The 71,183-nt window shown below is 46.4% G+C and overlaps 3 protein-coding genes across 3 annotated transcripts in view; all 3 read right to left on the bottom strand.

Annotated features, from left to right (window-relative positions):
- The window catches only part of LOC132001610 (PRAME family member 8-like), a 41,713-nt gene extending 36,996 nt beyond the window's left edge, over positions 1–4,717 (bottom strand). The window contains 5 exon segments of the mRNA XM_059376329.1: positions 2,089–2,479; positions 3,430–3,776; positions 3,778–3,861; positions 4,479–4,615; positions 4,618–4,717. Of these exon segments, the coding sequence (XP_059232312.1) occupies positions 2,089–2,479; positions 3,430–3,776; positions 3,778–3,861; positions 4,479–4,615; positions 4,618–4,717 (1,059 nt within the window).
- A 17,839-nt stretch (positions 4,718–22,556) lies between these two features.
- Positions 22,557–34,216, bottom strand: CFAP107 (cilia and flagella associated protein 107). The gene is made up of 4 exons (XM_059376184.1): positions 33,930–34,216; positions 27,334–27,447; positions 23,967–24,144; positions 22,557–22,857 (listed from the first exon to the last, which is right to left on the bottom strand). Exons 1-4 carry the CDS (start codon positions 34,041–34,043, stop codon positions 22,676–22,678), a joined length of 588 nt encoding a protein of 195 aa, XP_059232167.1. The 5' UTR covers positions 34,044–34,216; the 3' UTR covers positions 22,557–22,675.
- Positions 34,217–44,967: 10,751 nt separating this feature from the next.
- AADACL3 (arylacetamide deacetylase like 3) lies at positions 44,968–54,579 on the bottom strand. Its single transcript, XM_059374670.1, has 4 exons — positions 54,391–54,579; positions 51,238–51,454; positions 49,647–49,710; positions 44,968–47,940 (listed from the first exon to the last, which is right to left on the bottom strand). Exons 1-4 carry the CDS (start codon positions 54,556–54,558, stop codon positions 47,169–47,171), a joined length of 1,221 nt encoding a protein of 406 aa, XP_059230653.1. The 5' UTR covers positions 54,559–54,579; the 3' UTR covers positions 44,968–47,168.
- Between the last annotated feature and the right edge of the window lie 16,604 nt (positions 54,580–71,183).

Raw genomic sequence — 71,183 nt, 5'->3', positions numbered from 1 at the left:
GGCATGCCCTGTGTCCTGCTCTCCTGCAGTCAAAAGCAGAAAGGAAGATTGAAGAGTGAATGGAAAGCCCCATTTATTGAGCTTACTGTACGCCAAGCCCTCCTCGGGGGTCATCTCGTTGGCTCCTACGAGAACTGGATAAGGTGGTTGGGTATGCATCATTATGCAGGGAAAACCCCATTTACAGGGAAACGGAGGTTCTTGCCCAAGAACCTCCCACCAGCAACACCAGCCCCCGAATCCTTCATTTGGGTGCCCTTGTTTGAGTCACTGTGATAATTTTGGGGGTTCACCTTGAGTAATGGATACCCAGGTAGCTGGTAAAACCTTAATCCTGGGTTATGTCGGTCAGGATGTTTCTGGAAGAGATCAGCATTTAAATCAGTAGTCTGAGGTTAGAGATTCTTGGCGTCATTCAACCCGCTGGGAATCAGAATGGAACACACAGGCGACGAAAGGCAAATTCTGTCTCTGCTTGCCCATGAACTCCCAGAGCTCATGGCTCCAAAGTCTCCAGACTCTCCGGTTCTCAGGTCTTTGGCCTCAGACGAGGTGTTACACCATCTGCTTTTCCGGGTTTCAGGCCTTCGGTCTTGGGCTGAGACCTCCCACTGCTTTGCTGGTCCTCCAGCTCACAGAAGACAGAGAGTGGGATTTCTGCCATGGTCACGTGAGCCGTATCTAATGGGTCTGTAGACATTCTATTGGTTAGTCAAGAAAACTAGGCCAAGACATTGTCTTAACCCAGGCAAGGAATTCACTCATTTGCCTACAGGTATTTTGTTACACATTGCAATATACTAATTTCAAACCATGTCATTCTGTTCTTTCCTGAGGCTTGTGTGTGTGTATCTGTGTGTGTGTGTGTGTGTGTGTGGAAAGAGAAATGTCATGAGAATAAAGTCAGTCTCTTATTGACATGACCTAGCCCCGGGATATTCTTTTTTTTTTTTTTTAACATGGTGTAGAAATACTAAGTTTCCATGCCTGTAGGATTTTAATACTTTTGCTGAAAGGAACTTGCATGTCTCTACTGTTGAATTCAAGGACGACTACCCACCCATGATAGACATGGTCTGGTGAGGTCCAGAGGCTCCAACTAATCTGTAGGGTGAACAACTCCTTCCAGGTTTGGCCTGCCTTGTGCAGTGAGGTCCTTTCTCAATACAAAGGCCGGGAACTGAGGTCTTGGGGTCCACCTGGAGAATGTGGGGAGGGTTCATGTCCAGGGTCATGGCATTGGGTCACCAGTGAGCATCCCAAGAGCCCTACACTCCAATGGCTCATCGGCCACTTAGTGTGTCCCAATTGTTGTATTAAACCACCAAATAGCCCCTGAAACAAGGAGTTAAGAGATGCCCCAGAGAGATTAAAGAACTGGAGGAAATCACAAATACACAGTGAGTTCCTGGGGCCTAATCCTACCACAGCAGTTTCTGTTCATGGACAGCTCAGTAGGGCTCTTCTCCATCAGTAACTGGGGCTTCCCGAAGCGTAACTTGAAAAAAACAGTTAACAGATCAGGAAGAGCACCAGAGAGCTGACACTGGGTTTCTTTATTTCCTACCCTTTCTTTACAAGGGTCCACACAGGGATAACTCGCACATGTGAGTCTCAAGCTCAAATCCCCCTGCAGAAATTCAGATTTCTGACTATAGGACACATGTCCCTGAAGGCCCCAGCAAGTCCCTGAGTCAAGGCTTCTATCTGTGATCCTGCTCTCCCTCTGGGTCACCTCCCCTCTCCCGTTCACACTGAACAGACATCTGAAACTGTGGGTCTGTGTTCCCCTTTCACGCGATGTTCCCAAGGCCTAGATTTCAGTCTCCAGATGCCCAGAAGACAGTTGTTGAGAGATGCACCCAACTAGGCAGGCATATAACAGGGGCATATAATGGGCTCTGAATCATAGAGCATCTTGCCGCCATAGCGAGGACGGGGCTGGTGTTAAGCCAGATGGTGCTGGGCCAATGCTACGTCCCTCAGGGTCTCTGTCAGCTCAGTCTGAACCTGGGAAGATCTCCCCAAATGGAGAGCTCCCTGAGGGCTATCACTGTCCAGAGGGACAGGAGAGACAGCTCCAGGTACAGATGGCACAGCCGGGCGGTGTGACCCCCACAGCCTCCCCATGATGGCCATGGAGAGGAGGTTCCCACAGACACTGAAGGTCCAGAGCTGGTGACAGCGGCTCAGGGTGGGCAGGATGGCCTCAAGGTGGGCTTTTGTGAGTCCACACAGATCTAAGTCCAGGTCCTGGAGGGGGGCTGCCACCTTCTCTAGCAGAACCTAGAGGGACTCAAGGCTGAAACAGATCAGGCTGATGTCACTGAGATCCAGGTCCTTCCTCTGGCTGATGTTCGGGCACTGGGAGAGGCGGGCCAAGTCCGATTCTGTGAGCTGACGGTTCGTTATGAAGAGATCTTCATTATGAAGATCCAAAGGGGTCTTCAGGCACTTGGGGGAAACCAAGCAGTTAGGCCTGAGGGAGTGGGGGTGCAGGTGGCCTTAAAGGGGAGGCAAATGACTTGCCCAAGTCCAATATAGCAATGACCATCTGATGAAGGTCTGTACCCAGGATCCCAGACTCATTTTAGACTGGGGTCTTCCACCTGTCCTTGTGGCACTGGGTCAGGTTCACAAAATCTTTAAAGCTCCTTTTCTTCACCTGTCAGGCAGAGTACAACATACTCCAACTTTTGGAAATGAATGAAGGTTAACAGAATGCTCTAGAATAGGATCAGTCTGACACAGAGTCTCGATCAAGGGTAGGCATCACTGAATCTTAATATTGGGACATAAGACAAGAAATGCTGTCAGTCCAGGCTTCCTTTGGGCCATTGCTCAGGCCTTCGGCACCTGCATCTCTGGTGGGTGACAAAGGCTAGTAGGAGAGAACAAACCTGGTCAAGATCCCCCAGCACCAGCGGGGAGTGCCAGTGTGCAGGGGCCCACTTAGAGCCCCGTAACAGCAGCACACTTTCTACCATTGCTCATGACTCTTTCTGCTCCCACTCCCTTACCTCCAGAATCATGCACTCCCCATATGCATTCCCGGACCTGGATCACAAAACTTTTTACAGACGGGGGATCGAGACAGACTCGTGCATGTTCACGGAGCTGCTGAGGGTAGAGCTTCTCTTTGGAGAAGCTCAGATCTGCTGTGGATTCCCTCTCCCCTTTCTTATTTCCCTAAGTCATTTTAACTTGGACATCTCTTCCTAAGGAAGAATTCACAAACCCAGCCTCACTCTATCTGAACCCCAGTGTGTCGCCTCCTGGCAAGGTGTCTCTTTCCATAGCCCCGAACCTTGACGTGGGTGGTTGTGTGACAGCACACTCGGGAGAGAGCAGCATATGAGACAGTGCGCCTGACATCCCAGTCTCCCATTCACTGTGACACCATCCGGGGAGTGGGGGGACGCCTCTCACCTGAGCATCTGGTCCAGGCGGCCCTCGAGGAAGGAGGGACATTCCATAGAGAGCTTCTGTAAACGGCGCGGCCAGGGGAACGGAGAAATGAATCGGGTGACTTGCTGCTTCTCCTCCTTGGAGGGGGTCACGTGGACATGAGAGGGCCGGAGTCTCTGCACATTACTCGTCTGGCCCAGGTAAGGTAGAAACATCCCCAGGACGGACGACCTCCAAGTGCAGTTCTCGTCCAACTTCAGGATGCTGTCCACCTGCCCCATGTTCAGGACCTTCTCAATCTTGTGGATGGACACTGTAAAAGTCTTTAGCATCTTCCAGCACAGGTGGAGGGAACTTCTCTGTGCCACCCCACCTAAAGACGTAGGTGAGACATTCATCCTGGGTCCTGTCCCCAAGGCAGAGGTCTCTGAACACCACCGATGGAACCAAGGGCTACCTTGTCCTTATCCATCCTCAGTCACTGGTCCCATCGGTGGACACCCATGGGCCCTGGCTCCAGACCACACACTCCAGAAGTCCGGCCAGTATTCTGTAAATCCAGCCCCTACAGTTTCCATCTGCCGTGGGGAAAAGGGGAGCTTGGCCGAGATGCTTTAAGATCCGTGTGCAATGACACCAGAGTCTCAATGTAGGCGATCGTTGGACTCCCCACCTGTGAGAAGCATCAGCGGCTCCCCCGCCCTCTTCCCTCCCTGCCTCACTTTTCTCTACCTCCTTTTCCCTTCCATCGTCCCTTGGCTCTACTTCTGGAACCTGGAGGTATCCTGAGGAGGAGGCGGGGGGCTGTGTTCTCTCAGGGGCTTCTGCATCAGAAGCAGCCACGCACCCCCAGAAGCCGTCTCCCACCGCGAGCTCAGCGATGGCCAAGGCCTCTGAGCGCCTTCACTGGCATCATCGGAAGCTTCTCAGCCACCCCTTGTCCATCTGCTTTCTGTACCCCCAGATGCCTTTTCCAGGATACCCAGGCCCCTACCGGACTATGTGGCTGAGCCTCACCTGGGGGGGGGGGGATCTTTCTGGGCAAGGAAGACATCAAGTCCACTGAGCACGGCTGGGCAGGTGCCCTGCTGAGGCGTCTGCATCAGGGCCCTCAGAGGGAGGCGGGCCGAGGGCCAGGCACACACGGTCACCGTCAGGGTCCTGTTGCAGCTCCCAGCCAAGGCCACCATAAGCAGCAGCCTCCATGAGCTGAGGGAGGGTACTCCAGAGCGACGATGGCCAAGGCCTTGTCTTTCAGCAGGCGCTTTCCCACTGGTTCCAGGAGTCTGGGCGGGGGCTGGGCGCTCATCCTGAATCCCATCCGGAAGGAACCCCTCGGCTGTGGCAAAGGCTTGAGGTAGCCTTCTCAGGCCATGCCTGAGCACGCCCGTCTTCTTCCCCATCCTCCAGAGCAGCCAGCTTGGGGCCAGAGTCACTTCTCTGGCCCTAGTGGGAGAGCCACAGCTTACCCCAGGTCCACTCTGGGCTGCGTGGGCTTCAAGCCATGGCTCGGCTCCTCCCCGAGCACCGAGGGGAGGCACGTGCAGCCGCCAGTCCGCACGGCTCTGCCCACCACTTTGCCTGATTCCAGTGTCACTGGGAAGTGGGTACTGAGATGCCCGAGAGCTGACTCCCACCTTTTTTGGGGGGGAGGGTGAATTTTTTGACCATTACTCAAGGCCCTAAAACAGCAGGCATGGGAGTGCCGCGTGGCCCTAAGGCAGCCTCAGTTCCCACCGTTAACCGGCTGGGCAAGGTGAAGGAGACAGCGCTAAAGCGTGTGGTATTCGCTTTCACTTGACCATTTTTATTTTATTTATTTAAAAAATTTACTTATTTTAGGGGGCAGGCAGAGGATGAGACACAAGAAGACTCCCCACGGAGCAGAGAGACTGACTCAGGACACGATCCCCAGGACCCTGAGATCATGACCTGAGCCGAAGGCACATGCTTCACGGGCTAAGCCACCCAGGCGCCCCCTCCCTTGAATGAGAAATTGTAAAAGCCACAGAACAGTATTATACAGGATTTGGGAGCCGCGATGGAAAATACTGAAATGTACATTTGCACGTTCTGTATCAGCATTGCTATTTTTGGAAGGAGTTCCAGGGAAGAAAGAGTTCAAGGTCAGAACAAAGGCTTTGCTCTTCAAAAATATCATGGGGGTGGGGGTGCCTGGGTGGCTCAGTTGTTGGGCACCTGCCTTTGGTTCAGGTTGTGATCCAGGGTCCTGGGATCGAGCCCCGAGTGGGGCACCCTGCTCTGCGGGAAGCCTGCTTCCCCCTCCCCCGCTCCCCCTGCTTGTGTTCCCTCCCTTGCTGTGTCTCTCTCTGTCAAATAAATAAACAAAATCCTTAAAAAATATATCCTATGGGATGTTTTTAGGATGGGACCAAGGACGCCTGGGTGGCTCAGTCAGTGAAGCGGCCACTTTCAGCTCAGGTCATGATCTCCAGGTCCAGGGATTGAGCTCCAATCTGGACTTCGGCTCCTCGGGAAGTTTGTTTCTCTCTCTCCCTCTCCCCGTCCCTACTGTCCATTCTCTCTCTCTCTCTCTCTCTCTCTCTCAAATAAATAAATAAGATTTTTTTTTTTTAAAATGTGGAGAATGGGGGCCCTTCCAATGGCATCAGCAGAAATCAGGAAATTCTCAAGTCCTACCGGGCTATCTTGGAACATGTGACCAGCCGCAGGGCACAGATCCGAAGCAGTGCAGAGGGAAGGAGTGCCCAGAAAACGCTGGAAAGTGGCCCCTTTGGGGTTACACGGGAGGACCCTGACTGTTCTGGTCTTCCTAGAGGTGCCAGGCTGACGGAAGGCTCTGGGACCTAGGCCCGATGCCGCGGCTGTTCCCTCTGTGGTCCTCGTGGCCCAGCCCTCCAGCTGACTAAGTTCTCCTGTGATCCAGTGAATGTTCTTTCTCTCCCCAAAGCAGATCTGTTCTTACCCTGAAGCGTCTTGCCTCCTGTGCCTTTTTGGAAGCCCAAATCTCTTTGACCCTACGTGCCCTCTCAGTTCCACTAATAAGTGACCCTAAACCAGGGGCGCCTGGGTGGCTCAGTGGGTTAAAGCCTCTGCCTTCAACTCAGGTCATGATCTCAGGGTCCTGGGATCAAGCCCTGCATCAGGCTCTCTGCTCAGCGGAGAGTCTGCTTCCTCCTCTCTCTCTGCCTGCCTCTCTGCCTGCTTGTGATTTGTCAAATAAAATAAAGTTACCCTAAACCAGGGGCTGTTCTCTTTCTTCCTCACCATTAAGATTTGATGGCAAATCACCCTGCGTGCAGACAGCCAAGCCCGAGGAGCGAGCTTGTAGGTGGGGAGGATGTCCGCGGGCTCCCTCCTGGTGGGGCCGGGCCAGAGGAACTGAGGGAAGGAAGAGAAACAAGAGAAGGAAAAGGTTGGAGGAGCTGGTGCAGAGCCCAGAATGAGAGAGAGGAGGGCAGGGTCTGCTGAGCAGGAGAACATGTCCTCTGGTCTCAGAGAACTGCGTCCCTTCAGGGTTGAAACCACTGCAGGACTATAGGCCTGGATTTGGGGGCTGAGAGTTCCCAAAGGCCTGGCTTTGTTTGTATCCACTAGTGAGGTCCCTAAGGCAGCCTGCGCTCCAACGGCACAGAATCAGGCCAGGGGAGAGTCGGAGAGAGAGAAAGGCAAGCGTTTATTCTGGATGCAAAGCTGAGGGGTTGGTTGTGGGGGAGCCTGGCCTTGACATCTGGCCCAAAATGGACTGTTGGGTCTCCCTGCTCATTATGGTCTCTTGGGACTTGGACAGTTTGGCTTTCCAGGAGAAAATGAGACACCATGGGGTCTGGCACCATGTCCGTGTCAGCCAAGTGACCTCACATTTTCTGCCAGCCGAAGGAAGGCCATGGCAGAGGCTAGTAAAACCAAGGCCCAGCGGGCTGGGGTGAGAGAGAACCAAGTTGGAGCCCAGGGAGCCTCAGTGGTTGGGAGGCACTAGTCGACCCTGGGCTGGGGAAGATCCTCCAGTGTCTCGGGCTGAGAACTGCAGGACCCTGGGGGCAGGGGGTTCTGTGGACACACGTGCTGCAAAGTCTGGGCAGACGGGATGCCCCCCTCCAGGACCCAATACCCTATACCACCCCCTCACTCCACTCTCCTTAATTCGTTAAAAATATCTACTCCTTCTTCTAACTGAGAATGTGTACCCTTTGAGCTACATCATCCATTTCCCCTTCCTCTCTACTCTTGGCAACCACCATTCTATTCTCTGTTTCTGCAAAATTGGCTTTTTTTTTTTTTTTGATTGCCAATATATGTGATACCATATAGTATCTGTCTTTTTCTGTCTGGCTGTAGTTCACGAAGTACAATGCCCTCCAAGTTCATCCATACTGTCCCAAACGGCAGGACTTCCTTCTTGGTGATGACTGCATGATATTCCATTGTGGACATATCTCCCCCTCCCCCCCCCTTTTTTTTTTGTTTCCTTTATCCATTCATCCATCAGAGGACATTAGGTTGTTTCCAAATCTTGGCTTTTGCGATTACAGCTGCCGTGAGTATGGGGTGCTCACATCTCTTCGAGGAGCTAATGTGCAGCATGGCGATCACAGTTACGAAGACAGGGTTGTATATTTGAAAGTTCCCGGGAGTAGGTCTTCTTTTTTCTTTTAGATTTTATTTATTTATTTGACGGAGACAGAGAGGGCACAAGCGGGGGGGGAGCGGCAGGCAGAGAGAGAGGGAGAAGCAGGCTCCCTGCTGAGCAGGGAGCACGATGTGAGCCTCAATCTCAGGACCCTGGGATCATGACCTGAGTTGAAGGCAGACACTTAACCGACTGAGCCCCCCAGGTGCCCCACTGGGAGTAGGTCTTCAGCATTTCTTACACACGCAGAGTTAACTGGGTGAGGGAACGGATGTGTTCATGACTAGATCTTGGTCATCGCTGCACATATTTCCTGTATCAATCATCACATTGTGCATTTTTTAAAAAAAGATTTTATTTATTTGACAGACAGAGATCACAAGTAGGCAGAGTGTCAGGCAGAGAGGAAGGGAAGCAGGTTCCCTGCGGAGCAGAGAGCCGGATGCAGGGCTTGATCCCAGGACCCCGGGATCATGACCTGAGCTGAAGGCAGAGGCTTTAACCCACTAAGCCACCCAGGCGCCCCCACATTGTGCATTTTAAGTATATACAATCGTATTGGTCAATTGTTCCTCAATGAAAAAAAAGTTTTTCCTGGATGTCAAGGGCACGCCAACTGCTATTCTGGGTGACAGGGAAACAGCCAACAAACACGACCTGGTCCAGCTCTCAACGTTATCTCCTCTGTGCAGACCTTACTTTCCATCGAGGCAGACAAAACACTCATCAGCTGAACAGTAAATTAAATGCAGGTGCACCCCAGTCGCAGCAGCACAAGATGGTAAAAATGAGTGCGTGCTGAAAGTACAAAGCGATCCTAATAAGCAATGGGGCAAATTATGATCATCCCTTGACCTTCAAAAATTTTTAAGACCTCTCCTATTGTGGTTGTAAATGTAAAAGATGTAAATGTAAAAAAAATGAAAAAAAAAACCCAGTAAAATTAATATTTATTTAGTACAGTGTCATTTAAAACATTGAGCATTAGAGAGCTTTATTTCCTTGTAAAAAAAATGTATCAAGAGTAGTCTGACCAGTGATTCCCTCCTCACGGCTTCACTGGGGACAGGGAGCAAACATCTTCTCCAAGCTTTGGTGATTGTTACACTCCTGACTTTGGCTCAGCGCCACCCCCCCCCCACCTTCTTTCCTGCTTCCAATGTCATGAAATATCCCCCAAGAGTTCGGTTCATGTGAAGTTTCTTGCCACGTCCCTTCTCCTGGACATCTTCATCCCTTTCTTCACATACTTTCCACAGTTACGCATCTCTGGGAGATGGGAATGTGAGCTGGAGACCAACAGTGGCCCGGGAGAGAGAGGCGCCCTTGACTGGTCCAAGGTCACTCTTCAGGAAAATGGAGGGAGCAGGTCTGCGTTTACATGGCTTTTATCCAAACACTGCACCACACCCCTCCTCCCTGCACATTGACTCTATTAAGAGAAAGGTCGCAGATCAGCAAGTCCTTAGAAGAGCAGGAGGGAAGCATTCCTACCGGTGTTAGCGTGCTTTCTCCGACCAAACCTGGTTTCTGTGTCCTTTGGGGTGGAAACTCACAGGACCCCGCAGATCATGGATCATGAGTTGGGGATGGACCAGTCCAAGAGGAGTTTGTTCTTGGGCCGGGAAGGGAGCTCTGTGGGGATCCCAGAGGGGTGGGGTGAGGCCAGGACCCACCGCAGGGGATCTGAGCTGTGGGAAACCTCTTTCTCTCCACCTACTCGGGGGTACAGGGGCGGGCCCTGGGTCCTCTCCCATCCTGTGTCTGTCTTCCCCAGAGGACGCACCTGGAGGATCACTGTGGTAGCCTTCAAGGCACCCTAGACCCCAAGAGGGTATGATATCCCCAAACCCAGGCCCAAGGCACTTGGCAAGGAGAAAGGTCCCTATGGCTCCTTTCCTTCCCCTGGGCAGGTTTCCTGCCTCCCTTGCTCTCCTGGGATTCCTGCATCCAGGCGTCAGGCCAGGCTCAGCCAAGGTCCTGTGAGGAGGGAGAGGAGTGCCAGCCCTCATGGTCTCAAGTTCAACATTTGATATCATCTCCAAATGATGGCTTTTGCCCATTGGTCTCCTATTCTCCGAGGTCTTTCTGTTGGATTCCTCAGTGGCACTGGCTGTCCAGGAAGATGGGGACTTTTTGCTTGTCTCTGCCCTGGGACCCACTGCATCCTGGAGGCATGATTGCTTCTAGGCAGGTCTATGTACCCACACAGGGTCCCCTCCAATGGACGCAGCTTCCCACAGAGAGTCACTGGTATCCTCCATCTTCCTCACCTGGGGACTGCAGACCCCAACCTCCTCCTGGCTAATTCTCTTTCTAATTCTCCTTGAATCACTCAACAAACACTTGTCCCTGGGTGACTTCTCCCATGGTGACACAGTGCCCAGTGAGACGGACAGTGTCCTGCTCACAGGCTGTCACAAGACCACTGTTGTAAATTGGCAGGTTGTAACTGGTTCTCTGAAAAGAACACAGAGGCTGAGATAGAAAACTACAAAGGAGGGGGCGGTGTCTCACTTGGGTTATGGGAAAGCTCTGTTCCTGTGCTTTCTCTCACAGAACGAGCTGTGGGAATTGTGTCCAAGAAAACCAGAGACGGACAAGGGTTAGAGGGAAGGCAGATTTTATTCAGGACTGTTGCAGTAAGACCGAACAGGACTCTACTCCTAATACAACAGGGACAAAGGGAGATTAACAGCCAAGGAGTGGGGGAGGCAGGGCATGGGACGTGGGGACCAAGCTAACAGGATTCCTGCTGGAGGCAGCCCCGGGGTGGGGGGTGATCAGGTATCAGGTAGGGTGGGGGATTCTTGCTGAACCAACGTAGCAGGAGTCTTGCTAAGACTGAATTTTACAAGGAAGTGCACAGATGAGCCAAGGAGAAGGTTCTGGAGCCTGGCTAAGTGTTGGTCAAGCAAAGAATGTTTGTCCGTAGAAGGGATCATGCTGAGTCACTAGGCAGACTGCAGATGTTGTCAAGGTGGTGGCCAACTGGAAAAGAGAAACAAAGACGCTGAGTCCAGGCGGGGGCATCGGCAGACCACGTGGGACTGGGAACAAAGAGAGGCTCCGTGGAAAGGTTTCCATGGTCTGATTAATGCTTTCAAGCTCACCAGGAAGGATGTGTGGAGAGTAAAGCTGTAGGGGAGCACACTGGTCTGAGCACAGACCAATCAAGCCGCTGCAGAGAGACTCAGAGGTAGACACGTGCGGACACCATAGCGATGGACTTCTATCCTTTAAATGGGTGAATTGTGTGGTGTGTAAATTATATCCCAATACAGCTGCCATTTTTTTAAAATGCCATGCTTCACAGTAAATTTTTTTTTCTGAGTTTTGGAAGACATGACTGCTTTCGATAAAAATGTGGCATTTATATTTCATGGGTGATAGGTTGGGTACCGTGTATGTAATGGCATCAATAAACACGTTCTTAACATTTTTCCATTTTGATTAATACGGTCCATATTAATAGACATAATCCCCCTAAACAAAAGCTCTTTGGGATCTTTGATATATTTTAAGGATCTAAAAGAGTCTTGAGACTCAAACTTTGGGAACGGCTGATCTAGGGACAAAGTTTACCCAAAAGGAAAGCAGTGGTTTCGTGATGGAGTTTCGTGATGATTTTTTTCTCCTTGTATTGTTGGTTAGTCCTGGCCACGCCCTCCAAGCACAGTCAGTGCGACCTGACAGGGAGGGGTCCGTCCCCACACCAGGTCACCCTCTCGCTGCCACTTCTCACTTGGCTTAGTTTAGACAGCTAAATGGCTCCTAAGTGCAAATACTTGCTTTCATCTCTTCCATTGTAAAATGCTATCCCTTTTACTTCTCTTTTCTGTCTTGTTTTGGGCATAATTTCTCAGAATAATTGTCATATGAATCGTGAGGTCAGGAACACACAGTGCCTTACAGTGCCTTGTCTAAATGGAGTGTGGGGGAAATACAGAGTGCGAGGCAAGCAGGCAGATGACGTGGGGCCTGGGGGGCAGGGGTAGGTCTCTCTAGAGCCTCGTGGTGGTGGGACCCGAGGAGCTGGGTTCCATGCCCTGGTCCCCCCACACCCCAGACCCACAGGGCCAGGCACCTGGACTGGTCACCTGTGCAGTTTTTTTTTTTTCTCCTTACAATGGCCTGTGCTTGGAAGAGGCACTACCAGACAATCAAGTCAGCAAAAGTCACAGGGACTTTGAAAAGTAAAGGCTGCCCCCTGATCTTCCAAGTGGAAAGCCAAGGTCCATGTCCGCATATAGCTGGCGTTTCCACAGAGATCTCGTGCTGGGTCTCGGCCGGTGGGAGAGCCATTCTGGAGGGAGGGAGGTGACTCAGAGCCCACATTCCCAGGAAGTTCCTTGAGAGCTGACCCGGACACAGCCCAGTGCTCTCTCCTGCACAGACCTGGGCACTGGCCTGATGAGAGGCCTCAGAGGCGAGCTTTCCACCCATCCGGATGCCACCTGCTCTCCTGTTCCAGCCCCATTTCCAAAACCCAGTGAGTAGGCACCATCCCAGCCAAGACTGTTAGACACTCCTATTTCCCACTAACACTCTGGGTCTTCTAAGCCTTTGTTCTTCCAAAATCTTTTCCAAACCTTAAGTGCCAGGTCCTTGCTCACCTACCTCCTCCCTAGTCTCTCTGTCCAGACGGTCAGTTAGCTGCGGTCGAGGGTCCCCTGCAAGGCGCAATGGTCTCACCTTGAACTACTGGGAAGCACAGGGAGAGGCTAGGAAGGCAGAACATAACCTTGAGGGCAGAGGCTGGCTAGGGGATCACTGGAAGTTTGTAAGTAGGGGTGTGAGATGACCTGATGCATGTTTTCCTGGTAGCCTCCCCTCACCGCTGCTGGACTATGTTCCACGGTGGAGTAAACAGAGAAGCAGAGACACCAGCCAGGAAGCTCTGAGCTCTGGATGGGGGATCCTGGCTTGCACTTGAGCAGCTGCCGGGACGGCTTTGCGCATGCCCTGGAGGTGAAATCAGCAGGATTTGCTTAGTGCAAGAGACCCTCCAGAGCTTGGTGCAAATGACCTTCTTTGCTTAGTGCAAGAGACCCTCCAGAGCTTGGTGCAAATGATCCTCTTTGCTTAATGCAAGAGACCCTCTAGAGCTTGGTCTTGACTTTCTGAGATTGAGAGGAAGGGGAAGGAACATCTATCTAATGAAAAGTAAGAAGTCTGCTGGGCCATGTTAGATCGCAGACGATTACATCATTGGATGAAAATAAAATCAAGTACAGAACAGCAGAAGCCATAGAATTCTATTCATATTATACTCATTCAACAGCGATTTGCAAGGGACTCCCACTGATTTTGTTATTTTATACCTGGTGGACGAGGGTTGGAGGGGCGAGGGGATTCCAGCCCCAGCATGTTCCGAGCCAAGGCCCCTAACCAGGGTTAGTTTCAGGTCTGGAAGAACAACTAGGTAACCACAGTTCCCCCCCACCCCAGTCTCTCCAGAGACCTCAGAGACGTCCTGTTCGTCAGCTGGCTGGAATTGGGACCTGGAAGGGAGCCCCACAGGCTGGGAAGCCAACAAGGGTGTGCCTTCAGATTCATGCCTGGATCCTCTGCCCCCACCGTGGGAGCACCCGAATACATAAGACAGCTAGTAACGAACATAAAGGCATTAATCAAAAATAATACAGTAGGGCGCCTAGGTGGCTCAGTGGGTTAAGCCGCTGCCTTCGGCTCAGGTCATGATCTCAGGGTCCTGGGATCGAGTCCCGCATCGGGCTCTCTGCTCAGCAGGGAGCCTGCTTCCTCCTCTCTCTCTCTGCCTACCTCTTTGCCTACTTGTGATCTCTCTCTCTGTCAAATAAATCAATAAAATCTTAAAAAAAATAATACAGTAATAGTAGAGGACATTAACATTACAGCAATGGACAGATCATCGAAAAGGAAATCAGCAAGGAAACACTGGCTTTGAATGACACACTGGACTAGACAGGTCTAACAGATATATTCAGAATAACCCATCCTTAAACATCAGATACACAACTTTTCAGGTGATCCTGAAACATTCTCCAAAATAGATCAGATATTAGGCCCCAAAGAGGCCTCAGTAAACACAAAAAGACGGAAGTCATACCATGCCCCTTTTCTGACCACAATACTATGATGAAGCTGGAAGTCAACCGCAAGAAAAAAAATCTGGAAAGACCACAGTTACTTGGAGGTTAAGCAACGTTCTGCTAAACGATGAATGGCTCAACCAGGAAATAAATGAAGAAATTAGAGAAGTACATGGAAACAGATGAAAACACAACACTCCAAAACCTTTGGGATACAGCAAAGATGGTCCTAAGAGGGAAGCATATAGCAACATAGGGCTACCTCAAGAAGCAAGAAAAAGTGGTGCCTGGGTGGCTCAGTGGGTTAAGCCTCTGCCTTCGGCTCAAGGTCATGATCTCAGTGTCGTGGGATCAAGCCCCGCATCAGGCTCTCTGCTCAGTGGGGAGCCTGCTTCCCCCACTGCCACCTGCTTGTGACCTCTCTTTCTGTCAAATAAATAAAATCTTTAAAAAAAAAGAAGAAGAAGAAGAAGAAGCAAGAAAAATCTGGAGTGTCTGGGCGGCTTAGTTGGTTGAGCATCTGCCTTCGGCTCAAGTCATGATCCCAGGGTCTTGGGACCAAGCCTCACATTCAAGTTCTCCGCTCAGCAGGGGAGTCTGCTTCTCCCTCTGACCCTCCCCCATCTCGTGCTCTCTCTTTCTCTCTCAAGTAAATAAATAAAGTCTTAACAAAAAAAGAAGGAAGAAAAATCTTAAACAGCCAAGTCTTGCATCCTTAGGTGTTAGAAAAAAACACAACAAAAGAAGCCAAAAACCATCAGAAGAAGGGAAGTAATAAAGATTAGAGTAGAAATAAATGATACAGAAACTAAAAAAACCAATAGAACACAATAATGAGAACAGAAGCTGGTTCTTTGAAAAAATTAATAAAATCGACAAACCCCTAGCCGGACTTAACAAAAAGAAAAGAGAAAGGACCAAAATAAAATCACAAACGAGAGAGGAGAAATAAAAATAAACACCACAAAAATACAAATAATTATAGGAGAATATTATGAAAAACTGTAAGCTAACACATGGGACAACCGAAAGAAATGGATAAATTCCCAGAAACATGTGACCTACCAAACCTGAAACATGAATTACCGGCAAAAAAATTGCATCAGTCATCAAAACATTCCCAACAAACAAGTGTTCAGGGCCAGATAGCTTCACAGGAAAATTCTACCAAACATTTAAAGAAGAGTTAATACCTATTCTTCTCAAACTATTCCCCCAAAATAGGAAAGGATGAAAAACTTCAATATTCATTCTATGAGACCAGCATTACCCTAATACCAAAACCAGATAAAGACACCACAAAAGGGAGAATTACAGGCCAATGTCTCTGATGAACAGGGAGGCAAAAATCCTCAACAAAATACTAGCAACCAAATCCAACAATGTATTTTTAAAAAGTTATTCACCATGATCAAGTTGGACTTATTCCTAGGATGCAAGTGAGGTTAAATATTTGCAAATTAATCAGTGTGATACATCACATCAATAAAAGAAAGGATAAAAAAACCCATATATATGATCATTTCAATAGATGCAGAAAAAACAATTGACAAAGTACAACATCCATTCATGATAAGAACCCTCAACAAAGTAGATTCAGAGGGAACATACCTCAGTGTAATAAAAATCATATAGGAAAACCCACAGCTAAAATCATCCTCAATGGGGAAAAACTGAGAGCTTCCCACTCTACGGTCAGAAGTAAGACACCACTCTCACCACTTTTATTCAACATAGCGCTGGAGTCCTAGCCACAGCAATCAGACAACAAAAAGAAATAAATGCATCCAACGTGGTAGGAAGAAGTAAAGCTTTTGCGATTTATATAGGATGTGAAAAACCAAAAGGCTATATAGTCTACAAAGAAAACTCTGAAGACTCCACCAAAAATCTGCTAGAACTGATGAGTGAATTCAGTAAAGTTGCAGGAGCAAAAAAGCAATCTACAGAAATCTGTTGTATCTTTATACGCTAATAATGGAGCAACAGGAAGAGAAATTAAAGCATCAATCCCATCTGTAATTGCAGCAAAAATAATAAAATACCTAGGAATAACCCTAACAAAGAAGGTGAAAGGCATGTACTCTAAAAACCATAAAATACTGGTGAAAGAAGTTGAAGACAACACAGTATGGAGGTTCCTCAAAAACTTAAAAATAGAACCACCCTATGACCTACTCATTGTACTACTGGGTGTTTAAGCAAAGAATACAAAAACACTAATGCAAAGGGGTTCGTGTACATCTATGTTTATAGCAGTGTTATGTACAAGAGCCAAATTATGGAAGCAACCCAAGTGTCCCTCGATTGATGAATGGATAAAGATGTGGTGTATATACATTCCAATAGTGGAATATTATTCAGCCATTTAAAGGAATGAAATCTTGCCATTTACAATGACAGGGATGGAGCTAGAGAGTATTACGCTAAGTGAAATAGGACAGAGAAAGATAAATACCGTATGATTTCACTCAGATGTGGAATTTAAGAAACAAAACAAACAAGCAAAGGGAAAAAAGAGAGAGAGGGGAAACCAAGAAACAGACTCTGAACTATAGAGAACAAACTGATGGTTACCAGAGGGGAGGTGGGTTGGGGGCGGGGGGAGTGGGATGGGGATTAAGGAGGGCACTTTTCGTGATGAGCACCAGGTGATTAAAATAAAAACTTTAACAAAAATTCATGCCTGAATTCTCTAAGCATCAGTACACCCAGGCTCACCACCAGCTGTCAGATGTTTTCCAAGAACAATCAAAAAATCTGGTTTTGAATTGTTTTCACATCTGAGGTTAGAACCAATCTCAGAGACCCTGAATTTGAAACCACAGCTGCCTGTATGTTGGTGTCAAATCGGCCAGCAGGAGGCAGGCTTGTGCCAACCAGCGGGACAGCACCGGGGTTGCACGGGGGGCTTGGCTCCTGAAGTGCCTGGTTCCAAGGTAAAAAGTATCCTGTCTCAGTGGAGGCAATGGCTGGCACAGGAGTAGACTCTGCCTCAGGTCTCAACTGTCCTCCATGGCCTTGGCTGTTTTCTTGACTTTATTTTATTTTATTTTATTTTATATTTTATTTTTTCAGTGTTCCAACATTCATTGTTTATGACCCACACCCAGTGCTCCATGCAATACGTGCCCTCCTGAATACCCACCACCAAGCTCACCCAACCCCCCAGCCCCTGCCCTCCAAAACCCTCAGTTTGTCTCTCAGAGTCCACAGTCTCTCATGGTTCATCTCCCCCTCCGATTTCCCCCAACTCGCTTCTCTCCTTCTCCCAATGTCCTCCATGTTATTCCTTATGCTCCACAAGTAAGTGAAACCGTATGATAATTGACTGTCTCTGCTTGACTTATTTCACTCAGCATAATCTCCTCCAGTCCCGTCTATGTTGATACAAAAGTTGGGTATTAACCCTTTCTGATGGAAGCATAATACTCCATTGTGTATATGGACCACATCTTCCTTATCCATTCGTCCATTGAAGGGCATCTTGGTGCTTTCCACAGTATGGCAACTGATCATTGCTGTTATGAACACTGGGGTACAGATGGCCCTTCTTTTCACTGTATCTGTATCTTTGGGGGGTAAATACCCAGTAGTGCTAGGGATAAAGAGAACATTCCTCAACTTCATAAGATCTATCTATGAAAAACCCACAGCGAATATCATTCTCAAAGGGGAAAAACTGACAGCCTGCCCTTTGAGATCAGGAACACGACAAGGATGCCCACTTTCACCACTGTTGTTTGACATAGTACTAGAAGTCCTAGCAACAGCAATCAGACAACAAAAAGAAATAAAATGTATTCAGACTGGCAAGGAAGAAGTCAACTTTCTCTCTTCTCTTTATATGGAAAACCCAAAACACTCCATCCCCAAAACTACTAGAACTCATACAACAATTCAGTAATGTGGCAGGATACAAAATCAATGCACAGAAATCAGTTGCTTTCTTATACACTCACAGTGAAAATACAGAAAGGGAAATTAGAGAATTGATTCCATTTACTATAGCATCAAGAACCATAAGATACCTGGGAATAAATCTAACCAAAGGGGTAAAGGATCTGTACTCAAGGAAATACAGAACACTCATGAAAGAAACTGAAGAAGACACAAAAAGATGGAAGACCATTCCATGCTCTTGGATTGGAAGAATAAAAATTGTTAAGATGTCTATACTGCCTAGAGCAATCTATACTTTCAATGTCATCCCATTCAAAACTTCACCGGCATTTTTCAAAGAGCTGGAACAAACAATCCTAAAATGTATATGGAATCAGAAGAGACCCTGAATTGCTAAGAAAATGTTGAAAAAGAAAAACAAAACTGGGGGCATCCCGTTGCCTGATTTCAAGCTTTACTACAAAGCTGCGATCACCAAGACAGCACGGCACTGGCACAAAAACAGACACATACACCAGGGGAACAGAGTAGAAAAGCCAGACATGGGCCCTCAACTCTATGGTCAACTAATCTTCAACAAAGCAGGACAAAATATACAGTGGAAAAAAGACAGTCTCTTCAATAAATGGTGCTGGGAAAATTTGTCCATTGTTTTTGTTGAGCAATAGTTGCCACCATTTAGGGAGGATTTATTATGTACCAAGCTCTGGGCTCAGTATTTCTCTCTGCATTAGAGATAGTTATGGTACCCATTGCTAGAGGAAGAGGGATTCAGAGAGGGGCCGTAACTTCTTCAAGGTCACACAGCCTGTCCCCAGTGAAACTGGCATTCTAAGGCACCGCAGTCGGTGCTCTGGAAATTTTCACTGTGTTGTTCCAGCATCTGGCAACGCATTACTCACTTCATACTTTGTAATACATCCCAGAGACATAGGCTCCCACTGTTGCTGGGAAGCCTTAGAGAAAGTCCGGTCCAGGTGTTTGCTATACTGTTTCACAGCAGAATCTGGTATTCCAAAGAGATCACACAAATAAAATAAGAGGGCAGCCTCCTGGAGTGGTTCCCAAGGTATGTTCCCCAGACCAGCAGCAACAGCATCACTTGAGAACTTTCCAGGAATGTGACTTCTTGGCCCCACCCCACACCCCACTTGTCCACAAACTCAAAGGGCAAGAACCCCACCCCTGCCCAGCCACGCTGATGCTGCTCAGGCTTGAGAAGCGAGTTGAAGCAGGGGTGTGGAGAAGAGACCCTCACTCTCCTTTTCACTCCTTCGAAAAAGACAGGGCGCTCCTCCCCCGCCTGGTTTCACTGGGGCCACTGCTGTGGGTTGCGCGGTCTGATTCATTCATCTTCATCTGGTTACAGTGTTTCAATCTGATTTTCAATTTTTTAATAATCTGATGCCAGTACTTCAGGCCACGGTAGTGTTTATTCTATCTATCTATCTATCTATCTATCTATCTATCTATCTATCTGGGGAGAGGGTTTGGGAAGAGAGAGAATCTCAAGTAGACTCCATGCTGAGCGCAGAGCCGGACACGGGGCTCGATCCCACAACTCTGAGATCATGACCTAAGCCAAAATCAAGAGTCAGATGCTTAACGAACTGAGCCACACAGGTGCCCCTAGAGCTACTTTTTAATCTGTGTGTGTGGAAGGCCAAGGAGTGCTGACCCGTGCACGCAGCCACAGTCCTGGGGCTCATTGCCCCACCGCATGGCCCCTCCACCTTCCCAGTCACCTGGAAAGGACTAGATACGTCTCAGTGGTTACACGATAGAACACACTCGCTCACTGCACTGGACTCCTGCCTTGCATACAGGCTCCAGATGAATCACACACCCCCTCTCCTTCAGCCAGTGTCCGCAACCTCATCCCCCGAAACTCTGAATATGTTAGACTATATTCCAAAAGAATTTTGCAGACATGACTGAGGATATGAGATGGGGGGATTGTCCTGGATGATCCAGCATCCCATTTGATGACAAGGGTCCTCCCAGGACGGGGAGAGAAAGAGAAAATGCTACACTGCTTGCTGGTCTGCAAAGAGCGAGGGGGCATGAGTCAGGGAGTGTAGGTATCCCCTCGAAGCAGGAAAAGGCAAGGAACCCCTTCACCCCTAGAGCCTCCTGAAGAACCCACTGTGGACTTTGCACCCCCGGAACTGTAGGAGAATAAGCTTGTGTTCCTTTCAGCCACTAAGTTTGTGGTATTTGTTACAGCAGCAGTAAGAAGCCCATACACTATCTTTGAGGCTTTTAACAAACCTCCTAAGTTCCTTCCCAACACGGAGCCTCATACATGCTGTTCCTGCGACCTAAGCCACTCTCTCCACCCTCCCCACCTGCCCTTTCACCTGGTTAGTCCCCCCCTCCCCCCACCCCATTCTGGCCTCTGTCTAAATACCCCTTCTTTCAGGAAGGCTTCCCTGCTAGATCATGTCTCCGTTCCCCTATTATTGCTTTCAGTACCCCCGCACTGATCTCCCTCATGATGCACTGGCCACCTAGATCCCGAATTCTGTAAACTGGTCCCCAACATCACTCTGTCCTGTCCTGTCCTGTCCTGTATTTGTTTAGATCCCTGTCCTCTACCTGATGGAAGCCTCTGTGATGTCAGTGCCCTGTTCGATTGTGCCTCCAAAGGATGTTTATGGGATCGCTGAGCAGCCGCCGGAGGAGCGAGGAGGGCCAGCGGGGTGCCAGTCCCCCGCTACCACTTGGATCCCCTTTTCTCTTCCTCCCCACCACTCTTCCTGCAAACATGACTCAGCGCCTCGTGGGTGCCCAGCTCGAACTTCAGGGAAATTGGAGTGTGGTAGGGAAGACAGGGTCAGTGAACAGACTTTTGGAAGAATGAGCGATGGCTCTAGAGTGTGCAGAGGTTGACCTAGAGGAGGCCTGGAGTCAGCAGGTGTCCTTGAAAGGGACGGCCCAAAGCCAGTCTTCCTCTGCTTTGAGTCACATTATTTCTGGACCAGAATCACAGCCAACTACGCACATGTGTCCCTGAGCCAAGCGCACAGCAGACTGATGCAATCAGCTGGTCTCAAGGCTTTCATTTCTTTGAAAAGACAGTTTCGCACAAGAGCTAAGCATGCCTGCTCTGTGACCAGCCCACCTAGGTTCAAATCCCAGCTCTAGGATTCATTCCCTGTGCAATCTTGGTCCTGCTGGTTAATCTTCATTGTGTCTGCACTTTATTCCCGTTTCTGTAAATAGAAATGACATTTATAATTCCTGCCTGGGGGTACCTACCATGGAGGGTGGTAAAGACAGTCAATGAGATAATCTCATTTACACCTGGATCCTGGCTTTTGTTGAACTGCCTGTTTAACCCAAAATAAATATTAGATCAGGTTTCCCCTTCCTTCCCCCCCTACCTTGATCATTTGCTAGAGCAGGTGCCAAAAACGTCAAGGAAAAGATCCATGGAAAAATACTTCTAGTCATTTCTTTTTCTCCAAAGCAGAAAAAACACCCATTGGTAGTGGTAGATGTGAGATGGGCTGGCAGGGCGTCAGACTTGTACTATTTCCCTGCCCTGGTGGACAGCCACGTTCTAAAGGATGGAGCTACAGAGGGTGACCTCCTTTCCGACGCTAGCAGGAGGATTGCGGCTTGGGGGAGGGCAGGGCTCACTTGTCTCTGACTTGGAAGTGGGAGTGGCTGAGTTCTGGGAAGAATAAGGGTCTTTGGGCATCCAGATGGGTTGGGGTCTGGACAGAGGTCCACCTTGGGGCAGTGGTGTAGGGAAGCAGCTAGATGGGACCCAGAGTGGGGAACAGGACTGGGTCATGGTGAGTGGGGGACAGCGTGGGTTCAGAGAGGAGCCCTAGAAGAGACAATGGCTCATTCGTTCGTCCAGCCAAGGATAATACACCTAGCGTCTCCCCTCCAGTAATGAACGCAGCCAGGCAGGGTGGAGGCAGAAGGCAGAGAAGCCCATTCTGGGAAGACACGGGCCATCGTGCTTCTCCAGAGGTTGGACGCCATTGTCAGGTGGCAGAACGTGCCTCGGGGGACTCCATCCTGGGCAACGACGATCGCACCCAGTCCCTGAGCCAGGACACAGCCCCGGATCTTCTGTCCGGGGGTCCATCCTCCTTCTGAAACACTTGCTGAAAAATTCCCCATCCTCAAACCCGGAAAAGGATTTGAGAGCTCGGAGGTGGGAGGGAGATGCTGTGTGTCTCGCTTCCTCTGAGCCCTGGGTTCAGCACGCCCCTGCTGGACCCCTCCCCGAAGGCCAGCTCCTGCGGGGTGCCCTCCCATAACCACATTATACTACTCCGTGGGGTTCTGCAGTGGTCTCATGTTCAGATCCCCTTCTGTATGGACCAGACCCTCCTTCCTGGAACATGTTACCTCTCTGGGCCTCAGTTTCCCCTCATGAGAGATGAGGGAGAGGGTCTTTTGCTCCTCCGAAGGATTCTTCATATATATGGCACTCCATTGTGTCAAAGAGCTTTAATTGTGAGATGGAAAAGAAAGGAACCTGAGGGTTTGGAGGAGGGGAGGGATCCGTGAAACACAGACCATGAGTCTAGGGGACCCTTGGCGGGGCCAGATCGAAAACTCGGAGTGTGTCTGCCGCCGCCTGCTGCCTGACAGGTCCAACTGCACAGCGGGTCTCCGGTGGGCTCTGCTCACATTGCCCGTGGAGTGGCCGCTCTCAGAAGCGCGGGACAGGGTGCAGACGAGGGGGAGGGACAGGGATGGCGTGCTCGCGCCGGGACAAAGCATGCCGTGGTGGTCTGGGGTAGGACGAGGTGTAAATGCTCTCTCTCGGGGCAGCCTGGGGTGCCAGCCATCTCCACTGCAGCTGCTCATAGAGTCCGTAGTTCGTAGGGGGAGCTGCAAGAGAAAGCTGCGTCTGGGTGAACGGGCCATGGACCGGCCAGGGGGGATGTGTGGTATGAGGCCCTGGAGGCTTTTCGGGGCTGCAGAGCTCCGGAGGGAAGAAGGGCTTGCAGGAGTGTTGGCTCAGGGTGGGGCTCACTGTCAGCATACTCAGGAGGAACAGGAGCTGGTACGTAGGCCTTGGAAAACGCAGCCCCATGAGTGGTGGACGGTGAACCTGCCAGCTCCTGGGGGACTGTCCTACCCTAGCAGGGAAGGGAGCAGTACAGTCTTGTGAGACTCATCCCAGGGAGAAACCCTTGCAGAAGTCATGAGGAGTGACAGGCACCTCACCATCGGACCTAGGTCCCTTGGCATCGAAGTGTAGGAGTACAAAAAGTTGCGTGCAAAGAATGAGGGTAGCCTGAAATGTCCATCAGGTCAAGGCGCTCTCTTACAAAATGCCCTCAAAGTTCTCTTGCTTTTGGAAGGACAAAACCCACACTCCTTGTGGTGGCCTGGGAGCCATGAAGCGGTCTTCCTGCTGTGGAGTGTCTCCACTCACTATTTCCTCTTCTGGGATTCTCTCCCCCCGAAATTCCTATCAACTCAACTCTCTCTTCCAGAAAGACCATCCCTTCTCCTTCCACCCAAAGGAGAGTCACAGGTAACTGCCTCACTTTGTGGCCCTTACTGGGTACCTTCCCCTCGTGACACATACCCCAGTCCAGAATGATCTTTTTTGCCAGACTTTAAAGTCATCCATGAACAGTGTCCGATCCCGGACCATCTGGGATGACACTCCCCAGGGGCAGGGATTTCTCCCCATCTGTCACTCCTGTGTCCCCCAGGTGCTAAGTCAGGGCAGGGCACCGGGGACCTGGTCGTCACTGTCTATGCAAAGATGATGGATCTGAGTTCAGTGTTCTTACTCCTGCCACCCGTGCTCCCGGTAAACCGAGGCCACCGCGGTGCGCAAGGGAGGGCGCCAACCCACAGCCAGCATCACCTCCGTGGCAAGAAGCAGCCCTGAGGGTCAATAGGGTTCGCCCCCTCTCGTGTCATTCTAACCCTCTCTGGGTGAGTCTTTCGGCACGGGGCGGAATCCCAAATTAGACGAATACCAAGAAGGGGGAAGTCTGATTTCTCTGGGAGCCACAGCAGCTTGTGTCCACTCCAGGAGCGACGTGGGGGCAGGCCCGGGTTGTAACTGTGCCGGTTGTAGTGGTCGTCGTAGGTGCTGATCAGATGGCGGTGGGGGGGCTCCTGGTGGTGCGTGATCAGGTGTTTGTACGGGAGGCCCTGGAGGGACAGACACGGCGGGGGGGGGGGGGGGGGGTCGGGTATGTTAACGGATCGGAGCAAGGCAGACGCTGCTGCAAGGGAGGTGTGCGGCACTGGTGGCAAGTGCTGCTGCCTGAGCCCTGGGGGCTGCCACCTCTGAGGACCCCCCTGTGTATGTCCACTCAATTCATCCCGAGAATGGGCTATGGGGACACATTAAAATGAAAGGCAGGACACCGAGCCAAATAGGAAGCTGCAGAGCCCTCTCACAGCTGCCCCTGTGATCTGAAATTACATCCTCCGATGTGTCTCTAGGCTCCCCTATCCAAGCGCCTATTTCCATGGCCAGGGAAAGACGTTGAATACCAGGCCTGACATACGCACCTTCTATTTCAATCAGTTACTATGGGAAGAGTCAGAGAACGCCCCATAAATTGCCTTCTCCCGCTGAGGATTTACGGCTCCCTCAGCTGGAAACGCGGGGAGGGATTTCTTTGGTGGGAGTTATTTACAAGGAAAAGAAAGCCATGTCCTCCTGATTCTGAGACCTTTGCCTGCATCAGTGCCTTTCCCCAGAAAATCCTCTCGGCCCTGGAAGGAGATCTTGGGGGGACTGGACTGATTTACAGGGGAGGATAATGTGGCTTTCCATGCCTGTCCTCTTGTCTGGAGCAGTCAGGGAGATCTGTGTCTGCTCTGGTCTGGAAATGCCGGCTGCACGTAATAAATAAGTCAGATCACAATGCTGCAGGGAGACGGGGGACGGGCACAGACACAGGGGATCCCAAGGTCTGCCTCACCAGGTGACCGGAGTACATTTCCAATGCCAGGGAAAGCAAGTTGGAGGGGTTCCAGGAAAGCAATGAGGATGTATCACAGCAGGGAAAGGAGAAAGAGATTTTCTTGCTGTTCTTCTTGGTTTGAGGCATGGCCCAACTGTCTTGATGACACACCTGGGATCTTTGTTTTGATCAGGGATGGTCAGGTGACAGAGAGACAAGTGCCTCGGAAAGAAATTATTTGGAAAGTTCATTACTTTCTTCCCGAGAGGAGGCGGCACCACCACCCAGGATCACGTAGGGTGCCCCAGGGTCACAGAAGGAGAGAGCATGGCCCAGGACCTCCAGGTAGTTTCTAAGGGAAGGAACAGGTGAGGCAGGTTTAGCAAGTTTGAGAAGTTTAGGGATGCAGAGTTCAAATGATCTCAGCCGGCTTTGGGCTAAAGAAGTGCTTCCGGTTATTGGAGTCTGGCCCTGGAGTGATTTAAGGCAAAGGGATATCGGCTTGGCATGGGAGCATTATGTCAAAGAGACGGTTCGAGTATGGGATCTGGGTTGGTTGGTTTGTATCCTAAAGGCGTGCTTGCAGGCAAGCTGCTTACTGTCCTAAGGAACTAGCCTGTCCTGGGAGGGCAGTCTGTCCAGGGTTAGCACAGCCCTTAAAATGTCAAACCATCTAAAACACAGAACATAAAAATTGTGATTAATAGACCTGCCTAGTGGAAAAGCACAGGAAGGGGGACCTCCGTGGCGGAGGCTAACCCCATCAATCCACACATAGTTGATTGAAAGAGCAGATGCGCCTTTGCCTGAGGAGGAAGCAGAGTGATGTGGGGATGGGAGCTGGCTGTCCGCGGAGAAAGAGCAGGATGAAGCCCGGGAAGAGCCGATGGGCTGAAACAGCTGTGCAGCGGCCGAGCTCTGTCCTAGGTCCACGCCCACAAGCAGGAGATCTGAACAGAGTCCTTGGAGATATGTTATCTGATTGCTTGGGTCTATTCTGTGTGTATGTTGGCAGGGGGCTTCTTAATTTTAATCAGATTATATAAAGACTTATTTATTTATTATTTTTGAGGGTGAGAGAGCAGGGGGAGAGGCAGAGGAAGAGAGAGGATTCCCAAGCAGACGCTCCGCCAACCACGGAAAGCCCAGTGCAGGGTTCGCTCTCATGGCCTTGAGATCAGGATCTGAGCCAAAAATCAAGAGTCCGATGCTTAAGCGACTGAGCCACCCAGGTGCCACTTAAACAGATTCCAAAGAAGTGCGTGTGTGTGGTTATCTCCTCATCAGGGTTCGTCATGAGTCCAAAAGTCTTTAAGAGAGGGCACGGATGTGTATCAAGAACTAGGCTAAGTACCTCTTCTATATGGACGACTGGGGAAAAGGAGCCCCAGATCACAGGTTCTTACTTCGACTTGCTTCTATGAGCACGCACTTGGGTCTTCGGCGCACACTCATGGTAAAGATCAGCAGCCCCAGAGCCCCAGCACGGTCTGCGGATGCCAGCGTGCTCCGGGGATATCAGCGCAACCCAGGCACGCCAGGACGGAGCTGAGAACGTGGTGCTGTTTATACGGACGTGACCCCAAACGCAGGCAACAGAGAGTCCACTCTGGCAGACAGTGAAGAGGGACTCGAGGATACTTCTTGCTTGATTTGCAGATCAGCCACCTGCTTAGTCCCTTACCAACCAGCTATGCTATTTCCGACAAGACCTTCACCACACCCCGGGCACCTTTTATCTGAAAATGAGGGTGCTGAGCCGAACAATCTCTCGGGTCCCTTCCAGCTCCAAATGCTCCCGTGCTGGCCATGCCCACCCCTCACTCCATGCCCCCGCCCTGAGCTTAGGCAGGTATGGGGTTGGGAGGTGGGGTCAGAGTAGGGGACATGCCCTGAGGTCATAGTGCCCTGGTTCCTTCTCCAGGGAACTGCAGCACAAGGGCACGCACCAGCACTCAATGAGCGAGAGAGGGCAGAATGACCCCTGACTTTTTATACAAAAGAACAGAAAGCTGGGGGATAGATGATTAAAAATCCTGTCATCCAAGCATCCCCGCTACTCGCTTTTGGAGGACCCTATGTGATTTCTCATGACGTGCCCCTAAACTCAGTATTTACCTTGTTCGTTGGTTTGTTTGTTTCCCACACCCTTTACCTACACCTGTTAGGAAAGTGTGGAGGAACTGGGAAACGATCCAGAAGAGCGCGGGGATACAGGGCAGGGAGAATGCTACCAGCTGGAGACTTGGCAGGTTGTAAATAAAGGTGGATGCCATCTGCAGGCCCCGAGGTTGGGGAAGGAGCTCAAGAGATCACTCCTGTGTCCCCCGAGGGGGAATTGAGCTTCGAAGAAGCTGGCAGGTGGGGACTCCCGAGTGCTGGCGGGAGAGCCCAGCCTGAGTGTGGGGCCGCCACTCCCTCTTACCTCAATTCTCCTCTTGCTGGACCACCTGGAGATCTGGTCTGGTCTGTGGTCCGGGAAGGGGACATATTCTTTTCTGTAAATGCACTGAGGTGTTTTCTCAGTGGCTTTGGTGAACTGGAACAAGATGAAACAGTCAAGATAACATCTCTGATAGGCCTTCTCACATTCCCGCAGCATCCCCATCCCTCCTGGGCTAGGGGAAGCTGGGCAGAGAAAGGCTAACCTTGGAGCCCAAGGCGTCCTGCGTGAGGCAGGCTTACCCTTGCCCCTTCCCTCCAGAGCTTAGAAAGGACCATGCTCAGGCACTTGGCACCCTATGCCTCAGGAAAAGTTCTTGTGTCCCGGGACCACTTCTCATGGTCTGAACCTGCTCCCTCATCTTCTCTCTCCCTGTTCTCCCCTCCTGCTGGCCTCTTTCTTCTCTTTTTCTTCTTTGTTTTTACCTCTTCCCAGATCCACTCTTCCCCCCTCCCATTATATTGTGTTTCCTGGTTCATTTTTTAAAAAATTTATTGTGGAAAAATATACATAACAAAATTTGCCTTTTTGACCATTTTTGCTTAGACAGTCCGGGAGCATTAAGTACACTCATATGGTTGTGCAACCATCAGTCATCACCTGTCCCCAGAACTTCTTCCTCTTCCCAAACTAAAACTCTGAACCGATTAAACAGCTCCCTCCCTCCCTCTGCCCCCAGCACCCACCATTCTGTTTTCTGTCTCCATGAACTAGACTCTTCTAGGTACTTCACACAAGTGGACTCATACAGTGTTTGTCTTTCAACGCCTGGCTTCTTTCACTTAGCTTGTCTTCGAGGTTCATCTACATTGTAGTATGTGTAAGAATTTTCTTCCATTTGAAGGCTGAGTAGCATTTCATTGCATACATACCCTACATTTGGCTTATCCATTCTACCTTTTGGCTACTGTGAATAACGCTGCTATGAATATGAATGTAGGAATATCTCTTTTCAAAATCCTGCTTTCAATTCTTTTGGGTATAAACCCAGAAATGGAATTGCTGGGTCATATGGCCCTTCTATGTTTAATGTTTTTAGCATTAGCATTTAGTAGTAGTTATACTGTCTACAAGCAGCTGCACTATTATGCATTCCCACTAAGCATTCCAGTTTCTCCATATTCTCACCAACACCGGCTACTTCCTTTTCTTTCTTTCTTTCTTTCTTTTTTTTTATCATGGCCTTCCTAATGGGTGTGAAGTGGTATCTTGTGATTTTGATTTGCTTTTCCCTTATGACTAGTGATGTTAGGCATCTTTTCATGTGCTTATTAGCCATCTGCATAACTTGGAGGAATATCTATTCAATTTTCCCCCCCATTTTTAATTGTGGTTTGTTGTTGAGTTGTAGGTGTTCTTTGTATATTTGGATATTAAGCCTTTATCATAGATAAGATTTGCAAACATTTTCTCTCATTCCAGGAGTTAGCCTTTCACTCTGTTGATAGTGTTCTTCGATGCATAAAAAGTCTTCAATTTTGATGAAAGTCCAATTTATCTATTTTTTCTTTTGTTATCTATGACTTCGGTGTCCTACACACAAAAATTATTGCAAACTCAATGTCATGAAGCTTTTCTCCTATGTTTTCTTCTAAGAGTTTTACATCTTACATCTAGGTTTTTTGACCCATTTTGAATTAATTTTTATATCTAGTGTAAGGTAAGGGTCCACATTCATTCTTTCACATTTAGATATGCAGTTTTTGTAGAAAAGATTGTCCTTTCACCATTGAATGATCTTGACAGTCCTTTTGAAGTCATTTGACCAGATATGTGAGGACTTACTTCTGAGTTCTTTTTCTTTAATCCCATCTGTTCATACGTCTACCTTTATGTCAGTATCCCAGTATTTGGTTACTGTAGCTTTGTAGTAATTTTTGAAATCAGAGCATGTGAGTCCTCCAACTTTGTACTTGTTTTCTTTTCAAGATTAATTTGGCAGGGCGCCTGGGTGGCTCAGTGGGTTAAAGCCTCTGCCTCGGCTCAGGTCATGATCCCAGGGTCCTGGGATTGAGGCCTGCATCGAGTTCTCTGCTCAGCAGGGAGCCTGCTTCCTCCTCTCTCTCTGCCTGCCTCTCTGCCTTCTTGTGATCTCTGTCTGTCAAATAAATGAATAAAATCTTAAAAAAATATATTAATTTGGCTATTCAGTTTCTTGAGATTTCAAGTGAATTTTAGGGTGGATTTTTTAATTTCTGCAAAAAAAAAATCATAAAGATTACACTGATGCTGTTGCTGGTTTTAGGTAGTGTTGACATCTTAACGAGATTGTGTCTTCCAGTCCATGAACATTGGCTTTCTTTCCATCTATTAACATTGTGTTTTATTTCTTTTGACAATATTTTATAGTTTTCATTATGTAAATCTTTTGCCTCTGTGGTTAAGTTTGTTCCTAAGTATTTTTGTGTGTGTGTGTGTGTGTTCTTATAAATAGAATTTTCTTTAGTCCCCCCTTTTTTTAAAAAAAATTTTATTTATTTATTTGACAGACAGAGATCACAAGCAGGCAGAGAGAGAGGCAGAAGCAGGTCTCCTGCCAAGCAGAGAGCCCGACACAGGGCTCAATCCCAGGACCCTGGGATCATGACCTGAGCCGAAGGCAGAGGCTTTAACCCACTGAGCCACCCAGGTGCCCCTGGTCCCCCTTTTAGAACATTCATTGTTAGTGTATAGAAATGCAACTGATTTTTGTATGTTGATTTTTGTATCTTGCTACTTTGCTGAATTCATTTATCGGTTTTGACAGAATTTTTTCTGGGTTTTTTGTTTTGTGTGTTATGCGGTCTCTAAGCTTTGGTACATAGAAGATCCTGTCACCTGCAAACAGAGATAATTTTACTTCTTCCTTTCCAATTTCTATGCATTTTACTTCTTTTTCTTGCGTAATTGCTCTGGCGTAAACTTTTAATACTATATTGAATAGAACTGGCAAAACAGACATCCTTGTCTTAGTCCTGATCTTAGAGGAGAAGTTTTTTTGGTCTTTTACCATTGGGTATGATGTTAGCTGTGGCTTTTCATATATGGCCTTTGTTATGCCATGGTAATCAAACACTAAGTAGAATTCACCAAAAACACCATCTAGTCATGGACTTGTATTTTGGAGATACGTTTGTTTCTTTCTCATTATAAATCTATTCAGATTTTCTATTTCTTCATGATCCTTTCTTCAATATACATTGTCCTTCTTTGGCTCTTATACCAATTTTTTACTTAGAGTCTATTTTTTTTTTTAATGATATCGGTATACCCAACCCACTCTCTTTTGATTGCTATTTGGATGGATAACTTCTTCTGTCCTTTCCTTTTCAACCATGCATGCCCTATGCCCTTAGATCTAAAGACCGTCTCAGAGGTGGCACATAGTTGCATCTTAGGTTTTGAGTACCCCCCCCATTTTGCCAATCTATGTCTTTTGATTGAAAGTTTAATTGATTTACATTTAAAATAATTACTGTCAGGGGAGGGCTTACTTTTGCCATTTTGTTATTTGTTTTCTTAGAGGATTTTTTTGGTCCCTCATTTCCTCCATTACTTCTTTTGTGTGTGTTTAGTTGATCATTTTCAGTGACGTGTCTTTATTTCCTACTCATTTCCTTTTGCGTATATCCTAGAGAAATTTTCTTTGTAGTTATCATGGGTTGTGTATACCATTCTAAAGTTATAATGATCTTTTTAACAACCTATTTTAAATGGACACCAACTTGACCGAGCTCATACATAAAAACTCTGCTTCACTACAGCTCTGCCACCTACCATTTTGTGTTACTGATGTCATAAACTTCATCTTGATACATTTTGTACCCATTAACATAGATTTATAATTATTTTTATATTTATGTATTTATAATTATTTTTATTTTAAATCCTATAAATATAGGGGAGTTACAAACTAAAATTATAATAACCGTGGTTTTCATATGTGTCCATGTGTTTCTCTTTACCAGAGGTCTTCATTTCATATGGCTTTGAGTTACTGTCTAATATTGCTCCATTTCTTGTAGGGTAGGCCTAGTGGTCAGGAACTGCTTCAGTTTTTATTTACCTGGCGATGCTTTAATTTCTCCTTCATTTTTGAAGGATGGTTTTGCTAGCTATATTATTCTCAGTGGATAAATGTTATGAATTTTTTTGTTTGTTTTGCTTTATTTTTTTAACACTTTAAATACATCACCCCATCTCTTTTTGGCCTGCAGGTTTCTGCTGAGAAGTCTACTGATAATGTTATAAATGTTACTTTGTACGTGATGTATCATTTAGATTTTGTTGCTTTTAAATTCTTTTATCTTTGACTTTTAACAGGTTGAGTATACTATGTCTTTGTGTGGGTGTTTTGGATGTTTCCTTTTGGAGTTCACTGAGATTCATGGATTTGTAGATACATGTCTTATCTTCAAATTTAGGAAGTTTTCAGCCATTGTTTCTTCAAATATTGTTTCTGCCCCTTTCCCTTCTTTCTCCCATAATGTGTATACTGGTCTGCATGATGGTGGCCCATAAGTCCCTAGACTCTGATCTCATTTCTTTACTTTTTATTTTGTCTCCTCAGACTCAAGAATTTTGAATGATTTCTCCTTAAGTTCTCTGATTCTTTCTTTGCTTTTTCAAGTCCACTTTCAGATACCTCTAATGATTTTTTTTCAATAAAGTTAATATATTTTTCTGCTTCATAATTTATGTTTGATTTTTTTGTAATTTCTATTTTTATTGATATTTATTTTGTTCAAATATTATTTTCCTGATTTCCTTTAGTTCTTTGTTCATGTTTTCTTTTAGCTCTTTATGCATATTTAAGGTGGTTGTTCTAAGGTTTTTGCCCAGTCCATTTAAGGGAAGACTGCCACTAACAGGGTGTGTTCCAGGATGAATGAAGTCTTGAGTTCTTAGGAGCTTTCTGAACATTCATCTTGCCTGAACCTGTGTATGTGTGTATGTGTGTTTGTGTGCGTTGATTTTTTTATTTGGTTTATATACACAGCTACTTTAAAATCCACACACTGGGTATGGTGCATAAACAATGAATCTTGGAACACCAAAAAAAATAATAAATAAATAAATAAATAAATAAATTAAAAAAAAACTAAAAATAAAATCCTGAATTTCCCAAAGAGTGTCTCCCCTGGTTCTTCTCAAGGCCTTTTATATTCTGTTGCATTGCTCCACCTGTAATCCCTGGCCTCAGACTTTCACAGGTTTGTAGTCCCCTAGCAGCTTTCACCTGCTGTAACTACCCTTGCTTTCAACAGTTTTCTTAGCCTGAAAGATGAACTATGACATGTTTTCCCTATCTGAGCTCTGAGTTAAGCAAAGCAGGGGTACCAATCCCTCAAGCAGCCTCCAGACAGATTAAAATGTTGCTCCACTCTCTCTGGGTTCAAGGGAAGGAACTAGGAACTGAGCCACTATTTCTCTTACACTCTACCCTACTGTTCTAAGGAGAAAATGAGAAAAGAGCAAGGTAAAATATGATGACATTTCCTATCATCTTGAATGTGACTTTCTAAATTGGGCATTTGCTATGGACCTTTGACTGCTTTTCAGAGATCTTCTGTAATTATTCTGGATAGGTTATAATTGTTTCTTCAGTGTTTCTTTGAGAGAGTAAGGAGCTAGATCTTCTTAGTCTGCCATGTTTTTTATATCACTCCAACTCTGCTCTCTTTATGCAATCTCTTCCAGGTGTAGGACCAGCCCATAGTATCCTTGGGTACTATCGCGCCCACAGGAGCCTAGACGGATTGCTCAGCCAGTTCTCCTTGCCCTTGAACCTTCTCTTAAACATATCTGCCCCCCAAATAAGGCCAAGTGCAATAAGAACTAACAATGGCCACAGGCCACATCTAGCCGGAGGGGTGATGAATGCAAATGTTCTCCCTGAAAACAGCCTTTTCCAGTTCTCAGACGTCACCAACAACCTTCCCCACACTAACACCAAAGCTGCTAATTGTATCTTGTTCTCTTTTCCTTGTCCACTTCCCAAGAAGACATGAGGGTATCTCCTTGTCTCTGCAGAAATTTAAGTGGCTCAGTCTTCACTGCCATCACAAATACAGATACCCAATTTCAAGTAGGCCGATTGAGGCCAAGTATTTTTGTGTTGGCCTTTAAAGTACACTGAGAAAGTAAAAACTGAAATGCACAGGCAGGGCAAGATTGTGGAACAGGTGTCAGAGAGCCCACAGCTCATCCCTGGACATCAGTGCAAGCAGTGACAAGCTTGCCTTGGCATGTACCACACTCTGGGAAGGGCCAGACCAGGGAGAGCCTGTGTTCTTCAAATCAAGGTTCAGGGGAATTAGGGACAGGGAACACCAGATACCTAGAAACACTCCACTGTAAATAATGCTGGGAGGCTTAACTATACTGACACCTCTGTTACGACATTTTCAAGATATAATAGGGATCTTGATGATGGCTTGAATGTAACTCCCCTATGAAGAGCACAGAGATCCTAAAGTCACATTCTTAAGATGTAACCACCTATGACCCTTAATTTGGAAATAATAATGACCTCGTATCCTTCCTCTGCCTGCCAGGTCTTCCCCGGAGCCCTCGGTCCAGCTTCTCCCCTTGCTTACCTTCCTCCTCTCTTCCACCCAGTTTCCAGTGAGCACTCGGGTTGAGTACTTGGTCTCGACCTTCCAGCTCGGGGTAGAGAATGACTGTGGACTTACTGCAGTCAAAAACTGCATGGTAAGTGTTCGCCCCGAGGCTTTGGACTTGACACAGTTCCAGGTCTCGGGCGTGGGGAGATGTTATGTAGTTGCTGAGTTCAGGGTATCTTTTTCATCTTCCCAGCTACCCTTCTGAGTGGGTACAGATGATGACACCCTGCCAATTTCACAAAATAAACAGGCCCGAGGGACTACTTTCAGCCTCCAGGGAGAGGTGCTGTGATCTTGGATTCCCTACTGTTGACTGTCTCCATGGTGATAGGCTCTGCAGATAAATAGTCTCCTTAAGGGGGAAGCTGATTCTTCAGGAGCCAAACCGACCCCACAGAAGCAAATCAAACCAACAATAACCACCACAAATGCAGGGCCAGAAGGACCTTATTTTCGTGTTGTCGTCCTGTGAGAGGCATCATTGTTAGGGTTATTTAACAAGGGTGAGTTGAGATGATTACATTCTAGGACTAATTCTATTACTCTAGTGCTGATGGGCTAGGCCCATGCAGAGATATTTGCATGTAGTCACTCATGTAATTCTCACAGCAGCCCTTTGAAACAGAGACCACTGTTACACCCATTTTATAGATGAGAACAGTGAAGCAGGGAGAGATTAAGTGGCTGTTTAATGTTGTCCACGTGGGAGAGCTGGGATTTGAATCCACTCTGATTTGGGCCTAGACCCCTGGGCTCCAGTTAGTGCTTGTCTGCCCCTTTGCCCAAGGGGTTTCCACAAAAAATCCTATCTTTGTGCTCAAACTGATACCATGTGGTTTTTTCAGTTGGTCTTCATTCACCCCTCCCCAATCATTTTATTGAGCAAATGCTACATCTTGAGCACTGAGCTGTGGGTGTAGTGTGCAGAATGTAACTAGACCAGGACCCCATCCCCACAGAGGGACCCCACTGAGGTCCAATGGGAAAAAGGCCATTATTTTCTTTGTTCACAAGACAAAACAAAAAAAAATTAGAAACTACCTCTCTATCAAGGGAGGGCAGATTCAATAAATTATGGCACATCCACATAATGAAATACTTTGTAGCTGTTAAAAAAAAAAATGCTAACAGAGAAAGGTGCCTCTGCTACAGTTGACTTAAAGAAGCAGAACCCTGTAGTCTCACTTGCCACAAATGAAAACATCCAGCTTCAAGTAGGTAATTCAGAGAACGTATTTTCCAACAGCCTTTAAACAAAAGAAGAGGAACCCCAAGAAATTATTTGTTCCCTCTTGAAACTAACTATGTGACGGAGAGAAGACCTGAAGACACACCACGGGGCATGGCAAACCTCTATTTGGTAGGGACAACTGCCTGGACAGGCTAGAGCTGTGAAGAAGGGATGTCCTTCTGATCTAAGTACAGGGGAGTCATGCATTCTGTATCATTCCATTTTTTAAAACTTTTAATTATAAAATAACACAATATGAACAAATACATTAAAAATAAATGTACAGGGGCACCTGGAGGGCTCAGTGGGTTAAGCCTCTGCCTTCAGCTCAGGTCATGATCCCAGGGTCCTGGGATGGAGCCCAGAATCTGGCTCTCTGCTCAGCAGGGATCCTGATTTCACCCCCCGCCGCACCTGCCTCTCTGCCTACTTGTGACCTCTCTCTCTGTTAAATAAATAAATAAAAGCTTTTAAGATAAATAAATAAATGTACAGATAAATGAATTACAGTAGAGCACACCCCCACAAAACAGCACGGAGGTCAAGAAACAGAACAGACCCAGCAGCCCAGGGTCACACACTCACTGCCCTTTCCAATCTGACTTCTATATCTGTCACTTCCTTGGCTTTTTTTTTTTTTTTTAAATATGCTGAGCGCCAAAGGATGCATTCCTATAGCTAATGCTTAGCCTTGCCTGTTTGTGGAGTTGGTATAAATGGAACTGTATAGCATGTATTCATTTGAGTCTGGTTTATTTTCCTAAATATAGTTAATATTTTTTTAAGATTTTATGTGTTTATTTGAGAGAGAGAGAGAGACAGAGCACAAGCAGAGGGGAGGAGGCAGAGGGAGAGAAAGAGACGCAGACTCTCCACTGAACAGGGAGCCCGACTCCGGGTTGGATCGCAGGACCCTGGGATCATGACCTGAGCCGAAGGCAGATGCTTACTTGACTGAGCCACCCCAGTGCCCCTATAGTTAATATTTTTAAGATTCACTCACATTGCATGGAGCTGTGGTTGCTATATGACTCTTTTGTACTTGTTCTCTGGGGCCAAGACACAGCCATTTATCTAGGGCAGTGGCTCTCAAATTTCTAGTTTCTTAAAAATTATTGAGGGGGCACCTGGGTGGCTCAGTTGGTTAAACATCTGCCTTCATTTCAGGTCATGATCCCAAAGTCCTTGGATCGAGCCCCACATCTGGCTCCCTTCTTGATGGGAAGCCTGCTTCTCCCCCTGCCCACTCTCCCTGCTTGTGCTGTCTCTCTTTCTCTGTCAAATAAATAAATAAATAAAATTATTGAGAGAAGGGAGTTGGGGGAAATTGGAAGAGAAGGTGAACCATGAGAGACTATGAACTCTGAAAAACAATCTGAGGGGTTTGAAGCAGCGGGGGGTGGGAGGTTGGGGGAACCAGGTGGTGGGTATTAGGGAGGGCACTGGTGTGGTGCAAAAACAATGAACACTGTTATGCTGAAAATATATAAATAAATAAATAAAAAATTATTGAAGACCCAAAAGGATTTATAAAATATGGGTTCTATTAGTGGTCTGGAACCAGGTCATAGAGCTCAGGAGCGCCCACGGTGCGTCTCTCGTCCCAATTCCACCTTCTGTAAAATCACATTGGGAGCTCAAAATCCTTCATGGTGGGAATATTTATACCACAGGATGGGCAAACCCAATAGATTAATGTAAATATGTTGATTTTTATGTATTGATTTTAAAAAATTCCATCTGTTGTGTGATATTGTTTGGTGTAAAGGAGGAAATCTAACCTCCTATACATATGTAGTTAGAAGGGAGAGAAACATTTTCATAGGCTTTGCAGCTAACTGTGCTATTCTTGGATGCTAAAAGAAAACTCAGTGAGTGGTAGTTTCTTGCTGGTTAGTTCCCATGTGGAATCTGAAACTGTGCGGACACCCCTTTGAGCTCTGTTCCATTAAAATCCACTGACTGAGCTTGTGCTGTGAGTAGATCTAACAGTTTTTTGCCATTTGTAACATCATGGTGGTCATTTGGAATCCATGGGTATGCTGAAACTTGCGGATCTTCCAAATGTTGGCAGAGTATATGATGTTGTAAGAATTGCATCTGCTAATACCACCAGTGATCAGAAAAACACTTAAACATGAGGAAGTTGACCAGCTCACAGTGATGGATACAAGGTTTCCAAAATTCTAGTTTTAGTATGAAAGCTCAAAACTCTGTTACAGACAATAACTAATACCCACTTTTTTCCCTGAAGGGTCAGATGTACTTCATTCATTTTTAAGAAAATGTCACCCAGATGTTCAGTTTGAATAATCACGGTTTGTCTAGCCATCATGTCTTCAAGTCAAAATGGTATTTGATTAAAAACAAAACAAAAAAAAGCCCACATAATTCTGCTTACAACTTCAGTGTTCTCTTTCAAGAGAATATCATTCTTGGGTAGCAACAGTAGAGTTTTACACACACCTACCTTCTGTTTCATCACACAGCAGTTGGAAAGGTATCTGCTCAAAGGTCAAAGATTTAATAGAATTAGTGATTTGGGGGCACCTGGGTGGCTCAGTCATTAAGCGTCTGACTTTGGCTCAGGTCATGATCCCAAGGTCCTGGGATCGAGCCCCACATCGGCCTCCCTGCTCATCGGGAAACCTGCTTCTCCCCCTCCCCCTGTTTGTGTTTCCTCTCACTGTTTCTCTCTTTTTCAAATAAATACATAAATCCTTTTAAAAATTAGGAACTTTTATTTCTTCATCAAGGACAACCTTAAGTGAAACTAACATCATCATCATTATCATCATCATCATTATGAATTATTTTATTGCAAGTGTGTAGTGGTGGAGAACATGACTGCCAGCGCCGCTGGTCCCCTGCTTTGATTCCTGCATAGGTATTAGCTGGTTTACCCACGACTCCGTCTGCACTGTCAGTACCAACGTCGACATGGTGAGAAGGGGCAAATGACCTCTCAGTATTACTAAGAAAATAGTTTAGCCCTTGTAGGTCCCCTGAAGGAAGCTTGAGGATCTCCAGGGATCTTGCTTAGAAACTTCTGCTCTAAGATATATACCTATAGCAAGGGAATTGCTGGGTCATAGGATATGTGGTCTTCAACATTGCTACATAGTGTCAAATATGTTGTGCAATATATCAGTTTTTATTCCCCCCATCAGTATGTATGTTTGTTTCCATTACTCCATACCTCTAGAGTTTTATCATCATTCTAAACAGAAACTCTGTACTCATTAAGCAATAGCTCCCCATTTCTACTTCCCCCAGGCCCTGGTAATCTCTGTTCTACTTTTCATCTCCATAAATTTTCCTTTTCCACGTACCTCATATAAATGAGAGCATAAGGTGGGTTTTGTTTGGTTTGGTTGGGTTGGGTTTGGTCTTGCTTATTTCACTTAGCCTAATGTTTTCAAGGCTCACCATGGTATAGTACATGTCAGAATTTCATTCTGAATTTCTTTTTTGGACAAATAATGGCTGAATAATATTTATATATATAATATATATATTATATATCTATAGACCACACTGTGTTTATCCAATCGTCTTTTGGACATTTGGATCATTTCCACCTTTTGGCTTTTGCAAATAGTGCTTCTATGACCATAGGTGTACAGATATCTGAGTTTTTCTCCTTCCAATCTTTGAAAATATCTAGGGCAGGAACTGGCAACACAAAACTCTTTTTCCCAGGGTTCATACCAGTTCACTTACCCACCAGCAATCAGCAGGGGGTCCCATTTCTCCACATCTTTGCCAACCCTTGTTACATTTCATTTCTGTTAAAATAATATTATTATTGGGCGCCTGGGTGGCTCAGTTGGTTGGGCGACTGCCTTCGGCTCAGGTCATGATCCTGGAATCCCAGGATAGAGTCCCGTATCGGGCTCCCTGCTTGGCAGGGAGTCTGCTTCTCCCTCTGACCCTCCCCCTTCTCATACTCTCTCTCTCTCAAATAAATAAATAAAATCTTTAAAAATAATAATAATATTATTATTTATAGGTATTTTTTGTCGATGCCATTTACTGGGTTAAAGAAATTTTTTTCTATTCTAAAGAACTGGAAGTTTTTTCATAAATAAATGTTTAAGGTTTGCATCTCTTAAGATAATCACAGTTTCCCTCACTTAATACATTAATGTGATAAATTACATTGACTTTGTGAAACAAATTCTCCAATGTGAAATGGATCTTACAGTCTAGTATAAACTCAACTTGGTCATGATACATTATCCTTAGTATATACCGATGCATTCAATTTGCTAAATACTTTTTAGAAATATTTATATCCGTGAGCAAAATCTCACAACCTATAATGTTCACTTCCATTATCATTGTGGAATTTTATTACTAAGTCTCACAGAAAAAGCGTATCTGTTTTTTATATTCTCTATGCCAGTTTATGTTGGATTAATATCATTTCCCCTTAACATAAGAAAATCAAGGCATCTGGGTCAAGAGATTTACATTTTGTATCTGTTTGCTTTGTTGGAAGGCTTCCATTTGGATTCAGTATTTTTTATGATAAAAACACATCAGATTTTCTCTATTTAGTTTGGTAAATTGTGCTTTTCTAGGAATTTACACATTGCATGTAAATTCTCAATTGTTGGGTCACTTTGGTGGCTCAGTGGGTTAAGCCTCTGCCTTCGACTCAGGTCATGATCCCAGGATCCTGGGATTGAGTCCCGCATCAGGTTCTCTGGTCATCTGGGAGTCTGCTTCCTCCTCTCTCTCTGCCTGCCTCTCTGCCTACTTGTGATCTCTGTCTGTCAAATAAATAAAATCTTTAAGAAAATTAATTCTCAATTGTTTAGCATATACTGCATAACCTCCTCTCGTCATCTTCTTAATACCTCTAGGATCTGTACTAAAGTCCCTTTCTATTCCTGTTAGTCACTATTTCTGCTCTCCCTTTTCTTTATTGTTCTTACCAGATGCTTATCAATTTTCTTTTTTTTTAAAGATTTTATTTATTTATTTGACAGACAGAGATCACAAGTAGGCAGAGAGGCAGGCAGAGAGAGAGGTAGAAGCAGACTCCCTGCTGAGCAGAGAGCCCAATGCGGGGCTTGTGGGATCATAACCTGAGCTGAAGTCAGAGGCTTTAATCCATTGAGCCACCCAGGTGCCTCATTTTTCTTAGTGTTTTCAAAGAGCCCCAACATGGCATTAACGATCATCTCTACTGTGTGATTATATTACATTTTAGAAATTTTACCCTGAAGATATAAGAACGCATATAAAGATAAAATATATTGAAAACTAGAAATTACTTTTTAATGCTTAATCTTTCACTCACTTTAGGAAATTCTCAGCCACCCTGTTCAAATATTGTTTCTGCTTCATTTCTTTCCCCTTGTTTTCTGGGACACCAATTACATACTGGTGACACCTTCTCACTGCATCCTCAATGACTCTTGTCGGCTCCTCTGTGTTTTCTATCCTTTTGTCTCTTTGCGCTTGATTCTGAGTCATTTATTCTGACTGCTTTCCAGCTCACATATCTTCTCTCTTCAAGGGTGCAGTCACCCAGGGGATTTTAGATCTGTTGCATTTTTCAGTTCTAAAATTTCTGTTCGAGGGGTGGCTGGGTGGTTCAGTCAATTAAGCTTCTGCCTTCAGCTCAGGTCATGATCCCAGGGTCCTAGGATCAAGCCCCATGGCAGGGTCCCTGCTCAGTGGGACTGAGCCCTGCCCCCTGCTTGTGCTTGCTCTCTTTCTCTCTCCCATGCTCTCTTTCTAATAAATGATAAAATCTTTTAAAAAAATAAATAGAATACAATTTCTGTGTGATTCATAGATACATCACATTTTATAGTTCCAAATTTTAAATTTTTCTACCTTTTGAATTTAAAAAAATTAGTTATTTCAAAGAGACAGAATGTAGGGGGCAGGGAGGGAGAGAGAATCTCAAGCAGAATCCCTGCTGAGCACAAAGCCCAACACAGGGTTTGATCTCATGACCCCAAGATCATGACCTGTGCCGAAACCAAGAGCTGGATGCCCAACCAACTGAGCCACCTAAGCACCCTTCTACCTTTTGAACTTTTAAATTACCACTCTTTGCCTTCCAAATTTTTCAAATCTATAGATTTCTAGATTATACTTATATATTTTAAATGTGTAGAGTATACTCATAGGCTATATACATATTTACCTCTTCTGTTTATTCAGATTATATGAATAAATATATTGATACAGATTTCATCTCCTTGGACAGAATAAGCAGAACCATTCTACAGTATGCAACTCTTTTTTTAAAATGTTTTTTATGTTTTATTTAATTTCCACAACCAACGTGGGGTTCAAACTCACAACCCCAAGATCAAAATCTCATACTCCTCCAGCTGAGCCAGCCAGGTGCCCTCTTTCTTTTTCTTTTTTCTTTTTCGCTGTTGTTTCTGTGACTTCTTTTTGCTAGCTCTTCTTTTCTCATGTACCTGGTACCTGAAAAATTATTTGCAAAAGTAATGTAGGTCTAAGATGATGTTATCCTTCTGCAGAGGTGACTGTCATTTGCTTCTCTAATCACCTGTTGACGTTAAAATTTAGGGATCACTTGCATCCAGTTTAGGGGCAGGCATCTTGGATCATTGTATGATCCCAATGCTGTGTGCTCAGCACTGTGTTAGAGGAATGACAGCATGCTCTGCCAATTCACAGAAGGACCTAACCCTGCTTGGCTTTCCAGAGAAAGCAGAACCTAAGACGGGACCTGAGAGCTAGATCATGGATTGACTTCTGCCCTCCTCCTGGTCCAGCATGACCTAGAAACACTTCTTAAAGATGACCAAACTGCCTCGGGGCATTTTGCATGGAACAAAGTAGTAGGGGGTGGTAGACTTGGAACTCAGACTCACTTGGCTTGAGCTTCAAGATTGCCCAAGTCAACCTTGGTTTCCTAATCTAAAAATTGGGAATAAATACCATGAGGTGATGTAAATTCAATGAAATGTCACCGATAAAACACCTCACAAGATGTCTGTCACCTATAAGGGGTAGATAAATATTCAATCCCTTCTTCCCTTCAGGCCTAAACCAAGTTTATCTTGGGGACAAAATCCACTCCTTTCCCTACAGGAGAGGAGCATATTTGGGAAATTGGGAAATAGGAGGGCTTTTTCCTATGACTAGAAATGCTTTGAAACTGAACCCCAGGCACTGCCTTATCTGATTCAACTTTGTGCAGTAATTTGCAAGACAACAAGCTACAATATTGGGGTGGAGATAGCCAGGGAAAAGAGCAAGCCATGGCAACCATGGGAATGAGGAGACAGTCTGCTGGCTCTAGCATCATTTGTTTTCTTCTGTAGGAAGCATCAGTGTTGGAGGCAGCAAACCAATAATGTTACAGCTTGCCCTGACCCCTCAACTGATCCTTGGAGAGTTTCATTTGAATGAAGGAACTTTCCTTTTAAAAATATGGCCATGCCATGCCAACTTGGTCCCACTCTACTAATTGTCAAGCCAATCCATTTTCTTTTTACCTTTGGGATTGATGGTTATGATCCAATGATTTCCCTCCCAGTTGAGATCTGCTGGGAAACAGGACAGTCATCTTGGGACCATCTACCATTTAAAATATTGCCAGTTAACAGTTCTCCTTGACCCCACCACAGAATCATGCATGCAGAAGCGGATGTGTGCAGACACATTCACTATGGATTTGTTGGTCTGTGAAAAACTAGAAAGAGACCAAATGTGTCCACTGCTTGGGAATGGCTAAGAACTGTAATATAGCCACAGTGGGGAATACTGTGTAGTAGCTAGAGAGAGTATGGTAAATCTATGTTGCTTACTAGGCTAGATTTCGAAGATATAGCATTGATTGAAAACACTCAAGTGTTACAACATGTACAGAATAATACCTTTTATGTACTAATATATGGCAAAGTCATTCCACAAAATATGGCTCCTATATTTTCCATGGATACACATCTGTGTATGTGAAAGTATAGAAATAGGCTTTAAAGGATTGGAAGACCACCCCCTGCCAACAAGGCAACAAGATAGAGTGAAGGAAGGGTGGTCCAAAAGGATGTTAGCCTTATCTCCAGTATTTGAAGGTTTTACTTAAAAAGACAATATCAGGGTCCCTGGGTGGGTCAGTTGGTTATTCATCTGATTCTTCATTTCAGGTCAGGTCATGATCTCAGGGCTGTGAGATCAAGCCCCACATATGGCTTCTTGCTCAGTGCAGACTCTGCTTGAGATTCTCTCTCTCTCTCTTCCCCTCCCCCATTCACATGCACTCTCTCTCTAAAATAAAAAAATAAATCTTTCAAAAAAATTAAAAATAAAAGGACAATATATTTGTGTATCACTTTTATAATTTACAATTAATGTTTTGAAGGTAGAATGGAAATATTGTGATTGTGAGCATGGTAAGCTGTAATATTATCCAAAAAAATATCTGCCACTTGGGGAGGATGATGCTTCTCTGTTGAGTCAATGTCAGGTGCGGCTGCATGACTTGCTCTGGTCAACAAAAGGTCAAAGGAAGCTTGGGGAGCCCATGTGTGATTTGCCATGGTCTTTTCTCCTCTGTCATGAGACTGGAGAACTTCTCACAGAGAGGCTTCTCCATCAGCCTGGTTTGCTGGAGCAGACAGATGTGGAGCAGAGCTCCAGCCAAGCTGAGAAGACCACGTAATGTATAATGTAAGCAAGAAATAGTCCAGTGCTGTCGTAAGCCATTAAGACTGTGGGGCTACTTGTCATTGCAGCAGAACCTAACCTAGACTGACTATAGTAGCCTAGGGATAACAGAGAGCAATAGGTCACTCTGGAGAAGAGGGTGCAGGCAGAGAGGAGACAAGGTTTGGGGTCAGAAAGGCAAGGAGGTCCTGGATGGGGGTGAGGAGTACCATGAGGAAGACAATAAAAGGGAAGTGGAGGGAAGAGCAGTAGAGACTGGTTTTGCCCATTTTTCCAACTTTGTCTTGGGACCTTGTCCTCAATTGCCATCTGACCAATGAGAACAATTTGGGATTCAACACGTTTTCCTTTATCAGCTGGCCCTGGACTAACTGGCAGATCTTTTCAGGGGAGTCCTGGGAATTTACTGAGAAAACACTTGCACCATGTCAGGGCTTAATGGTACGCAGGTGTCCATCAACCTTGAGCTGGTATTAGCTGGGCATCTCAGCTATAATGACCAATTCTAAAGTCACTCAGACTTTGAGAGAGCTGCAGTCAAACAGCAAAGGAAACCAGATGGGCAAAAAGTTACTTGGCTCCATCAACCTGACCCAGATCAAACAGCAGCTGACACCTAGGTGGATGGCAAATGACTCAAATAAGGTCATGTGGCTCAGTCGTGTCCTTTAATTCTAAATGATGGAAAAGGAAAGGGCTAATGGGCCATGGGACATGGCAGAAAGGGGGTGTTGTCAGGTGGGTCAGAGGTTCAATCACAGCACCTGACCAACTATGTGGTCTTGAGTCTGACTGGAAAGAGATGGGAAATGAGCATTGTTATTAACAACTCTGGGCCTCTGTTTCCTCATCTGTAAAATGGGTTTAAGAATACCTACTTTGTAGAATTCATGTGATGAACAAATGAGTGTGTTGTGGGGGGCGGGCAGTGCAGAGCTGGTGGATTAAATAAATATATGCAGATCATGACCTGCTGAATGAGGAGACATGAGGCACCCACATGGAATAGGCAGACAGCTCCTTCCGCATCCCAGCTCCCACCCTGGGGAAGTGGAGACCCGGGGTCATTTCAATACGCTCACACGAAGGTAATAAACTCATGAGATTTATTGCTCACAGATCCTAGAAACATATTGGGGGTGTGCAAGGAAATGAGGGAAGGGCAGTTCTCTGTCTCAGGTCTCAAGCAAACAGGAGAGAGAGCAGGGTGGCAAGTACCAGCTTCTGATAAGGTGGTTGAGGCAAAGGTCAATTACATTTTGTGGGCTTGACCCCCCCAAGTGGTTATTTTAAAAAGGTGCCCTGCGAAAAGTGAAGTGGGAACTTATGGCTGGAAATCCTAGGCTTGAGGTTCTTATCTGCATGTCCATGGGTGTGAGCAGGATTGCCAGGCTGCAAATTGCCTGGGTAGCAACTTGAAAGAGCTCTTTTCTCATCAGAGGGGGATGGAAATTTAAATCCAGAGGCTCTTCCAGTCCTGAAAATGCAACCAACACATCTCCTCTGGGCATGGTCCTCCAGTTGCTCCCACACTCCTCACCACCCCACAGTAGAAAAGCTAACCACCTAAGTGCCCACACGGTCAGCTCAGTCCCACTTACCAATGTCTAGAGGCAGGGTGAAACAATGAAGACCACACTCCAGGAGAGGAGCCTACCCAGACTCAACTGAGAGACCTAGTCTAGAAGAGACCATGCTCCTCAGATCCCATCCTGCCCAACAGCTGAGTGGTCACCAGACCAGTCCCTTTCAGTGAATGGTTCCTATCTTTCCAACAAAGACACCTGCTGGTCTTCTGCTGTGAATGGATCCAGAAGCCACGAAGTGGGATTCCTCTCTGCCCCGTGTTTCAGCATAAACATTCAATGAAAGCAAGTCAAGGACATGCATGGGGGCCTCTGTGAAGTAGACTTGGATCTTGGCCTATAAAAGCTGTTAGCCAACCAGGGGCAGAGCTTCCTGAAGACTAGGTAGGACCACCCTGGGAATCTGGGCCTCTCTTTCATGGAAATGTCCTCAGGACAGGTGGTCAACTGACCTAGTGGTCCTTGACATCTCTTGTCCCTTCCAAATACTCTGATTCAGGGTTCATTTAGCTTCTGTAGTAGCGTAAGCATTGATGTCCACCAACAGAGTAAGCATTGATATCTACAGTAGAGTAGTAAACGTTGATTAGAGGAAAGTACTCCCTCCCTCCCTCACGCTCAGTCCAAGCCCCCAGTGGAACGGATCCCACCCTCCACCCCAAGGTTGACATGGAACATAGTCCTGGTTGGTCAAAGCATTCCACTCTCTAGGTTGTGGCAACTAGACACACTACTCAGCAAGCCCACAGAGCCATTGAGTTACAGTGTGGTTTCTGCTGGGATGGCTGAGAATGAGGCACGGGACTCTGGAGAGTGTGAATATGGAGCTGCTTAGGGCCACCATATGCAGAGCGGAAGGGGCCATCCATGCAGCAGAGCACAGAATGGAAGAAAGAAAAGAAGGCAACTCACCAGCTTGTTTGAGTTCCTGGATCAAACGATACCTGATTTATCCCCAGAATTCATAGCTATCAATACATTGTTTCTCTGATTTAGGCAAATTTGAGCTGATTCTGTGTCTTAAAACGGAAACAGTTCTTACAAAAACACATCTTCAGCCCCCTTTGGCCCCTTGACTCCAAGAGCTCCAGAGCTCCCCCATCAGGTGGCTCTGGGTTGTCTTCATCTGCCAGAGGTTCCAACCACTACTACGCAAAACCTATCCTGTCCTAACTCTTCCAGTCTAAAGAGTTGAAACTCTGAGTTCAGAGGCAGAGGAACAGAGGGGGAAACATCACTGTGTACCCAAAGGAGAAGGACAACAGGTTCTCCATCTCCACCCAGCAGTCTGGAACATCAGAACCACATCCTTTGAGCTAGATTTGAGAGCCCATGGGATTGCACAGGATGTGTCCCTCTTTCGTTCCAAGGCCAGCCAAGTGGACACTCCGGCTACCCACAGCCTAGACCAGCCTGAACTCTCCCTCAGGGAAGCCAGAGGCACCCTTCACATGATCATTCACTCTCAGATGACTGCTGCAGATCATCAGCTCATGTTTTCCCAATGGTGAACAGGAACAGAGCGCCACCCTGCCCCCAAACCTGTCTCTCCTACTGCTCTCCCTCCAGACATCAGAAGCATGCATTCTACATTTCTGGAATCTGAAGCAAGAAGAACATGGCAACCTCGACCCAGCCCCACTCAACATCACCTCCATCACAACAGAGAGCCCTGCTGGGGAACCAGATGGTGGTGGAATGCATTAGTCTTGGAAGGAAAAATGGTCACAACCCCTTTAGAAAATGAACCATGGCATCCAGAATCCTTGTAGAGCAGGGAAAGTGCAAACAGCCCATATCTAAGGTACTAAGCACCCCATGGAAACCATCCTCCATGTGGTGCCAAGTCACTGGGACCCCCAGGTCCTCCAGCCGCTTCTTATACAACAGCGAGTCATCCCGGAGAAGGTCAAACTCACAGCTCACAATGAACGTTTCGGGGAGCTGGGACACGACTTCATCTTCTGCAATCAGGGGTGAGTTCATGAAATCCAGCGCGAGGCTTGTCTCCAGATAGGCAGCCTCATTCAAGGGCACAGAGGTTGGCTGGTAGGTTCCCTTCTTAAACCTCTCTGGGATATTTTCTGTACCCAACCACTTTCTATATTTTTCCCAGAATTCAACAGGCAAATGGGCGCCTTTCAGGACAGTGCTTTTCCAGGAGGGGTTGATGTCCAGGAAAGCACTCCAACAGTAGAAGACAAAGTCTTGGCTGGCCATGGGGACATTCTTGTTCTGCTGATGGGAGGGGAACTGGAAGTGCACAGCCTGGAGACTGGCGTAGATCAGCATCTGAGCACGGATCTTGGGGAGATCTGGACAGCCCAGAAACCTTTGACAGATTGCTGTTGCCATCCCCCCTCCCACACTGTCCCCACAGAGCACGACCCGACCTGGGTCCACGCCGTACATGTTCAGGGACTTTAGGAAGTGGGTCGTAGCTGCAGTGCAGTCTCTTAGCGCCACAGGGAACTTATGGTGGGGCAACTTGCGGTATCTAGAAAAGAATCAAGGAACACGGTTTACACCCAGCTCCCTAGCAAAACCAAACCTGTGTCTAGCATCCTTTAGGCCAAATTTCTTTCCATTAAGTTCTCTTTCTGAAGCCCGAGCAGGTGAAGTGAAGGTATGTGGCTTGAAAGACGTGATGGACATGCAGTCCACCGTGTCTGGCGTATCGGCTCAGTGAGTGGTGGCTGCTATTCCTTCTGTCTCAGTGCCCCTTTGGGGGACAGACAACGACCACAAGAGCTCTCAACAATTGAGCAATTACCAACACAAACCCCTTCTTTCTGTACCAACCTGCTGGTGCATCCTTGACTCACACTTGTCCCCTCATCTTATGTTCCTTTATGAGCATCTCCAGATTTGCCTGGGTTTCTATTCTAACGAATCCTGCCAAGCTCACCTTGGCAGGTGAGCTGAGACCAGCAGTTAACCTGTGGGTCTCCTCCAGGTCAGCCGTGTCCTCTCTGGGCCATTCCTGCCCTGCAGCTGAGCCACACGAGTCCCTGGTCTCCATGCTCAGGTTGCTGTCATGCAAGCACACCTGCCCAGCATGCTAGACCTCCCCATTTTTCAAGAGATTCCAGAAATCTGGGTGTTCTGAGAAATGTTACCACTTCAAACGTTAAAAATATACAACTCTTCTATGGGATCAACGAATTTTTGCCAACCGTTTCCATTCCGATGCCTCCTATTTTTAAGCTGTCCTGAGTTCAGGCTAGGACAGCAATGTTTCAACTCTAAAACCTTATCTTCCTTGGATTCATAAACTAATTTTCTTGTAGAGAGTTGCTGGTATTATAGACCGGCGACGTCTTTGTTCAGCATGACCAGAGCTATAAGGAGTATTGTGGCCAATGGCTGAATCGAGAATTCCCCAAGGCAGAATATATCTCACAGTTGAGAATTATAAAATGACTGATTTCTCTGGATTTCCCCTTCTTCATCCGGGACCAATTTTTCACTCTCAGTCAACCAGTTGTGCTGCAAGGAAGCTGGGAAATTTTTTCTTTGCTAAGACCCCAGCAAATGGCATTTCTTTATGGCTCGTGCATTTAAACAAAGCTGCAGGAAAGATTAGTCAGGAAAAACCATGGCACTCCCGTGGGATGTTGTGTCAGGCGGTGGGGGCGGGAGGTCTCGCCTGCCCCATGTCCACCAAGCCCTCTTTGAGGTTCCAAACTAGGAGGTCGACTCTCCAAGATCAGGTAGGAGAGAGTGGCTTTTTAATCCTTCTCAGTTCCTGTGACAGATCTCACCCGGGTGAGCCCCCCCGCCCCACTTCGGGAGTGCTTGGGAATGCCATGGCAATGTCTGCCCTCATCTGGTTTACCACGTGGGGCACCGTGGCATTGCATGGAAGGAGGTGCTGAGTGTCTGGAACATGCCGGGCTCTTCGGCCCAGTGAAGCACGTTCCACCCAACGGGGCTCATGTGCACAAAGCTCTGCACCTGATCTGCTCGACAAAGACCCCTCCCCACACAGCTTCCAGGTGACAGCCTGCACGGGATGCCCGGAGGGCCACCCACAGGAAGGAGTGCCGCTCTCTGCCTCTCTCTCTCTCTGTCTCTTTCGTTTCCTCCGCTCAGGGTTGCTCACAGCCCATCCCGTGCCCCAGTGTCCTGGAATCCCAGCATCTTTTGTCTCCCTGCCTCCCACGCCACCACCCAGCACCACCTCCACATTCCCGTGCTCACCCAACTGCGAGAACCACCGAGTCACTTTCCTTGGACAAACGACAGCATATGGCATAGTGGGTTCCTAGAAAATAAAAGGTTTTTAACATTCACTAGGACGGTTAGTGGCTTCCGTTGGCAGCCCTCACCACGGGCTGCCCCTTCTCTCTGACAACCACCATGGACAGAGAGTTGGGGTTGATCCTAATGGGACTTTGCAGACTTTCTTCCAGCTGCGGAGAAGCCTTCCTCCTCTACTTGCTAGAATTTCTCCTTGGACGTCCTGTCTGAACAACTTCCTCTAAGATCCCCTCTTTCCCCGTGGATTCTGCAATTCATTCAAAACATCTGAGATGCTGGGGCACCTGGGTGGCTCAGTGGGTTAAAGCCTCTGCCAGGGTCCTGGGATCGAGCCCCGCATCGGGCTCTCTGCTCAGCGGGGAGCCTGCTTCCTCCTCTCTCTCTGCCTGCCTCTCTGCCTACTTGTAATCTCTGTCTGTCAAATAAGTAGATAAAATCTTTTTTAAAAAATGGGCACAGTGATAACAACAGGGCTGTGCGGGGGTTAATGAGATGACGCGCATGAAGGGTCTCTACAGTGCCTGCCGTGTAAATATTAATTACTAATAATATTATTTAATACCCATTGACTGTTAATGCCATTCATTATGCAGACAGAACCCAAACCACGGCTCCAGAAATCCCTTATTTTCTCGAGGCTACTACCACTGTGGGCTTCTGTCTTTCCACAGTTTAGAAGGCAGGGCTGAAACCACATAAAATTGTTTTTCCCCTTAAATTCTTGGGGCACCTGTGTGGGGGAGGTTAAGATAATAAAACTGTCTCATTTTGAGGTTTTTTCCTCTTATTAACTCTCCTCAAATTTCTGATTCTCCTGTCTGTACCAAAATTTGTCTCAGGAAATATCTGGCCCGAAACAAAAGATTGTGTCTCTGGGTTTTTTGTTTGTTTGTTTGTTTTTTCACTTTTAAAAAAAACTCCTTATTTCCAACTAAATAGAGCTGGTAGTTGTAGAACATTGTTAGTGTAGTAAATGCCACTGAATTGTACAGTTGAAAGCAGCTAATTTGAGGTGCCTGGATGGCTCAGTGGGTTAAGCATCTGCCTTTGGCTCAGATCACAATCCCAGGGTCCTGGGATCAAGTCCTGAATCAGGATCCCCGCTGAGCAGGGAGTCTGCTCGTCACTCTGCCTCTGCCCCTCCCCCTCCCCTGCTTGTGCTCTATCAAATAAATTAATAAGATCTTAACAATTAAAGTGGGTAATTTTATGTTGTATGAATTTCCTGTATGTACATATACATACATAGATTATACAAATAAATACATAAATACATATGTGTGTATATATATACCCCCCCCCATATTTGGGTCTCCTCACTTCCAGAAAGAGATCCAAACATTCCATATCTTTGCTGCCAGCCCAATCTGGGCCCCACTACCTCTCTGGCCGTGCTCTGTCCTGTAGCAGCTTACAGATTGGACTCCAGGACAGTGATGGGAGAGCCCCGTCTTGCTGGAAGGCAGGTGCCCCCCCACTCTGCTCTGAGACTTTCCCACTACAGATGGGGATCTGAGCGAAGGACTCTTACTCAGGCTCCCCATGACTGCCCCACCGCCGTGGTAGAACACGATGCCAGGCCTGAGGGTGCAGGAGGACACCTTGGGCTGGTACAGCTTCACAGGGATCGTCCCGTAGTAGAGATCTGTGACCATGACATCTGGATCCTCCTTGAGTGGCACTAGATCATGCACGAAACGGACAAACCGAGGCATAGAGCAGATTCTCAGTTTCTCAAAAATCATCCCCTGTTGGTGAGAGAAGAGGAAATGAGGTGGGAAGGGTTTCCGCTCACACAGTGGAGTCCTGCCGCTGCCCGTGGCCCCCAGCAGGGTGGCTCGAGGGCAGGCTGAGTCACAGTCCTGCTCTACCGCATGTGCCCCCATGACCCTGCCGTAGATCCAGCCCACCTCGGTCCACCCACACTGCCCCTTCCTCCTCTCTCCCCAGGCACCTGATACCCAGCCTCATAAACCAGGCTTCTGGCCACCCCACGAGGTCCCTCTAACCCAGAACACTCACCCCCCATGGCCTGGACATGACCTCTCATCCCAAAGATGCCGTCCCAGACAAGCCTAGCCAACATGGCCATTCCAAGCATTAGTTGCTATTAGGACCTGATAATGACATTGTGGTTATGTTTTTTAAAAGGTGGGGGGTAAAGATACAAATTTAGTGATCCAAAGGGGCACCTACACCCCGATGTTTATAACAGCAATGTCCACAATAGCCAAACGGTAGGAAGAGCCCAGATGTCCATTGACAGGTGAATGGATAAAGAAGATGTGGTCCATATACACAATGGAATACTATGCAGCCATCAAAAATGAAATCTTGCCATTTGCAACCACATGGCAACCACAACTAGAGGGTATTATGCTGAGCAAAATAAGTCTGTCTGAGAATTATCAAACAATCTCACTCATGTGCAAAATTTAAGAAACAAAACAGAGGATCATAGGGAAAGGGAGAAAAAAAAAAAACAAGACGAAATCAGAGAGGAAGACAAACCATAAGAGACTCTTAATCATAGGAAACAAACTGAGGGTTGCTGGTGAGGGGGGATGGGGTAACAGGGTGACATTAAGCAGGGCACTGGGTACGATATAAGACTGATGAATCATGGACCTCTATCTCTGAAATTGATAATACCACTATATGGCCAATAATCGAACTTACATTTTTAAAAGGATACAAAGTAAAATAATAAAATAAAAATAAATGAAAGGTCAGGGGTTCTTGTCTTTTAGAGATACCTACTGAAGCTTTTTGGATAAATATAATACCCAAGATCTGCTTCCTAGGAAACAGGAAGTGGGAAAAGTTAGGGTCACGGGTGCAACCAGGTTGGCCGGGAGTCAGCTGTCAGGGCCGGGGGGCTGGGGTGAGGGACCATCTTTATGGTATTCTGTCTCCTATGTCTGGGAGTCAGCATAACACGCCATAAAAGTAAGCAAAGTAAGCTCTTCCCTGGGCACACTCTTTCGAGCGGCTCTGCCCCAAGGTCCTTTTGGCTTTCGGTGATGCCTGTGGACCTTGAGACAGAACATTTCCAACACATAAAGTAAAATACATGGGGTTACCAAGGAAACCAATTTCTTTTCAATTATAGTTATCAAAACAGGGAGGTGCATGGGCCAAGTAATAATGCATGTGTTTCTTTATTACCACACCAAGTAGCAAGACCTACTGGCTGGATTAACACTATCATAACTTCAGAGAAACAAGGCCCGCACACAGGTTTTTGCAATGTCTGCAAGAAATGTCATCTGCTCTGAAAACAGCTGGCATGCGCCTTGGTGACAAACCCCGGGTTCTGCTGTCACAACTGTGGTTTGTCCTCTTTATTCCTAATGGAAGGAAATACCACTTTTCCTTTAGAGGCGAGGGGAAATGGAGTGGTTTTTCCCTTCCCCCAAATTCAGGGACTCTGCCTTCTGTTGCTGTTGCAGATTCAGGGAACCCCGGACTTAGAAGCCCTGTGGTTCCCTCCTGCCCTGTTCCACTTTCTTCGTATTACTTGTCACTGCGTAAATCAATTAATTTCTAGTGAATTTGCTTGTTTCTCACTGTCTCCCCATGGACATTTCCGTGACAGTTTGAGCATCCTGAAGGCAGAGGCTCTCTGGGACTTCCTTTCTCTCTCCCATCAGTGATCCTAGAGCTAGGAACTGGTGGGTGACATACAAGAGTCACAAGACACCTCTTTGTAGAAAAAAAAAACAAAAACAAATCGGCAAATAGCAGTAAGGCTAATACTTAACGAGGGCTTCCTCTGCCCCAGGCATCATCAGCCGCACTCAGAATGGCTTACCTCCTGAGAGCCCATGCTCCAAAGTCTAGACTGTTATTCCCCCTCTTTTGCAGATGAGGAAAAGGAGTCACCATATTTGGGAACCAGGACTACCAGACTGTCAGAGTCAAGGGCAGGAAAGACACAGGAGAAATCACTGGGTTTTGTGAAAGCTGAACTTGAAGGTAGGAAACCTTCAGCCTGAGGGTGCTTCTCCAGGACGGATCCCTCATGAGAACAGGTGTTTGCAATTAACTTTCCATTATGTAAGAGACTCAACACTTTTGTGTGTTTAATTCATCATCCCTCTGGAAAAGCACCACCAATCCGCATGCACAACCTGGTCTCCCCATGACCCATTTATACCTGTTTTATTAAACTCACACACCAGGAATAACGAGCAAAATCTGATTATATTCCATAAATAGTTTTCCATCTCTCAAAAGTAACAAAATATACCTCTAAAGTCACATTCTGTAGTTTTGCTAATTTACTAAATTAGCACTAATTTACTAATTGGCCGCATATCTCTTTATTGTTGGCTGCTGCTACCTAACAGGTAGGGAGTGATGGGGGCTCATTCCTCACTTCACAGCATCACGCCGTGCGCTGTGAAGAAATTAGGTTGGAAGGCAGGAAAGCGGGACTAGAGCAGGGCTTTATCCCCCCCATTAACGGAGGATGTAAGTCATTTTATCATTTCGTGGCTACGAGCCCACTGCTGCTTGAGCAACACCAGGAAGGGGTTGGGAACCTCATGACTAATGTGTTACGTATTAGCCTCCACGCCTGTGATAGTAGCATTAATGCAACCACAATCTTCCGAAGGGTGTTTTCCCAACTCCCTCCTGCAGCCTCCAGAAGACAGGACAAATAAAACACACCACTCACCCATGTCACCAACAGCTCGAAAATACAGTGCAGGACCCGCAGTTTCATGGGGTGGCCGATGGCGGCAGGGATTTCTGCAGTGAGGAAATGTTTGCAGACAACCCACAGCCCAACCCCCATGGAGAACACGCAGGCCGCCTGGAGGAGAAGCAGGACCGGGACTGCCATCGTGCTGTTTTCAACACGGAAGAGAGAGTGCTGTTTCAACACAGAAGAAAGAGAGGAGGCTGTGCTCAGGGCGGGCCACTCAGGACAGGGTTTGGAGCCAGTCACCCTCCTCCACTTATATACCACACCCTGCCCTCCCCATCTCCCCATCTCCCCAGCACTGGCCAGGTCAGGTGAGTCACAGACTCAGGTGAGGACGCAGTTCTAGGACAGCGCCCATGCACAGGAGAAAGAGGTTTATGCAGCCAGCCTCAGCTAGAAATGAGGGCTCCAAACTTCCAGCTTACATCCTGGGGCACTGCTACTAGAAATGGCCCTGGAGACGTCCCCATGGGCATCACAAACACCATTTCCTCCCACTGTGCTTGGGACAACCCCCCAATTCCACTCTGGCCACACTCGCCATTCCTTAGTCTGCCAAGGAGGCCCCAGGGCCTTTGCACTTGCTATTCTCTGTGCAATCTTGTTCCCCCCAGACAATGACCGAGCTCAACCCTTCCCCTACTGCAGGTCTCTTCAAATGTCACCTTCTGAGTGAGGCTGTGCCAGGCCACCTTATTTTAAAGTATAACTCCCCACCAGGATCCCTATGCTCATCCCAGCCCTACACCCCTACCCCTGACACTTACTTACTTTGTCTTCTTGGCCTTTATTATCACTGGAAAGACCACACACTTTACTTATTCCTTTATTGTCTGTGACATGTCACCTCTGTGAGCACTGAATTTTTGGTTTGTTCCTTGTTTTATCCTCAGAGGCTAAGACCAGGGTCTTGTACTTCACAGGGGCTCAGCAAATGTCTGTTGAATGAAGGAACGAATGAATAGATGAGCTTTGTCTTTTTCATCAAAAAGCAGGAAACATTGAGCTTACCTGCCTTTTCAGGTAAGGTCAGAGATTGATGTCAGTGTTCAAAATCTTCCCTAATGACAAAGTCTCACATCTGGGGTAAGAATGAGGATGTCTGTCATCTCTCCCACCTCCCCTGCGGTGGTGCCAGAACAGCGGTCTTCAACAGGGAGAATCCACCTCCCCGGGAGATCTCTAGCAACACCTAGAGGAAATCTTTTGTTGTCACAACCGGGCGAGGGGTGGGGGCTGGGACTGGTGTCTCAAGGGCAGGTGTCAGCAATGTTGCTCAAAGTCCTGCAAGGCACACATGGCCCCCACAATGAGAAGGTACCTGGTCCAACAGGTCAAGAGTGCCCACGATGAAAGCCCTGCATTAGTAAGACTTGGATTTGAATCCAGGCTCTGCCCAAGCCAGTGTTCTCATCATGAACGAGCTACTTACATTCGCTGAAACTCAGCTCCCAAGATTGTAAGATTGGGATGATAATAATCTTCCCTCCATGTAGTTTCAGGGTGTGGCTCTTTGAACCCAATGAAGTAGAACATATGTATTGGCTTTTGGGGTTTTTTATTTATTTATTGTATAAATAAATATATGTATATTGTATAAATAAATAATATATGTTATAAATAAGTATTATAAAATAAATATTATATTAGAAACAAATATTATTGTATAAATAAATATTATATTATATAAACAAATATAAATAAATAACATTATGTAAATAGACAAATAAATTGCTGATGGGGAGTTTTTTTATTTACTTATTGCTTAAATAGATACATTTTTAATTTATTTATTTTAATATATTTAATTTTAATATAATTTTATATTCTACTATAATTTATATTTTAATATTAATATTTATTTATTTTAATATATTTATTGCATAAATATATAAATATATTATATTAAAATTTATATAAATAAATATTTTAAAATAAATATTGTATGACTAAATAAATATCATATAAATACATATATAATATTATATAAATATGATATGTAATAAATATTATGTATAAATAAATATTTATTTATAGTATAAATAAATATTATAGTATATATTTATATACACATATATAAAAATATATAATTTATTTATTGGCTCTTTGGGTTTTTTTCCCTTTATGGACTCTTGGGAATTTGTGTGTTGATGCCCATTATCTATTTTGCTATTTTTGTCATCTTGCGTTGACCTAAAAGATACTTGTCGTGATCATGTTCTGACAGATGGGGACAACACTCACCGTGGCAAGCACTGAGTCATGTGTAGAATTGCTGAGTCACTCTGCTTTACTCCTAGAACTAACAGAACACTGCATGTCAATTACACTTCAACGAAACACTTTTAAAAATATTTTTAAGGACTTTTTTCTATTTTCCTTTCAACTTGGTTAGTGCTGTTTTTCCGCGTTGATGTTTATCATTTTTATGCAGTGAATTCTCTCACCCATTCTCACATCATGCTTAGAAAGATCCTTTCTACGGTACGTGAAAGCCGACGGCAATGATTTTGAACATGAAGAATTTCTGTGTCAAAATTTAAATATCTGAATTTCACCCAAGAAATGGAAAGCACAGACTGATTATTAGGAGAGGGATTGGAGTCTGTCACCACTGAGGTTTACAAACACCTACGCTGGAAATCATGCAGGAGCGCAGAGAGAACGAGGGAATGCATGTGTATAAACACCAAACCATTTTTTATTTCCTGGATAGATTAGGATCCGTAATGGTAGCTCTTCTAACAAACAGCCCCTGTATCTCAGATTTTAAGGGAATAAAAACCTATTTCCCTCTCCCAACACAGACATTTGCATGTTTGGTAAAGAACCACAGCACTTGGCGACTATGGGATCCATGCTTCTCTCCATCTGATGCTCTTTCATCCCCTGGGACCTGTACCCATTCTCTGATGGTCTCTGACAGGATCATCCTCTGTACCTTGCCAGGAGCCTGACAAACCGTTCCCTCCTGGAGGAACCCATGGGCTAGGCCAGGAAATACATCCCACTGGCCAGAACACATTCACATGGCTTCACCCAAATGCATGGGACCCTGGGGAAGGCACATCTTCTGCCCGCACAGGATGAAAATGAAAATGAAATGGAGTTTGGTGAATTCACAGGATCCTTCTGCCACGTAACGTTTTGTCCCCCCAAGCAAGAGGAGATTTAATACAGGGAATGTGGAAACTGCTGGGGCGGTGGAGGGAGCAGGAGTCAAGGGAGGGCAGGCTTTCAAGGAAAAGGGACCTGCAGGTACCACAGGGAACCAAAGCTACTGGCTGATCTCTGTGTCTCAGCAGAGGACACCTGGAGTGTGGGCGAAATGTGGAACCTTTCCATCTGCTGGTGCTTACGAGCCCGTGCTCTGGGGCTGCCAGAGAAGGATGACTCCTGCTTCTAGCTGCCTTCCAAAGCTCATAGGGCTGATCCTCCTGGGCCAGCTGGAGCACTGTGGGCAGGAGAGCCTAGGAAATGCCATTGTCCTGCATCGGGCCCTGGACACAGGAGAGAGTTTAGAATGACGAGGGGGGTGCCAAGTGCCAACATCTGACCCCTGAAATAAACACTAGGGTGATTGTGACGTTCAGACCCCTTGAAGCCCAACCACGGACTGCCGAGGAGCCTCCGGGCCGAGGTCAGGTCTCCCTATTCTGTACCCTTGCAGTGTTGGTGCTCCTCTGTGCCCGTTGGGGGATTGCCAGCAGTCTTTTCCTTCGTGTGTTCTGCTGCAATGCTATTTGGCACAGAATTACACATTTACTGTGCAAGTCGCCTGTATCAGTATGCTGGGGGCTGCCCTCACCCAGGACCTCAGGCTGGGGGACTTAGCTAACAGAAGTATATAGTCTCGCAGTTCTGGGTGTTGGAAGTTCAAGGTGTCTGCAGAGCAGGTTTGTTCTGCGGGCTGTGCAGGAAGGGTCTGTTCCGGGCTCCTTTCGTTGGCTTTTGGAAGGCTGTCATCTCCCTGTGTCTCCACATCATCTTCCCCTACTCACATCTCTGTGGCCAGAGCTTCCCCTTTTGGTGAGGACACCAGGCATCTTGCATTGGGGCCCACTCTGATGACCTCAGTTCAGGGATCTCTGCAAAGTTTTGTGGAGATCATTTTGCAATATCTATGCATACGTATACTGAATCATTATGTAATACACCTAAAACTAATGCGATGCTGTATGTCCATTATATCTCAATTAAAAATATATACTTGCTTGCCTCAAGTGTGGCACGTTGTTGGCCCTTTAGGGGGCAGGCTTGTCTCTGTCTCTCCCTTCCTTCTGCCTCCCGACTTCCGTCTGCCCACATCTGGGCCCCTTTTACTTTGCCTTCGTTGCACATGCTTTCGTGGTAGGCTCTCACAAATCCTCTGTGAAAAGAGCTGTTTTCCAGCTTCCAAGTGAATAAAGGGGGAAGGTATGAAAAAAATCACTAGAACAATCTTCCTTAGTACAGATTCTGCTTTCAGATCTGGCTCCGTAAATGGATACCAGGGATGCCTTGGCCTCTTTCCCCACCTCTCACCGTGTGGAAGGGCTCCGAATCCCTTAGGAAAATCCATGCCAGCTGCAAAGGGTAGAGGGGAAGGCAGTGAGGGTGGAGGGGTTAGGGGGTGGGGTAGGGGAGGTGGTGCACCTTTTAAGGGGGAAATGAGCTGAAATTTTTTTCCCTGAAATCACATTCCTGGGCTGAAACTCCCAGGGGGAAGTCCCTGGAGCCAACCTGAATCCCTGGCCAAGGGTTTTGAATGACATGGTTGGGGGGAGGCTGACCTAAAGGTCTGCTGGGGCGGGAGGGCCGGCTGCACACGGAGGTTGCAAAAGTTCCATCAGGCCAATGTAGGCAAATCTGAGAGGCGACACTCAGGTATGACTGTGCAGGGAGCCAGCTGGAAGTCCCAACCCCCCACCCCAGACCGTGGACCACACATGAACTTAAACTTGGACCAGACTCCCGCAGGGCTGGCTCCTCCCCGACATGGCACAGTATGGTGCTGAATTTGGAAAAACGCATCTCTATGTATGATTCTTGTTTGCAACATCAAAAAATGCATTCATGCATTCATAAATGATCAGGGTGCTCGCTCTCCAAGCAGCTATCTGGGGAAAGCCTTCCTGGCAGAGATGGGACGCTTCCTGAGGAAGCCCCTTGGGAAAGGAAGGGACCCCACGTCCTGTTTCAGGAGGCTCCTCCTGCCTCAAGGACAGGTACACAAGGTTTGAGTTGCTAGGGGCTAAGTCAACTTTCCAAACTCTGAAGTAACCAATTCTGGCTGAATTTTCACAATAACTTTGTTAATAATCCATATTAAGGTCATGATGGCTTAGGGCTAGACAGAATGGCAGACAGGCGGACACACAGGAGCCCTTTGGAATGTTCCACTCCTTCCTGATCACTCATGGCTGGTGGCTGATTCTCAGTTGAAAACAAAGATTCTTTATCTTTTTGTGCAGAAGACCTGCCTTTCAGAATAGTTTTAGTACTTTTTTTGGTAAAAGCAATGTTTTTAAATAACAGATGAAGTTTTACCAAGAAAATTAATTATAATAAAATGGAGTTGTAGAGATGGTTTTTCCTTTTTTTTTTTTTTTTAAATTTTATTTATTTGACAGACAAAGATCACAAGTAGGCAGAGAGGCAGGCAGAGAGACAGGGAGGGAAGCAGGCTCCCTGCTCAGTGGGAAGCATGCTTCTCCCTCTCTCTCTGCCTGCCTCTCTGTCTACTTGTGATTTCTCTCTCTGCCAAATAAATAAAAATAAAAAATCTTTTAAAAAAAGAATTGTACTAAATTCATCTTTTAAAAAAAAAATTAAGTAGCATGATCTAGTGGCAGATCTAGGAATTCCACATTTCGAAATAATAATGAACATAAGAGATGTTTTGTAATATTTGCTACAAAAGAGATATATGAAAATATTTGTGATTTCTATCAGTGATGAAGTCCTCTGTACAAGCAATATTACTGTGGTTTGTGGTCCACATTTATCCACCCCCAAAAAATCTAAATTTCAATGAGAGGTTCATGAAAATAACAATACGATTTCTTTCCCCAGTCAAGTTCGTGACTCCTTGAGTCATTGAGCCCCTGTTTGAAGGTACAATAGTTCTGTTGCAAATATTTGAACAATAAAATAAACGTTTAGTGTGTTCCAAAGATGAGAGACCATGTTAGTTCTTCTGCCTTCGGAGGAAGGAAGTTTTCCCACTGGGTACTAGGTAGATACAATCCGCTCCCCTCTGTAGCCACAAGCTGGTTAGGATCTTGACAGGTTTGGATTCTAATAATTGATTGTAGATTTGAAAGTCGATAAAGCAAAGCCATCTTGGGAAACAGAACAGCCACTCCGTGCTGTTTCCTATTACAGCTGTATGCATCCAGAACAGATGATAGTTCTTCAACGGGCCGCTTCTCATGTCCTCCAAGTACAACTGGAGTTGTACTTAAAGTACAAAAAGAAGTGTGGGAAGCAACAGGGAGCGTCTCAGACTCTCATATGATGCTGCTCACTTGGCACAGCTGCTCTAGAAGACGACTGGGACGCGTCCACGAATTCTGAACACATGCATGCCCTCCGAGCCAGCGGTTCTACTCCAAGGGATGGAGCCAGCCAAAGTTGAAAATGTGTGCGAAAAGATATGGACAGAAATGGTTATGGTGGCACTACTCACCATAGCTAAAAACTGGACATGATTCAGACGCCCATCAAAAGCAGAAGGGATGAACACACGATCATTGGCTCACACGATGGGGAATAAGAGCGCAAAATGGGTCAACAAGCTAGGAGAACATATAGCAACAGAGATGAATCTTGCCGATGCTGAGCGACAGGGCCTGGGTGTGAACGAGAACAGTTGTGAGTCCGTTCTGCAACGTTCAAAAGCAGGCAAAATGAATCCCGGCTATGACATGGTGACAGGATGAGGGCCGGGGAGAGGCTTCTGGGACACCAAAATGCATTTGTTGATCTGGGTAATGGTTGCCTGAATAGAGTCGGTGTGGAAACTCATCGAGCTGTAAGCTTGTAATTTGTGCACTTTTCTCAAGATTTATTTTCTTTCAGTCACAATTTTTTTTTCCCCAAAAAGACCAAGTTGAAAAAAGCCAGACGTGTAAGGTTCTATATTGGACACTTCCATTCATATGAAATAACCAGAAAGACCAAGTTCATAGGGACAGAAAGAAAATGAGCCATTGTCAGGGACCAGAGGGGGAACAGAATGGAAATGATGCCTTAATGTACAGGGTATCCTTTGGGGGGTGATGAAAATGTTCTGGAACTAAACAGTAGTGATTGTTGCCCATTCCTGCAAGTGCACTGAATGCCACTGAATATGAAAATGTTTAATGTTTTATGTTATGTGTATTTTACCACAATAGAAGAGAGGGATCTGAGGAATGTGTTATTTCCACCTCCTAAAGATAAGAAAACTGAAGCTGGGAGCAGATAAATATCTCGCCCAAAGTTGGGCAGTGAATCTACGGGGTCAGAATTCACCCAGGGTTGGCTGACTTCAATGTCTTTCTCCTTCCCCTAGGGAAGTGTGACTGAGAGGGTCCTGAGCACATGAATTACCTGGGAATCTGCTTAAACATGCAAATTCTGATTCAGTAGATTTGCAAGGGACTCCAGATTATGCGTTGTTTTTTTTTTAATCCAATTAGCCAACATATACTACATCATTAGTTTCTGATGTAGATGTGTTCAATGATTCATCAGTTACGTATAATACCCAGTGCTCATCATGTCACGTGCCCTCCTTAAAGCCCAGTCCCCAGCTAACCCATCCCCCTGTCCACCTCCTTTCCCGCAACCCTCAGCTTATTTCCCACAGTCAAGAATTTCTCATGGTTTGCCTCCGTCTCTGTTTCTTCCCATTCAGTTTTCCCTCCCTTCCCCTATGATCCTCTGTGTTATTTCTTACGTTCCATATATGAGTGAAACTGTATGATAATTGTCTTTCTCTGACTTATTTCTCTTAGCATAATACCCTCTTGTTCCAATCATGTCGATGTAAATGGTGGATATTCATCCTTTCTGATGGCTGAGTAATATTCCATTGTATATATGAACCACATCTTCTTTATCCATTCATCTGTCAGTGGACACCTGGGCTCTTTCCATAGTTTAGCTGTTGTGGACATTGCTGCTATAAACATTAGGGTACAGGTGTCTCTTCGAATCACTTTCCCTTTGTATCTTTGGGGTAAATACTCAGTAGTGGAAATGCCGGGTCATAGAGGTTCCTTCTTGAGGAACCTCCACACTGTTTTCCAGAGTGGCTGCCCCAGATTGCATTCCCACCAACAGTGTAAGAGGGTTCCCCTTTCTCCACATCCTCGCCAACATTTGTTGTTTCCTATTTTGTTAATTTTAGCCATTCTGACCTGTGTGATGTAGTATCTCATTGTGCAGATCATGCATTTCTAACAAGCTTCTGGGCAACGATGGCGCTGCTGGCCCGGGGACCACTGTTTGAGAAGCAGGGCTCTAACTGAGCTGTTAACAATAACAATTTCTCCTTTATCTTCTGGATTGTTGTCCACAGAGGCTGCGAGAAGGTGGGACCCATTGGTTTCTTCTTCCATCAGCAGCAACTGTCTGCCTGTGCCCCTTCCAACCAGAGCAGGAGAAATTTACTTGCCATCATAAAAGGTGAGCTTCCATTTTTGGCTTTGGTGAAGGGGAGAACCATTCAGATTCATTATAAAACCAGCAGCAGCATTCCTAATCTTCTCAGCATAAGGAAGGAAGCCCACTAATGTCACAGTGTTGATGGCTCTGTGAAAGCCACTTTTAATGTGGCACCAGGCCACTGGTACCCCTTGGTCCTCCATCCTCTTCTTATACATCAGGGTATCATCTTGAAGGACATCATGCTTGGGGCTCACAAGACAAGCTCCTGGGGTAGAGTGGATGATGTCATCACAGGAACAAGAGGCAAATGTTTTAGGTTATAGATCTCTCTGCTCACCAGATGGGCTTCCTCCCTAAAAGTCATGAGCATGCCACATCTGGATTGATAAGCCAAGTCATCTTAAGTTGGTCACTCATTGGTAACACCCAATATGGCCCCATGCTTGCTCTGCATGTTCTCTCCCAAAGAATGCAGATGAAATTCACAGCTTCTCAGCAAATTAATGGGTGAGCTGCTGCTGTGACCAGATTTAGCTGCTCCTGTGCTTTCCTGCTCTGCTGAAGAATATATGTTGGTTCCTGCCACCCTGCATCTGTTGGAACCCCTCTGGTCTTCCTAACCACACCAACAGAGGGGAAGACAGATGTGGCACAGAAAGAGGACATATGAATATTTCACTACTCAGGATAGAGTAGCTATAAAGTTTCTACCTTCTGGCACCTTATTCTTTGTGAGCTAACTTTCCCTTTGCTTCTTGCTATGTTTTAAATGGATTTGAACCTTGTGATTAAGCCATCTTAATTTGGTCTGTGAGCCTTTCTGTTCAGTGACCTTCAGAATTCCTTGCTTGGTAGTATTTAGGTTTACTTTTGCACCAGGGTAATTTCTCAAAGCACACATGGGTTGCCTTGAGCAAAACTGTGGATTAGAAACTTGCCTGCGACTTTTTGCTTTCTTTTTTATGCTTGTATACTGCCCCAAAGTCGCCTAGATTCTCTCCATCAAGATCTGCTGCTTACTCAGGTGATAAAAATTTCTTTCCTCCATACACTGTCTTATTTACCAAAATTTGTCTGTCTTCTGTATCATTCTGTCATCTTAGTACTATTATTTCTAATCTGAGGTTGCAGAATCAATCTTCAAAACATGTCCTTCTTAGAAATTTAAACCTGTAATTGGGTTTTGATTACAAGGATGGTTCAACATTCGCAAATCAATCAATGTGACAGAACAAATTAATAAGAGAAGAGAGAAGAACCACATGGTCCTCTCAATTGATGCAGAAAAAGCATTTGACAAAATCCAGCATCCATTCCTGAATAAAACGCTTCAAAGTATAGGGATAGAGGGAATATTCCTGAACTTCATCAAATCTATCTATGAAAAACCCACAGCAAATATCATCCTCAATGGGAAAAAGCTTGCAGCCTTCCCGTTGAGATCAGGAACACGACAAGGATGCCCACTCTCACCACTCTTGTTCAACATAGTATTAGAAGTCCTAGCAACAGCAATCAGACAACAAAGAGAAATAAAAGGTATCTAAATTGATTACAAATTAAATAAGTTTACAAGTTTACTTTGGAGTACGCTGCCACCAAGTGGCCCAGCTGCATCTATCCTTTCCATTCATGAAGGAGTGAAAAGAGGGAGATGACAGAGTTCCTAAGGGTAGAGCACAGAGGCCCTTGGCCAGTTAGGAATTAGGGTGGTTGTGGAGAAAGCAGTTGCAATGAAAAACCAAAGGCAAGAACCAAAGACTTAAACAGAAAAGAAATTTGATCTTCCATAAACAGAAATGGAGATGAGTTCTGCTAACTCTGCCTTTTCTCAGAGACATCGGTCGCTGATGAAGATTTGGTGATTATAAACCATGCTTTAGGGGCCTCTGGAACTAGTCTGGTTTCCAGGGAGAGGCTGAGTAGGTAGACCTCCTATCTGGACTTTAACCAGACAGCTATGGCTTTCTCTGTTTTATACATCAGGGTTTCATATTCATTTTCATTTAATAAGAAGGTCCTATAACTTAAAAAAGAAGAGGGATTGTTTTTATGTTCCAAATCCCTCTCAGAAGTTGTCATTCCATATATGACATTATTATAATTTTTTTCAATTTTGTAACAGCTTTATTTTTTTACTATTTTAATTCAATTAATTAACATACAATGTATCCTTGGTTTCAGAGGTGCAGTCCTGTGATTCACCCGTCTTAACACCCCGCCCTCATTACATCACATGCTTTCCTTAATGTCCATCACTCAATTACCCCATCCCACGATCCCTTCCTCTCCAGCAACCCTCAGTTCGTTTCCTCTGATTAAGAGTCTCTCATGGCTTGTCTCCCTCACTGGTTTCATCTTGTTTTATTTTTTTCCTCTCTTCTCTGATGATCCTCTGTTTTGTTTCTTAAACCGTATTATAATTTTTAACACTGTAAATAATAGCTTATGCTATTGACTCATCTCTATGGTGGGTGGTCTGCTAGACAGGAAGAAGGGGAGGACACTTGTTTGGAGATGGGGGAGCCTCCTTAGTGAAGGAGAAGACAGAGAGGACCCCTACCAACAACAGGAAAGTGCTAGAACAATGAGCTAAGAGTAAGTGCCAGCACCACAGGAGGTCCTGTCCACCTTCATCTGAATAAATAGAGAGAGAGACTCTTGCATAACTCAGACTTCCCTGGTACTTGTTTGGTTTCAGTAGCATAATCAAAATAAGGATCCTGGTAAACTCAAGGGCAAGTCCAAGTTTAGGAAAACATCGTGATGATGATATCGGGATTGACTCTGACACTGAACTGAGCACAAACAACATGCTGGGCATTGCTCCTGGTTCTTTACATACATAACCTCATCTAAGCCCCACGTCGACTTGATATGGTAAGTACTATTATTACCTCTATTATGAAGATGAAAAAGTTGAGCCCCAAAGAGGTTAAGTGACTTGGCCAAGGTTGCAGAGAAGGAAACAATGCAACCAAGATTGCAAAGCCAGGCAACCTATCTCCAGAGTTTGAGCTGGACACTGGAACTGATGAGGGCTTGCCCAAGAGCACCCCATATAAACCAACTATCCCTCTCATCCTACCTCCTGCATCCCTACTCCTCGCCAGTCAGTGCTCACCTGTCCCCCAGCCATCTGCCCACAGCCTGATCTGATGGAATAGCCCCTGCCCAGAGCCAGGAGGGGAAGACCCCCACCAAGAAAGGCAGGCATGGCACTGGGGCCCCTTCTTTGTTGCCTCATGAGCCACGAGTCTTCTTTCCTGCTCACCATCATCGCTCCCACCCCAAGAGCCACTCTTCAAAGCCTTGCAAAACTTTCATGGGTGTGGTTTATCTGCACCTGCATGCTCTCTCTGCTCTACCTTCCAAGGGCTAAGTCCTTTTTGTTTCTTTTGGTGGACCTAGCTTCCAACCCCCGGTTTCTCCGTCCTTGGCCCTCATGGCTCCCTTCCCTGTGGGGAGACAAGCAACAAAGCTAAGGTCCCACAGGTGTGAGCAACAGATGGTGGTTGGATGGGTGTGCATGGCTGCCACGTGAACATGTCAGGAAGCAGCTTCCACTGGAGATCCATGAACTCCCGCGTCCAGCCCCTGGTCCATATGGTTCTCTGATCCCTGCCTCAGCTGAGCCTTCTAGATTTGTCTACTTGTCTGCTCGGCCTCCAGGGCACACGCTCTACCTCCCCCTGTCCCAGCTGACCTCCCAGAACTGATCCCTCTCCATGCGACTGGTCATCTCCTCCCTGTCTGGTTTCGCCTTCATCTGAAACACCTTCCCCCAAATCAGCCACCTGTTATCTTGGCTCATGTTTTGTCTGGCTGAATCCAGAGTGCCAGGCTTCTCTGCCTTCAGCTGGACCTGTGCTGGTCAGGTCCCCTTGTGAAATCCATTAGGTCATAATATAATGTTTAGGGAAAGGGAGACAAAGGCCTTGGGGTTTGTTTTTTTCTTTTTTTAAAGTTCAATTTTACTTTTTCAGTGTTCCAAGATTCATTGCTTATACCCCACACCCAGTGCTCCATGCAATATGTGCCCTCCTGAATACTCACCACCAGGCTCACCTAATCCCCACCCCTCCCCCTTCCAAACCCCTCAGTTTGTTTCTCAGAGTCCACAGTCTCTCATGCTTTGTCTTCCCCCTCCGATTTCCCCCAATTCCCTTTTCCCTTCCTTCTCCTAATGTCCTCCGTGTTATTCCTTATGCTCCACAAATAAGTGAAACCATGTGATAATTGACTCTCTCTGCTTGACTTATTTCACTCAACATAATCTCTTCCAGTCCCGTCCATGTTGATACAAAAGTTGGGTATTCATCCTTTCTGATGGAGGCATCATACTCCATAGTGTATATGGACCACATCTTCCTTATCCATTTGTCTGTTCAAGGGCATCTCGGTTCTTTCCACAGTTTGGCAACTGTGGCCATTGCTATTATGAACATTGGGGTACAGATGGCCCTTCTTTTCACTACATCTGTATCTTTAGGATAAATACCTAGTAATGCAATTGCAGGGTCCTAGAGTAGCTCTAGTTTCAATTTCTTAAGGAATCTCCATACTGTTTTCCAAAGTGGCTGCACCAACTTGCATTCTCACCAACAGTGTAAGAGGGTTTCCCTTTCTTCACATCCTCTCCAACACAGCCCTACAAAAGGTTGACAAAAAAAAAAAAGAAAAGAAAAAAAAAGAAAGAAAGAAAGAAAGAAAGAAAGAAAAGAAAAGAAAAAGAAAAAAGACTCAATGACGAAAAAAGAAAGTGAGACTCAGGGAGAGTAACTACCTTCCCCAAGATCACATATCAAGAGACTACTCTAGATCTTCCTCCTTTATAACACTTCTCATCCTAAATTAGACTCCCATAACCATCCATCTACTTCCCATGATGGAGATCTAGTGATTAGGGCCAACAAATTGCACGTTTCTGGCTCAGACTTAACAAAGGAGTCTTTCTTCAAAATGCACAAGGATGGAGAAACATCAGGAAAACCACTTGCTTTGCACTAAAGAAGAAAAGTAACTGGCATCAAGTCAGAGCAAAGGGACAGTGGCAATGTGCACCCCAAATCTCTAGGTGAGCCCCAAGTGAGCTAGTCAAATCTGAAGAGAAAATGACAGTGTCTAATTTCATGAAGTGGCAGGTTTGAGGGAAAAAAATATCTTCATGGAAGTAGGTGTTGTCAAGGAAGACAAGGCCATACTTGACAAAGGATTTGTAGTTAGGGGCACCTGGGTAGCTAAGGTGGTTACGCGTCCAGCTTTGGCTCAGGTCATGATCTCAGGGTCCTGGAATCAAGTTCTGTATCAGTCTCCCTGCTCCGTGGGAAGCCTGCTTCTCCCTCTCCCTCTGCTACTCTCTAGCTCTTTCTCTCAAATAAATAAAAAAATTATTAAAAAAAAAAAAAGGATTTGTAGTTAGGTCAAGTGCAGCCATCGACTGCAAACTAAAACCATTGCCATGTACTCCATGGCACATGAATGTCTAATCAAGGAGACCCCTCCAGGTACTCAGATGTCCAACTCTAAACCTTGAGATTTTATTCCCGACTTTATTCCCTTGCTTCTGCGTGGGCTCATAACCCATTTCTGACCACCCAGCGCCTCACCTCCAATGCACTTGGGTGTCTTCATGTTTTCTTTTTCCATTCATTCAACAACTAATTGTGGAAGCCACTCTCCTCCAGGCCCAGGGACACATGACGACTTTCATGGATCCTACTCCACCTTCCTTCCTAGTCTACAGCAAAGCCAAATGGCTGACCCAGAATTTGCCCTGACTCAGGCCCCTTGTAGCACAGACCTCGCAAACTGGGAGACCTGTATTCAACTCCCACTCCTTCCTGAAGCCGTGTGGTTTCACCTAAACCTGTTACACCTTCATCTCAGTTACTCCATCCACAAAGGAAGCAATTAAATGTACCTCCAAGAGTGTCTAGGTGAATTAAATAGATTTATTTGTGGAAACTGCCATCGAGGGCACTCTGCACAGACAAGTTACCTTTCCCAGGATTTCTTGAGCACCTGCCATGTGGCTGGTGGGAACTAGGCTCGACACTCCCAGGTGATGCTCAAGGAAGGCCCATGGTGATGGTAACTTTTGATTTTTGCAGGTGGAAAGGCTGCCACTGGATCCTATTGGCCACTAACGTTTTACAGAAATGAGCTGTGGCTGGGATTGGATATAGGAGCTTAATCGGTTATTCTGCAAACAGGTCCTTGCTCAGAGGTGACTCGATGCACGGGAAACTCGCCATTGTGGATATATATCTACTGTGGCCCTTCCACATGGCTTCCCATCTCACTCAAGGAAGCACCAAAGACCTTGGAGCATCCTCAGGGCTCCACCTGATTCCCCACCCCAGGTTTCCCTGTCCCCAGCTCACTCTGGCCCAACCATGCTGGCCTCTTTGCTGTCCTTCAAACACGCATGCCCCTGGACCACCCTTCCCCCAAGAGACTCCTGCGCGTCACTCCCTTGCCTCTGGGACAATTGCTCCAAGTGCCGCCTCTCACCAAGGCCCTCCCAGGCCAAGCATCCTCCTGTCTGCCTTTTCTTCTCCATTGCACCCCTCTTCGCCCTGCACTGTCCAGCTCAGTGAGCAGCTGAGGGCCTTCATCGGTACCCAGCTACCTGCTAGCAAGTAAGCATCACGGGAGACTTTTGTCCTTCTCATTCACCACCATGTTCCCAGATCCTCGAGCAGGGCCTGACTCAGAGTGTGGGCTCAATCCATGCTTGTTGAATGATCTAGAACTCTACTCTTCTCCTACCACGGAGACCCCGTGGCGCCTGAACACAGCACGTCCTCAACTCGGGAGACACACATCTTTACATTTATTTAGAATGCTGGCTGGCAGCTCATTTTTTGGTCTCCTTTCACAGGTTGTCCTGAGAATAGAGGGTTTCCTGGGGGTTGTCCCAGGATGGGGCCAGCAGGGCCTCGGCCTTCCTGGTACTCATTTCTAGATGACCCTCTCCATGCCCTGCCTTCAGTAGAGTGCCCTGCATAGGACAGATTCCCGGTCAACGTTCACTGAGTAAAAGACTAATGAGATGACTATAAACAAAGGAGATGGTAGACATGAACATGCAACAATGTCCAGAAAGGGCCCCTTCACACAGCTGAAAAGCGAGCAACAAAATGAAATCAGCTCCAGCTCCTGTTCTATCAAGGCAGGAAGTTCAAAAACAGAAAGGTGAGGATACCAAAGCCCCCAGTGGTGATCAGAAACTTGTTGTGAGTCACCCCGCAGGCTGCTGGCAGATTTAAGGTTCAGCCACCTCTCCCTGGTCCCCCAGCTGCCTCAACTTTTAAGTCGGGGTTTGAACAAGGAAATTAACAAATACTGAAATGGACCTTCACTTTTTGTAGCTGGCTGGGCGTCCCTCTTTCTTAGATGGAACGTCTCTGCTCCTTTGCCCCTCACAACTGTCGTGAGCCTCCACCCCTGTCCAGGCCAGGACGTGAGGCTGTGTCACCCACCCACCCAGCTGCCATGTGCAGGCCACTTACATTATTTCATTCCCTTTCTGTAATGAGCTTCCCAGGCGGGCATTTTCCACAGACGAAGCTGAGACTCAGTGGAGCTCAAGGGCATCCAGGAGAAAGGGGATGTGAAGCCCACCGGTCTGCCTGACCTCAAAATGAAGTCCGTATGACCTCCTTCTGTTACTTAGGGTGCTCCCAACTGGGTGCTCTTGACATTCGGGACCAGATAACCCATTGTCATGAGGGCAGTCCTGCGTACTGTCCGATGTTTAGCAGCATCCTGGCCTCGACTTACTAGACGCCCATAGGGCCTCCTCTGTAGTCCCGATCAAACGTATCTCCAGACATGGCCAAATGTCCCCTGGGGCCCAAAATCGCACACACCCCTGCCTCTGTTGAGAACCGCTGTGCTACATCATGGCGCCTCTGACCCTACCACGCAGGATGTCACTCAACATGGAACCACATCCTGTGCCGGGTCTAAGAACACAGAACCTACTTTGCCTCCAGTTTGGTATGAAAAAGAAGTTAGGATAATGTTTGTCAGCAGATGTCCCGCACCTGGAGCGCCTGGTCAGGTTCGAGTCCCGGCTCTACCCCCAACTAGTTGACTTCGGGCAAGTTGCTTCATCT

Source organism: Mustela nigripes, chromosome 14, assembly GCF_022355385.1.
Source record: "Mustela nigripes isolate SB6536 chromosome 14, MUSNIG.SB6536, whole genome shotgun sequence".
Taxonomy (NCBI): domain Eukaryota; kingdom Metazoa; phylum Chordata; class Mammalia; order Carnivora; family Mustelidae; genus Mustela; species Mustela nigripes.
Note: the sequence above shows the minus strand (reverse complement) of the source record. Positions and strands in the feature narration are given on the sequence as shown.

What these genes read in the sequence shown, in the direction of transcription:
- CFAP107 (XM_059376184.1), bottom strand. Translation starts at nt 34,043, where the DNA reads ATGCAGTTTTTGACTGCAGTAAGTCCACAGTCATTCTCTACCCCGAGC. An exon ending in GGGTGGAAGAGAGGAGGAAG is followed by an intron (nt 27,448 to 33,929) that starts GTAAGCAAGGGG and finishes ATCTTGTTCCAG; the next exon opens with TTCACCAAAGCCACTGAGAA. An exon ending in CCAGCAAGAGGAGAATTGAG is followed by an intron (nt 24,145 to 27,333) that starts GTAAGAGGGAGT and finishes CTGTCCCTCCAG; the next exon opens with GGCCTCCCGTACAAACACCT.
- AADACL3 (XM_059374670.1), bottom strand. Translation starts at nt 54,558, where the DNA reads ATGGCAGTCCCGGTCCTGCTTCTCCTCCAGGCGGCCTGCGTGTTCTCC. An exon ending in TCGAGCTGTTGGTGACATGG is followed by an intron (nt 51,455 to 54,390) that starts GTGAGTGGTGTG and finishes TCTCACCAACAG; the next exon opens with GGGATGATTTTTGAGAAACT. An exon ending in TCGGTGGTTCTCGCAGTTGG is followed by an intron (nt 47,941 to 49,646) that starts GTGAGCACGGGA and finishes ATTCTTTTCTAG; the next exon opens with ATACCGCAAGTTGCCCCACC.